Source organism: Salvelinus namaycush, chromosome 31, assembly GCF_016432855.1.
Source record: "Salvelinus namaycush isolate Seneca chromosome 31, SaNama_1.0, whole genome shotgun sequence".
In the NCBI taxonomy this organism is placed as follows: Eukaryota; Metazoa; Chordata; class Actinopteri; order Salmoniformes; family Salmonidae; genus Salvelinus; species Salvelinus namaycush.
In genome coordinates, this window is record NC_052337.1 from 16,396,352 (window position 1) to 16,468,440 (window position 72,089).

The 72,089-nt window shown below is 42.4% G+C and overlaps 2 protein-coding genes and 2 pseudogenes across 2 annotated transcripts; 3 read left to right on the forward strand and 1 right to left on the reverse strand.

Annotated features, from left to right (window-relative positions):
• The first annotated feature begins 13,194 nt into the window (after nt 1-13,194).
• LOC120025669 (proteinase-activated receptor 2-like) lies at nt 13,195-21,293 on the forward strand. The gene is made up of 2 exons (XM_038970219.1): nt 13,195-13,270; nt 20,311-21,293. The coding sequence occupies exons 1-2, from the start codon at nt 13,195-13,197 to the stop codon at nt 21,291-21,293; spliced, it is 1,059 nt and encodes a 352-aa protein (XP_038826147.1).
• Nucleotides 21,294-29,181: 7,888 nt separating this feature from the next.
• LOC120026239 lies at nt 29,182-38,581 on the forward strand (annotated as a pseudogene).
• Nucleotides 38,582-47,191: 8,610 nt separating this feature from the next.
• Nucleotides 47,192-48,069, reverse strand: LOC120026240 (annotated as a pseudogene).
• Nucleotides 48,070-50,573: 2,504 nt separating this feature from the next.
• Nucleotides 50,574-54,044, forward strand: LOC120026241 (protein S100-A1-like). The gene is made up of 2 exons (XM_038971062.1): nt 50,574-50,714; nt 53,886-54,044. Exons 1-2 carry the CDS (start codon nt 50,574-50,576, stop codon nt 54,042-54,044), a joined length of 300 nt encoding a protein of 99 aa, XP_038826990.1.
• The last annotated feature ends 18,045 nt before the right edge of the window (nt 54,045-72,089 follow it).

Here is a 72,089-nt window from a genome sequence, read left to right on the forward strand (position 1 = left end):
CACTGTCAAATTCTAATTGAAATGCTCATGTCTATTCTATGATCTATATTTCAATAATTTCCTATGGAGGATTGACAGTATACTTTAAAACTATAGATATTCCCATTCAAGTAAAAAGATAATTATGTATGGACCATTTGAAAGTAGAAATTTTCATTTTATTCCCATTTTAGTACATTTATCAAAGAACATGACACCCACCCTGTATTCAGTAGAGACACAAGACCATGCATGTTGTTGTTTTTGTGTTGTGCAGCAAAACAAAACTCAGATTATGTAAAATAGGGCCAAAGCTACAACATATACAAAGATGATAAACATAGTTTACACATATTTAGATAATTGATGTTTAAGGTTAAATGACAATTTGTATTAAAAAAATAATTCTTTCAAGAAATTATAAAATAGTTTGACAACCCTGTTTGTAAGCTTTAAATTATATCAATCTCATCCGTTTATCTTTTCCAGTGAAGATATGGATGTCTCATGGTATGGTGGGGTATGCAAAATAGGTAAACTTTGAGCACCTTTATCTCTACAAAAAAGTCACTTTCTGAGCACTGTCAGCAACTCGTTCTCTGGTTGGGACAAGAATGGTGGTCCCAAGCTCCAGCGATGGGGTTGAGCCAGTTCCTTAAGGGTTTTACCACGAGTGATGTCATTAGCAGGATTGTTTACGCTGTCAACATACTTCCAGTCATTGACTTCAGTTGGGTCTTGGATTTCCGCATTGCGAGTTCCGACGAACACCTTATACCTGCAGGACTCCGACTTGAGCCAGGTCAGTACAGAGGTCGAATCACTCCAGTAGATGACCCTTTGGATTGCCAAAGTGAGCTTGGCTCGCAAGGTGGAGTCCAACTGGGCTCTGGAAAGGGCAGCGCTGAGTTCCAGACTAGGCACAGACAACTGCTTTTTGTGCGCGACCCTGGACCTGGCCATGACAATGGAGACATGGGTATGGCCTGCCTCATCCTCCAGTTGGAGATAGGAAACCACTCCATAAGCCCGCTCTGAAGCATCACAGAACACATGAAGTTCCCGGCTTGATCCCAGTTGGTCAGCACAGGGTGGCACATCTGGACCTTAGAGAGCTCCGACAACTCTGTTTCCCAGCAGATCCATCGTTCCAGTAGGTCAGCTGGGTGGATTGGTTCATCCCAGTCCCTCTTGATCTGCCACAGGTCCTGGACCAAGACTTTGGCTTGGGTTGTGTATGGCAGGATATACCTGAGGGGATCGTATTGACTGGCCAGGGTCCGATAGATGGTGTGCAGAGGGGCGGTTTTGGTGCTCAGGGTTGAGCGGTGCTTGTACCCCAGGGTATCCGTTATGCAGCTCCATCTCAGTCCTAGAGTGGGCTCTTGTGGGTTAGCGCCAGACAGCGACAGCCATAGTTCACTGCTACTTTACCTTGCTACGGCGGGAGGTGCTGGATAACTTCTACTGTGTTGCTCGCCCACTGTCTGACCTCGAATCCCCCTTTGGACAGGTGATTCTGGACTTTGTCGTGGAGTGCTTTTGCTTCAGCAGCGGATGGGGGCGCTTTGTAAGCAGTTATCCACATAGAATGCATTCTCCACTGAATCCCAGACTTTTAGGTCATTGTCTGGGTGCTCCCGGGTGTTTGTTTGCAGAGCATATATGGCACAGCAAGGACTGCATGTGGTGCCAAATGGGAGTACATTCATAGATTGTGGGCTCTGCGTCTCATTCCATATCTCGCCGTATGAACCGGGGCAGTGTGGTGTCGGAAGGCAGCAGACAAATCTGATGAAACATGGCTTTGATGTCTCCTCTGACGGCTGTGGAGTGCTGCCAGAACCAGAGAAGGACACCGAGCAAGGAAGGACCTAAGGTTGGTCCGGGGAGCAGACAGTCATTCAGGCTTTGACCAGCGGCTTGGAATGAACAGTTGAAGACAAGTCTGTACTTCCCACTGTGTTGCTGGATAACATGGTGAGGGAGTTACCAGGATTTGCTGAGTGGGTTTCCCTCTTCATGAGCTGTCATGAAGAGGGAAATGGCCATATGACCATGGTGACATATCCTGCCTTCACAATCGGTTTTGAACTTCAGCAAGCTCAGGATTCTTCACCAGTTGCCGCACCGTTCAGCGAAGTAGTGGGAGTACAGCCCGTGTTGTGGTTGCCAGAGGAGGATGGTTGGGCACCCATAGCAATGGGTTTGCGTACCTCTGAACCTCATCCATTTCAGTGGTGGTGGTGTGCTTCTCCAGGAGGTCTAATGCATCTTCCAGAGCATCTGGACAGGGAGATGGAGCTGGACTGCTTCTGGTAAAGAGGACTTGCTGTGACTGTACAGCTTGTGTGGAGAGAAGTAGATGGGCTGGACGCTGCACAGCCCAAACCAAGGATGTATGGACAGCAACGGGCCCTCCTTCTGGTCCAGTTCGTATAGGCTTGGTCGGGGTAATGAGATGTGGGTAGAGTGTTCAGGATGAGTGGTGCAACCCTGGCCATGTTGGGATGAGGATATTGCTTCTGTAGAACACTCCCCGGGCAGGAGTGCTCTGCGATATTCAGGCCATCTGCCGTGAAGGCATTGGTGATGTTGTAGGCCACGTCCCTCTGTCCTGAAGGTAAAACACAGAAGGTCACAGCAGAGCCTTTCACTTGGATAACATCATGACGCACTATACCTCTGGTCGAGGTAGAGCTCATTTGCAGCTCCTACCATGAGCATACTCTGCTCCTTCGGTGCTTGGGGAATTACATCATGCAACACTGTGAGATGGATTTCCTTACAGCGATTGCAAGGTTTCCTCAATGTGCAGATCTACGCTTTATGGCTACGTGCACACATATAGCATCGCTCACCTGAAGTTATCAAGGCCTTCAATTGGGGTCGAGTGAGCTTTTGAACCTTGGGGCATGAGTCCAGGAGGTGCCCCTTACTATTGCAATAGGGGCAGTAGGGCTGGAATTTGATGTTCTTGCTCGAGAGAGATCTTCTTCCCGGGTTCCTCCCTGGCTTCATTCTTTAAGTACATGGTAGTGGGATTTGGCCTTTTATGAACTTCCTTGCATTCAAACTCCTTCATTACCCCAGAGGCTGTGGCTAAGATTGAGGCCTGGTGATCGAACCCTCTTTCAGGAGAATCCCTCTTTCAGAATGCCTTTGTTCAAACAATGTTTGATGAAACTGTCTCTGAAGTAGGCTGGAAGCTCACCAAAGAGCCTGTCTATGTGGGAACCACATGTCAGCTCGTTCCCATGTTCTCCTTCAACGGATTGGATCATCTAGGTCAGGGATTGGACAGCAAGGGAGAACTCTTGGAAGGCAGCATGGTCTCCTGTTTTGATTGGAGACGTGTTCAGGTTGTTGTTTAGTTCATTCTGGACTAGCTGGCGTGGCTCACCTTATCTAGCTTTCGGGTCCAGGAGAGTGGCAGTGTATGGTGTTGCGGAGTGCATAAAGGATTTGGCCAGCTCGTATGCACTTGGAAACCGCAAGTGATCCATCAGTACTTGGTATTTGTATCGTTCTGACAGATGACTGTGAATATCCAGTGGGCTCTCCAATGCCATTTCCAAGAGGATAAAAATCACTCTGCTTTCCACACTCCAAGTATCTTAGTTTGGGTCTGGGAATTCCATAGGCTGAGGCTACCAACAGTTCCATGATGTTGGCTCCCTCTTCTGGTTGCGTGAAGGATAAACCCGGGACTGCTGATGAGCTCACTGTGGCCTCGTTGGTGGCAGCCTGAATTGAGCTCTCCCACCTGATGGTTGACGACTGGCCTGGCCCAGGCCCTGAATGAGAGAGAATATTTGCAGTTGTTGCTAATTGGCGGAAAGATGAAGGAGAGGTGCTTTGGCTAGATGAAGGAATGCTAACTTGTGTCACTGGCATAGAGAGCGTTGGCGGAGCAGCCTGTCCCCCATGGTACGTGCTGGCTGTTGACTTCGGAGCCTCAGGCGACTGTGTGCCATGCTCTACCAGAGGAGCAGATTGGGAAAGAAAGGCAGGTCAGGTCCATGTGGAGTGGTGGTCAGGTCAACTCCCTGTTCTTTCCTCTCCAGAAAGGATGAGAATATCTGTGCCTCCTCCAATTATTTTCTTGCTTGACGGCGGCGTCGCCGCTGCTGTGCCAGGTCTTTGGCCATGAATTCCCCTTCCTGTAGAGCTCTACGGGCCTGCACATCCAATAGGTGACATCGTTCATCAGCCTGTCGTTCCTCCTCAATCTGACGCTCAATTTCCTCCAACACTAGTAGTTTCATTCCCTCTCGTAGGACAGCGGTCTGTGAATTGCTGAGGGCTAGTGAATGGCAGCTACCATGGCCACTGCCAAAGGGGTATCCACCGGTCTAACTCTCACTCCGTCTAGAGTGCTTTGACGATTTCCCATGACTTGAGGGGTGAGTGGAACCCACCTTGGAGAGCTGGCCGGCCTGTGCGGTGGGAGTTACCTCTTTCATGGGTTCTTCCTGTAGACCACTCTCCCTTTCCAAAGCAGTTTCCGGTCCTTGGCTCGGACAGAATGGTTGATGGCTGAAACGTACAGTCGATCCATCACTGCTTTGAGCCCTAGTAGGCTTGCCCTTTGGTGGGGGAAACTCCACCACATAATCCTTAAGATAACCAGGTGGTTGTCTGCTCGTTTGTTGCCTCGTTCTCCTGATGCTTGAGGATGATGCCTTCTTCAGTGCTTTAGGCTTAGCTCCTGGATCTTTTATTGGTTCCAGGACTTTTCCCTCATCTTTAGCCTCAGCTGCTATTTCTTCTTCTCTCCTTCCTTCCGGTGGAGACAATTCTTCCTTCTCCTCCTCCATTTCCTTTTCACCTGTCTTTGGTTCAGTCATCATCTGACTTGAAGGACCATTGAAAGATTATTGGAATCTGTGTGGGTAGCTAGACAGGTAGGATGACTGACAATAGTGAAGGTGAACAGGTGGTCACGGGTCAGGTGACAGAGGGCAGGTATTCCTTTAACCACAAAGTGGTATGTTTACTGGGTAGTTTGTCTGTGCTGCATAATATAAAAGAAACAGAATAACATGTATCCAATCAAATTCATAACCACAAATGTCAAATCATAACAATCACTCATTATTAATATAATTAGGTAATTCAGCAATTCAGTTTAATAGGAATACAATATGAATCATGATTGAGTCATTTAAGATCATAACCATTCATCATAATCATGAGAATAATGCAAATACATCAATCAGTTATCAATTATTCAATCTATAATCTGTCATTTCAATAGCTCCTTGGTCATGTGACCTACTGGACTCAAACAAGGTTAGTCAGTGGACACTGAACCTTGTTTGAAGTCTGTAGGTCACATGACCAAGGAGCTATTGAAATTTGAAAGTTTTAAAAATGAATGTAAAATCATGTGAGATGAAAATGGACAAACTAAAAGGTGTGCAATATAGAAGAGTAGTCAGTGGACATTCTGAACCTTGTTTGAAGTCAGTAGGTCACATTACCAAGGAGCTATTGAAATTTGAACGTTTGAAAAATTCATGTAAAATGTGTGAGATGAAAATGGACAAACTAAAGGGTGTGCAATGTGTAGGCCCACTGAGTGTACATTCTGAACCTTGTTTGAAGTCAGTAGGTCATATGACCAAAGAGCTATTGAAATTCAAAAATGTAAATAAATAATTTTAAATAGTGCGAGATGTAAATCGACAAAAAATAAAGTGTGTGCAATGTGTGTCTATGCCATCGGGTTAGCTCCAACCAGTTTCGAAAGTTTTAGGAGTAATGGTTAAAGAGCTATTGAAATTTGAAAAATGAGATTTGTCACTATGTTGACGGTCCCTAACTGCTGTTGGTGGACGTAAGGAAAGCTACAGGCGAATATCCGTTGATTATCCAACCTGAAACTGTCTTTATCTCGGTGCCGTGGACTTTCACTACTCTGTAAAGTTCATCATAAATTATTTCATTTGTAGTCTAATAAACTGCATGGGTTCCCTAGTCGTAGTGGGAGGACCACACTACATATCACCATGCGACTCCAAGTTAACTTCGATATGATGGTTATTATATCATTATTTGTGCAAAAAGGCGTGTCCACTGCCATTTCTCACATAATTAATTTTACTGACACAAAAAGATTCCAACATGTCGATTAAAGGAATTATCTGTGGGCATTTAGAAAATGTACAGAAACGTCCTGTTAAAGCTGTTGTGACTTTTTTATATGGTATGACTTTACACGTATAAAAACTGTGGATGGAAACGTGGTTTGTGAGGAAATGTTCTTGATGCACTCCTCTTTTCCATTGAAAGGCTATCCCACTATTTACTAGCCTACCTACTACACATGCTGGTAGGCCTACTCTACCACAGTGCTGAGCTATACATTTCTTTAGGGCCACGCTTGTCAAGGAGACACACTTGCACATCCGTTTTTCTGCAAGTGGTAGGATCAGCTTATACCTTCCCCAAATTCTAACTTGAAGCATTAGTGGAAATATACAAAACTGACCTTAAATCAGTGTCTGAGGGCAACATCCAGACCTACAGCCAGACCTAGACAGTCACACCAAAACCAAAAGCCATAACTGAATTTCAGGAATTCTATTAGGCTGTTGTAGTATATAGGCTAGTTGAAAACTATGTCAATATGAGAGTTAAGGAATCACATACCGATATACTTTGGTTTCTTATTTTACAGTTAATGTTACTAATTATCTGATGTGCATAGACTAATACCAGTACAGTTAATGTTACTAATTATCTGATGTGCATAGACTAATACCAGTACAGTTAATGTTACTAATTATCTGATGTGCATAGACTAATACCAGTACAGTTAATGTTACTAATTATCTGATGAGCATAGACTAGTACCAGTAACATCTGCATTTCCACAACAATCCTGTTTTAATGTGTTATGTATCTGAATATACATGTGTTAGGGGATTCATTGTTCTTCAAATAGGCTAGTTGCCCTTTTCCTTAAAAAGACAAATATACAGCTTTAATTTGAAGGAGTACATTGATTGTAAGGAACAAAATATTTACTGGGAACAAGCCTACTCAAGTTTAAAAACACCACACAGAGGCCTCCAACTATTTTCAATACAGCTTTATTCGGCTGTTGCTGTGTCTTTTTGTAAACAAAAATATTATATGTCCAAAAATGAAAAACAAAACAAAAAAAGCATCATCATGGACAATGTACATTTTACTATGGTCCACTCACAACCTATTCGTATCCCTGCTTTATTAGGATACACTATTTTCAATACAGCTTTATCTGCCTGTTGCTGTCTTTTGGCAAACAAATCCACAAAATCATCAAGATGTATGGCCCTAGCCCTTCTTGACTCTACACTTAACACCCCCAAATTGCTCATCACTCATTGTATTTCTCAAGACAGTCTTGATTAACTTTAGCACAGAAACTCTTTGATCACATGCTGCAGTGCTCACAGGTAACGCAAGTGCAATTTTGGAAAGTTTAAACATCTTGTGGAACACCTCCCAACATGGTTCAAGGAAGACTGTGAGCTCTATTAAACTGGTTGGTGTTTCCAAGCCACTAGTTTGCTTACTATCAAGAATTCGCTTAAGCTGAGTGATCTCATATTCTAGATCCTCAGTGCTGCAGTTGTATTGTGAGGCAAATGGAAACACTACATTTTTTTCTCACAAAATGTGTGACTGTAGTGATTCAAGGCTTGTATCCCTTGCATTATGACAAAATTTACTTTAGAAAATCTTCTCTTCACCTCAGAGAGAAGCACATCACCAATTGGAAGGAATGAACCTGCCCGAAATGACTCCTTATCTGTGTTGACCTATCTTTGAACTATTGGAGTGGAAATGTAATACCCTTCAAGCTTAGAGCTTGGTGTGACCTGACACCCTGGACGGCCTGGAGGTGCAACACTGATGCTGCATTGCCCGGCAAAGGTCACAGTATTGTCCCAAATCTCATTAAAGAGAGATCCCTCTCTATAACTGTTCAATGTGTCAACAAGAGAATCAACAAGGGTAACAGCCGTTCCCAAATTGAGTTGTGGGGACTGTAAAATATCTGACAGATGTTTTATCTCACCAAAAACATTGGTGAATGTTACAAGGAGGCCAACACACAGTAGATCTATTTTGGCTAATAGACCTCTTGCCTCTAAAGCTCTGTCACCATTTCTCTATTCAGATATTTCTTTCAGTAGACATATGATGGCTGGCAGTCTGTCCCTCACTGTCTTGCAAGCATTGTACCTACATGCCCACCGTGTCTCTAGCAGCCTTTGTAACTCTCTCTGGGCCCCCTGAGAGAGTTGCATGGCAAGCGGTACCGGAGTGCCAAGACACATTGTGTGCCCCCCAACCCCTCTTTTTCACGCTGCTGCTACTCTCTGTTTATCATGTATGCATAGTCACTTTAACTATACATTCATGTACATACTACCTCAATTGGGCCGATCAATCAGTGTTCCCGCACATTGGCTAACCGGGCTATCTGCATTGTGTCCCGCCACCCGCCAACCCCTCTTTTACGCTACTGCTACTCTCTGTTCATCATATATGCATAGTCACTTTAACCATATCTACATGTACATACTACCTCAATCAGCCTGACTAATCGCTACTGTGTATAGCCTGTCTTTTTACTGTTGTTCTATTTCTTTACCTACCTATTGTTCACCTAATACCTTTTTTGCACTATTGGTTAGAGCAAAAGGTCTACCTACACCTGTTGTATTCGGCGATTTGAAACATCTCCCTCTATCTCTAGCCACCTTTGGTGCACATATGACCCTGACACAAAGGCATACAGTTTCTGCAAAAGAGTAAAGAAACAATAGGCTTCAGGGATGCATTTCACACTGTCAACTAATACTAAATTTAAGCAATGTGTATTGCAGTGAACATAAAAAGCTAATGGGGCCTCTGATTTAATGCGTGCTTGCACACCTGTGTTCTTTCCACTCATGACAGAGGCACCATCATATGCTTGCCCTACTAGGTGGTTTCTGTAGTCAAGGCCATACTTCTGCAGTATTTGTCAAATCTTCTGTGAAAGTACTGCAGCATCCAGGCACTCTGCTGCTTCAAAGGTGAGGAAGTGTTCACATATTGACCCATTGTAATAGTATCGAATTACAGAGGACATCTGTTCCTTCTTGCTAATGTCTTTGGTCTCATCGACCATAATGCTGAAAGCCTCACTTTGTGCAACTTCACTAATTATTGAGGTGCGGACCATTTCAGCCAGTCAATCAATTGTTTTGTTTTGTGTACTATGCCCCAGGTATGTTGCATTTCTTTGACTTGTCATTTTCCTTTTGACTGTGTGATCATGCTTGGCTAGCAGTTCCATAATGGAGAGGAAATTTCCTTTATTCTGACCTTCCGTTTCTTTATGTGCTTTCTGTGCAATGTTTTGCATAGCTGTGAGGAACAGTTTTAATGTGCTCTCTATTTTCCCTCACTAATTTATTATATTCTGCATTTAACCTCTCTAGGGTACGTGAGACGGTAGCGCCCCACCTCTTCAACAGCCAGTGAAACTGCAGGGCGCCAAATTCAAAACAACAGAAATCCCATAATTAAAATTCCTCAAACAAACATGTATTTTACACCATTTTAAAGATACACTTGTTGTAAATCCAGCCACAGTGTCCGATTTCAAAAAGGCTTTACGACGAAAGCAAACCAAACGATTATGTTAGGTGAGTGCCTATTCACAGAATAACACAGCCATTTTTCCAGCCAGAGAGAGGATTCACAAAAAGCAGAAATATAGATAAAATGAATCACTAACCTTTGATGATCTTCATCAGATGACACTCATAGGACTTCATGTTACACAATACATGTATGTTTTGTTCGGTAAAGTTCATATTTATATCAAAAAATCAGAGTTTACATTGGCGCGTTACGTTCAGAAGTTCCAAAACATCCTTTGATTTTGCAGAGAGCCACATCAATTTACAGGAATACTCATAATAAACATTGCTAAAATGCAACCGCTGTGTCAGATTTCAAAAAAGCTTTACGGAAAAAGCAAACCATGCAATAATCTGAGTCGGCGCTCAGAGCCCAATCAAGACACAAATATATCCGCCATATTTTGCAGTCAACAGAAGTCAGAAATAACATTATAAACATTCACTTACCTTTGATGATCTTCATCAGAATGCACTCCCAGGAATCCCAGTTCCACAATAAATGTTTGTTTTGTTCGATAATGTCCATCCTTTATGTCCAAATTCCTCCTTGTTGTTCTAGTGTTCAGTACACTTTCCAAACTCACGACGCGCGGGCAAGTCCAGCGGAAAGTACGGACGAAAAGTAAAAAAAGTTATATTACAGTCCGTAAAAACATGACAAATGAAGTATTGAATCAATCTTTAGGATGTTTTTAACATAATTCTTCAATAATGTTCCAACCAGAGAATTAGTTTGTCTTCAGAAAAGCAAATGGAACAGGAGCTACCTCTCATGTGAACGCACATGGTCAGAGCATGGTCAGATCATGGCAGACCTTACTCATTCCCCTCTCCTTCGGCACCACTTCACAGTAGAAGCATCAGACAAGGTTCTAAAGACTGTTGACATCTAGTGGAAGCCTTAGGAAGTGCAACATTACCAATATCCCACTGTATCTTCAATAGGAGCTGAGTTGAAAATTGACCAACCTCACATTTCCCACTTCCTGGTTGGATTTTTTCTCAGGCTTTTGCCTGCCATATGAGTTCTGTTATACTCACAGACATCATTCAAACAGTTTTAGAAACTTCAGTGTTTTTTCTATCCAAATATACTAATAATATGCATATTCTAGCTTTTATGGCTTTGTAGCAGGCAGTTTACTCTGGGCATGCTTTTCATCCGGACGTGAAAATACTGCCCCCTACCCCAAAGAAGTTAAGGAGGCTGAGAGAGAGCATTTGCTTGCAGTCAACTTTTAATTTTCTGCCCATGCTAACATAGCATTAGTATGTGATTCTGATTTGGCATGACCTACAAATCCCCCATCTTTGTAAGTTACTTTTTTCCAATTTCTGAACCCCTCTTCAGATGTAAACACTGAATCACCTGAGGAGGTGAGACTGAAGTGCCGGCAGGCATAGCAGTAGGCAGAGTCTTTACTCTGAGAGTATTCCAGCCATTTATGCATACTCTACCACTCTTTCGTGAAACCCCGTCTTCTATCCCCCTGAAGGGTCCGAGGGAGAAACTTCAGATGTGGCTGTTTGGGCCCCTCTGCTCTTGACTGGGATATATCTAGGATGAAACAAGAGGCAAAATCAGTTATTTAGATTTTAAAGGCAAAATCAGTTATTCAGATTTTAAAATTAAAATAATAATAATAAGAGTAGCTAGCACCTCTCCATAGCAATTACCGATTACATTTGTAATATCGGTCTATATACAATTATATTCACTATTCAAACTCAACTACCAATAAACATGAATCAGAAGGCTTTATGTGATTATGTCATGACTCAACTCAATGTAAACACGCTATAACCATACATTTATTCAGATAACGTTATTCTCTAGCCATCTATTTCATTATCAGGGGCACTGTCACACCGTCAACTTCACCTGTTGGTCCAGGAATGGGTTGAATAGCTCTAGCTGAGTCCTGCCTCGCTTGGTTGTCAACCTCTGTGACTGTTGTTGCTGCCCATTCCGCACTTTCTTGCCATGCTGCTGTATGTTGTTCTTCACTGTGCTCTGTCACAGATGCTGCCTGTGCTTGTTCGTCGCTGTTATGTTCTGCCTCTGTTCTGTCATGCTCTCTCGCTGCCTCTGCCTGTTCATTGGCTTGCTCAGTGACTTTATCATCATCTTCTACTGCATCCTCACTAACGTTAACCCTCTGTTGCTGTTCCCCTGTCGGCTGCGTCTCCCCTGTACTACTTTTCTTCTTAAAGAAAGAAGAGATATCCGTGGACTTTCTCTTCATTGTCTGCAAATTGACATAGCTACAGCGACTAATCGTAGCTAGTAAGCTAACGCTATACCAGCCCATAACGTCAGCTAGCTAGATGCTCATCAAGTGGTTTGAAAATGGTGGTTTGAAAATCTTTCTAGAAAGCTACGATAATTCTAACTATAGTTAGCTAGCGCTCTCTGCTGTAGAGTAACCTTAAGGCATAAGCTAGCTAGCTAAGCCCCCCAATAACGAATTTAACTAGCTAACTTAGCTAGATAGCTAACTAACGTAAGCTAGCTAGCTAGCTAGGTAATTCGACACTGTCAAAAAGTGAACAGTTTACTAAATATATATTTTTTTTAACGATAAGTAGTATTGTATGACTTACTTACCCGTTAGCAGTCTGGTGGTCTCATATCAACTCTGCAGGCAGCTGCCAGCTAGGCTAGCTTCCGATGATGCCACCAGAGACACGAGGCAGAGCTCAGCTGCTGCTGTCCATGAGGCAGACTGTCATCTGGCAGTGCACTGTGCAGCAGCAGCAGGCCGGGGGAGGGGTGAAAGGGGTCGGAGTGTGACGCAGTGACGGACGGTCAAAAGCGGTTGGCTGGCTATACATTAATTTTCTTTCACATGAACTATTATGAAAAATGTACATTATTGATTTAAATGAATAGTACTAATGTAACAGATAGAAGCATATTATGCATACTCAGAAGCATTTATGCATTTGCGACTAGCGAGGGGGGGGGCAGCAATTGTATCAGGGTGGCCGTGGCCCCCCATGTCCACCCGTTGGCGGCGCCACTGCCTACAACATCCACTAAGCCAGTCAGCCTGAACAACACAGGCATGTATGGTCACGTGATTTATGACATCACACAGTTTTTTTCTTCCCACCTGTTGTGTGAGGGAGGGGTGTGGTACCCTACCTCTTCAGTTGACTGTAGCCAGCAGATTGACCAATTTGTTTACAGATGCACTAGGGTCAGAAGGGTTTACTGTGTAGATTAGGATACAGAAAAACTGGGATAAAGGGACAATTCAGAGTGCTGCGCATTTGTCATCCCTGGATTGAGGTACATTTTCTGAGACATATCTCGCGCTGGCACTGCTGGGTCTTAATCTATACAGGACGCCTGTCTGACCCTAGTGCAGCTATAAGCAAGCGCGTCGGATCTGCTGGCTACAGTTGACTTCAAAGTTGCACAGACAAAAAGAATACACAAACGCTTGAATCAGCATTCAACACTCTTCGTACATCGCAGATAAGATTATTGTTGGAAATGTTTGTGGAAGTTAACATGAGTTTCAAGCTGCATTGGTTGAATCTTATGTTTTTATTGGCCTGCGCCGAACTATGTCTGTCTCAGAAAAATGGTAAGAGAAGGTCTTTTCCCTTTATTTCTCTCATTATTTGTTTTTTTTTCTTCGATCAGATAAACGACATTGTGATATTCTTTAATGCCTTGATGGACAATTTGTTGAGTCGGATCCCCTCTATCTGATTCCGAATGAATACAGCTATTGTAAAATACACTTGCTTGCTATGTCGGTGTGGTTACAAACCTCAAGACGACAATGAGTGATGATGTCATCATCCCACATGTCAATGGCACGTTGTTCTTCGCAAAATCGAGATGATTAAGGGGAAATGACCGCCCGAAGGGTATATTGAAAAGCAGGAGCAATGAGTTAGCCAGCTAAATTTGGTAAACAACCAGAAATAACTATTTGTCTGATTCATAAAGAAAGCTAAAATTAAATATGCGTTTTTGGTTGCTGAGTTAAGGCCAGGGACCACAACATCAAAAGGTAATTGTTTACCCTTAATCATATCACAATCGACGTTTATCAGTTGGATGAAGTCAGCCTAAATAGTTTGGTTTCATTTTGTAAAGACACTCCAGGACTTGTGCAGAGCAGATTGTGGATGAATACTTTATTAATCTTTCTGTCTGTAAAATACTAAAGACGTACATAAAATGCATTTTTGCCGCATTTTTTCTAAGAAAATGTTATCTAGAATAGAAAATGGACAACATATCAACACTTCTCTCTGGGCAAGCCTGGAGAATATATCTAAGGTTAAGCACACAAAATGTGGTTAAAGCAAATGCTTCTGAAGCAGAGAAAAATGAGTTGGGGTGTGGAAAGAGCCTGATTTTCAGGAAATGGAAGCTACAGACAAGTACACTGAATTTAGATTACCAAACAAGAAATACTATTTAGACCCAATCACCATCTCTTCAAAGTAAGTTACTAAATATGGTCGTATTTGTAACACTATGAAATGGGCATTTAAAATGTGTGTAATTTAATGTAGTGAGCTTTGAAATTATTGATGTAGGTCCATTTTATAGTGGTTCAACTTCATTAAAATGTTGATGATAGTAGTATGATAAATATACATTTTAGAAGTTTTTGAAATGTTTGTTTACATTTGAAAATACTAATATTAATGGACCAAAATTCTAACAACAGGTAGATGCAAACATTTTATTTTAGCCTGTGGTGCATGGCCTTAAATAGACCATGCCCATTTTAAGCTTATCCTTCCAAGAAATTTAAAGTTTAGGCTAACAGGCTGACCACAACGCTCGCGTCGCAAAATACATTTAGAAATCTATGTTATTCAATTATTGCACCCACACTGCTCGCGCACGCCAACGAGCGTCTGCGTTGCCAAGGGCTAAAATAGAAATCAGTTCTATTTCTGATGCAGAACGCGCTGCAAGTCCTGCCTCTCCCATCTCCTCATTGGTTTATAGAAGCCGGTACCCACGTGCCAACTCCTCACTGGTTATACCCACGTGGGTGACTGAAAGACGAACGAGGTCAGTGGCGGTAATGCACCTAATTTATGAAGTTGCCAATCGCAATATCAAGTCAAGAGAAGAAAAAGCCTGGAAGGAAGACAGATGACTAGAAACGATTCGGTTGACCGTTTTATGTGTGGATTAATTGGCGGAATAGAGGACCTTGTGCATTTAAGGTAAAATAACAACTCAATGTTTATATCCCAGGACAAATTAGCTAGCAACAGAAAGCTAGCTTAAATAGAACAAATTAGCTAGCAAGTGCACGCTAACTAGCTAAATTGCCATAAATGTTTAATGCTTTTTGACCTGTCCCCAAATAAATATAATTGGTTCAGAGTTTGTTTTGATATTTTAACCTGCGTGTCATGATCGCGTTTGGTGTGGGAGGACAAAATACATTTATGGACGATGGCGCACGCGTGCAGCCGGTTTGGGTTCCGTGTAACTCCTTGAACCTGCTTTGTAGTATGGCTTTAGAAGCTTCTGAAAGACTAATTGACATAATTTGAGTCAATTGGAGGTGTACCTGTGGATGTATTTCAAGGCCTACCTTCAAACTCAGTGCCTCTTTGCTTGACATCATGGGACAATCAAAAGAAATCAGCCAAGACCTCAGGAAGAAAATTGTAGACCTCCACAAGTCTGGTTCATCCTTGGGCGCAATTTCCAAACGCCTGAAGGTACCACGTTCATCTGTACAAACAATAGTACGCAAGTATAAACACCATGGGATCACACAGCTGTCATACCGCTCAGGAAGGAGATGGGTTCTGTCTCCTAGAGATGAACGTACTTTGGTGCGAACAGTGCAAATCAATCCCAGAACAACAGCAAAGGACCTTGTGACGATGCTGGAGGAAACCGGTACGAAAGTATCTATATCCACAGTAAAACGAGTCCTATATTGACATAACCTGAAAGGCCGCTCAGCAAGGAAGAAGCCACTGCTCCAAAACCACCATAAAAAAGCCAGACTACAGTTTGGGGACAAAGATCGTACTTTTTGGAGAAATGTCATCTGGTCTGATGAAACAAAAATAGAACTGTTTGGCCATAATGACCATCGTTATGTTTGGAGGGAAAAGGGGGAGGCTTGCAAGCCGAAGAACACCATCCCAACCGTGAAGCATGGGGGTGGCAGCATCATGTTGTGGGGTGCTTTGCTGCAGGAGGGACTGGTGCACTTCACAAAATAGATGGCATCATGAGGCATGAGGAAGGGAAATTATGTGGATATATTGAAGCAACATCTTAAGACATCAGTCAGGAAGTTAAAGCTTGGTCGCAAATGGGTCTTCCAAATGGACAATGACCCCAAGCATACTTCCAAAGTTGTAGCAAAATGGCTTAAGGACAACAAAGTCAAGGTATTGGAGTGGCCATCACAAAGCCCTGACGTCAATCCTATAGAACATTTGTGGGCTGAACTGAAAAAACGTGTGCGAGCAAGGAGGCCTACAAACCTGACAGTTACACCAGCTCTGTCAGGAGGAATGGGCCAAAATTCACCCAACTTATTGTGGGAAGCTTGTGGAAGGCTACCCGGAACGTTTGACCCAAGTTAAACAATTTGAAGGCAATGCTACCAAATACTAATTGAGTATATGTAAACTTCTGACCCACTGGGAATGTGGTGAATGAAATAAAAGCTGAAATAAATAAATCTCTACTATTATCCTGACATTTCACATTCTTAAAATAAAGTGGTGATCGTAACTGACCTAAGACAAGGACTTTTTACTCGGATTAAATGTCAGGAATTGTGAAACTGAGTTTAAATGTATTTGGCTAAGGTGTATGTAAAGTTCCGACTTCAACTGTAGTTTGCATAAGAACAGTGGTGGTAATAGTTCTCAATTGTCATACTTGAGTAAAAGGTAGGATACCTTTAATAAAAAATGACCAATATTCACAAAGTAAAATGCTACTAGAGTAAAAGTCTAAAAATATATGGTTCTAAATATACTTAAGTACAGTCATGGAAAACTTACAAAATGTTCAAAATTTTGTTGAAGTGCAAAGTAAAAGCAAATCCTATGAAATTCCTTATACTAAGCAAACCAGACAACACAATAAAAACACAACCGGAACTCACACATTTACAAACGCAGTATTTAAGTTAAGTGAGTCTGCCAGATCAGAGTGTAGGGATGACAACTAGGGTTGCACATTTGTGGAATATTCAGAGGTGGAAACTTTAAGTTGGAATATATGGGAATTATTGGAAATATATGCAAATGAATACTATTTAAATGTAGATGTTTTTTTGCATTGGATATATTTACCATATCATCTGGAGACAGAAACATAAACCTTTTACCTTATCATAAGTAGACATAATTGCAAATGGTTAAAACCTTCCAATTGATATAAAAAAAAACAATTTAGTTACGAATTGAACTTTTAATTAAATAAGTTGAATCTTCACATGGGATGATTTCACTGAAGAACAAAAGAAAGGGAATATTGAATGATTAACAATGATCCATCGCATCTCCCAAAAACGTTTTCAACATACATCTGTAAAATGATAGTCTAGAAACGAATGCTTTGGTTGTCTTCCTCTCAGGCTTCCATGTCTTCTCCCTGGTCCTCCTCAATGTCCACCTCTTGAACATCAGACTCTGAGGCCTCATCTTCACTGTCACTTTCCAACCTTGTTGAGGATTTATCTCGTTGTCAGGCTCAAAAAGCCCAAAATTTGCCCGGTTGGCCACCAATTTTTCAACCCTTGTATTGGTCAGCCTGTTGCGTGCTTTGATATGTGTCTTCCCAAACAAGGACCAGTTGTGCTCTGAGGCGGCTGATGTTGGTGGGATTTGGAGGATGATGGAGGCAACAGGGGAAAGAGCCTCAGATCCACAAAGTCCCTTCCACCAGGTGGCTGATGAGATATGTTGGCACGACTGCTATATTGCATCTCCTTCCCAAAGCCCTTGCTTGGAAGTGTACTACGCCAGACTGCCAAGAACTTTATCCTCATCCAGGCCAAGGTGATGAGACACGGTAGTGATGACACCGTAGGCCTTGTTGATCTCTGCACCAGACAGGATGCTCTTGCCAGCATACTTGGGGTCCAACATGTATGCTGCGGCGTGTATGGGCTTCAGGCAGAAGTCTTCACCCTTTTTGATGTATTTCAGAACTGCAGTTTCCTCTGCTTGGAGCAACAGTGAAGTGGGCAGGGCAGTACGGATTTCTTCTCTTACATCTGCAATCAGAGTCTGAACATCAGACAGGATGGCATTTTAATTTTATCTTTATTTAACTAAGCAAGTCAGTTAAGAACAAATTCTTATTTACAATGACGGCCTAGGAACAGTGGGTTATGCCTTGTTCAGAGGCAGAACAACAGATTTGTACCTTGTCAGCTCGGGGATTCGATCTAGCAACCTTCCAGTTACTAGTCCAACGCCCTAACCACTAGGCTACCTGCCGCATTGTCTCCCTCAAACCGTGCAATGGCTACTGCTATAGGTTTCAGGAGTTTCAGGCTGCTTCCCAAAATACATCATCCAGGAGGATCCTCTTGATGGGGCTTTCCATATTGGCAGACTGTGGTATGGCTATTTTTTTGGGAGGGACGCCTTCCCCTCCAGGAGACTGTCAAACATGATGACAACACCACCCCAATGGGTGTTGCTGAACGGTTTCAATGGGGTGCTCTTATTCTTTTCACTTTGCTTGGTGAGGTAGATTGCTGCTATAACTTTGACCTTTCGTATACCTAGCCATTTCTTTGGCTCTCTTGTAGAGTGTATCCATTGTTTTCAGTGCCATGATGTCCTTGAGGAGCAGATTCAATGCATGAGCAGCACAGACAATGAGTGTGATGTGAGGGTTGGACTCCTCCACTTTAGACCAAGCAGCCTTCATGTTCGCAGCATTGTCTGTCACCAGTGCAAATACCTTCTGTGGTCCAAGGTCATTGATGACTGCATCAGCTCATCTGCAATGTAGAGACCGGTGTGTCTGCTGTCCCTTGTGTCTGTGCTCTTGTAGAATACGAGTTGAAATGATGTAGTTAATTATCCCTCGCCCACGAACATTCAACCACCCACCAGAGTTGATTGCAATATAGTCTGCTTTCTCTATGATTTGCTTGACCTTCACTTGAACTCTGTTGAACTCTGCATCTAGCAAATTAGTAGATAAAGCATTTCTGGTTGGAGGGGTGTATGCTGGGTGAAGAACATTCAGAATTATCTTCCAATACACATTGTCTGTGAGCATCAGAGGTGAACCAGTTGCATACACAGCTCGAGCAAGACATTCATCATCATTTCTCTGACTACGTTCCTCCATTGAGTCAAAAAAACTTCTGAATCCAGGAGGGCCATGAGCTGTTGCTATCGATAAGGTGTTTGATTCATAATTTTCACCTCAAATAGAAGTAGAGGGACTTTTGTCAGAGGTTGCTTGTTGTGAGCGCTGAGGGAACTTTATGCACTTGGCAAGATGATTCTTTATCTTTGTTGCGTTCTTCACATATGATTTGGCACAGTATTTGCAAATGTACACATCTTTTCCTTCTACATTAGCTGCAGTGAAATGTCTTCACACATCAGATAGTGCCCGTGGCATTTTCCTGTAAAGATTAGGAAAAAATGAGTAAAAAAAATAAACCATGTACAGATAAATAGTTAAGCAGTTAGATTAAACAACTAATTTGTAAGACATTTTTTTTTTTATGAAACATGTATGGAAACAGGTGAATTATCACTCCTCAGTTATAAGGCTCAAGCAAGCTAAAACCCACATGGTAGCAAATACTAACTATCAGAAGTTGTTAAGAAGTTAGAAATGATTTAAACACACTTTGCTGTAGGCTACTATTTACTAGTTAACAGAAAATCTTCTATGTCATATAAAATATATTCACCCCACCCAGTATTGTAATCAAAACTTACCAGAAAGCATGTAGTCCTTGGCTCAGACAGTGTAGTAGCGTGGGCTCAATAGCATCTCATTAGTGTTCAAGATCTTGAGAATCAGCTGTATGTGTGATGGAAGAGTGCACTGTGTGTGCAAAGGGTTGCAATTCCATTGAGTTGGGGATAGTTTAACCAAAATATGCCACAAGACCTAGAATTGCCTTGTGTATCCCACTAAAAAAGGTTCACTGTTATAAGCTAACTTTTTTGATGAATTTTAAGCAAAATTCCCCAAATTCCAGGGCTTAACGGAAATATCCCGGAAAGTTTTCGAAAAGTTTCCGACCCTTTGCAACCCTAATAAAGTATTAGATTGATGGGTGCATGAATTGAACCATGATACTGTCCTGCCTCAGCAAAAATAATGTAACGACTACTTTTTGGTGTCAGGGAAAATTAATGGGAGTATAAAGTACATTTTTTCTTTAGGAACGTAGTGGAGTAAAAGTTGTCAAAAATATAAGTAGTAAAGTACATATACCCCCCCCCCCCCCAAAAAAAAAGTTCTTTAAAACACTGCATAAGAACAATTAGAAAAGTAATAGTTTAAGTATGCAATAAATCACAAATGGCTATTGTATTGAAATGTCATACATTGTAACCTCATTTTTGGAATTCCTTAAACACCCCTATTTATTTTCATCTTGTTTCTCTCTTTTCTCAGAGCGGTTTAATGCTGTTGTTGAAGACCGAGGCTTCACGGGGGATGAGACAGCGGCGGGGTTGCAGGTCTCCCTGGAGGCCTGCATGGTTCTGGCCAGTCATCTGACCACTGTGTTCTTCCCCATCGTCTACATAGTGGTGTTTGCTGTGGGGCTGCCCACCAACGCCATGGCCATCTGGGTCTTCCTGTTCAGGACCAAGAAGAAGCACCCTGCCACCATCTACATGGCCAACCTGGCTCTGTCTGACCTGCTCTTTGTCATCTGGACTCCTCTGAAGATCGCCTACCACTTCAACGGTAACGACTGGATCTATGGAGAGAGGCTATGTAAAGTCGTGGTGGGCTTCTTCTATGGGAACATGTACTGCTCCATCCTCTTCATCACCTGTATCAGTGTCCAGCGCTACTGGGCCATCGTTTACCCCCTCTCCCAGGATTGTAGGAACAACCATGTAGCCATCGGTGTCTCGGTCGCAGTCTGGGTGGGGGTCTGGCTGCTGACCACCCCTCTCTACCTCTACGACCAGACAGTCAAGGTGACCAACCTCAACATCATCACCTGCCACGACGTCACCCGGCCAAGCCAGAATAGCATGGCCGCCGGCTTCTTCCTGACCATGGGAACCCTGGGATTTGTAGTTCCCACCGTGTTGTGCGTGGTGGTTAACGTTCTGATGCTCAAGTCCCTTAGGAACTCAATGACGAACGCCAGCATCACCAAGAATCGGCGCAAGGCTGTGGTGCTCATCATTACTGTGCTGATCATCTTCCTGGTCTGTTTCACCCCCAGTAACATCATGATGCTGGTGACCTACTCTCTCCTGCTGGCTCAAGTAGTACACAATGACTACGGCTTCTACATCACCACCCTGTGTCTGGCCAGCCTCAACAGCTGTGTGGATCCATTCATCTACTACTTCATCTCAGAGGAGTTCAGGGAGCACGTGAAGAACACGCTGAGATGCCGCAGCCAGAGGGCATGATTAGGATGAGGGTCTCGTTCACTGCTCTGAAATTCTTCAAGATGAGTAACACCATCCAGGTTTGGGGTCAATTCCAGTCAATTCAGTAAGTACTGATTAGGAAAATGTGGAATTGGATTGGTTGATTTGGTTTACTTGCTGAATTGTCTGGCATTAAAATGGAACTGACCCCAACCTTGGTACCTGCACCTCAGACTCAGGGAACACACAGAGCAGCTACATTTAGGGGGGTTCTCATGTGGAGATCAAAGTTGGCTGTACTGATGTTTTTAAAGAACTGGACAGGTTAAAGGGAATACCGGGTTGGTCTCAATCTACTAAAACATTTTGTTTTCATCATCATCAATGGAGAGAAGCTATTTTAAACTGAGATGCAACCCCAGACTACTTCATATTATGTGCTTGTTATATTGCCTCCTCGACCCTCATACAATTTTAGTGCAGATTTTGTTGGTTTTATCTAGAAAACTAAATCAGAAAAAGTGTTACTGATCCATCCTCCACATTTAGACAGTCAAAGATGTCCATTATGTTTGTTCCAGCACTGAGCTCTCTGAAACTGTTAACTTAGTTCTTATTGCCCAGCACTGACCCTTCACTTCTGGCAACGGGTATTGTTCTTTATCAAGTGAGCCATACATGACCTACTGTACAGTGCCTAGTGAAAGTCTATACACCACTTGCATAGTGTCATGACGTGGCCCTTTCTGGGTATAGGTTGTGGCATCCCCCTCTCTCTCTCATGCTCTCCTACACCCAGGTTCTGTTATCTCAGGCCATAAATTCCTGGCGGAGTTTCTCTCCCCCTTGCCATGCAGAAAGAGAGAGACAGAGAGAACAAAGGATTTCACATGACGAACTCCTAAATCCCCAAAATGTGAATTTGAAACAAAATGTCCACTTGTGAGAATGGTCCGTGGACACTTAAGTGACGGGTATGACGAGTGCGTTTCCTTTGGTGACCTTAGAGAGGGCAGGAAACACACATAACTATATCTCTGAATGTGTATGAATGAGTAAAGCAGCAACTATTTGTGAAATGATGTAATGTGATGTTAAACCTTTGACGTGAGAGAATTGTATTCCCTTTAAAGTTTAATTAAGTCATTGGCCCGCCCCCGTGAGCACAGACATGATCTGGCGTCATAGAACCGCCTTTTCTACAGTTACGAATAAAACCCCCTCCTGACGAAATCCTCTTCACACCACAAAAACCTCAGTGTCAGTTAACGTTGCAATGGATGTTGAATTTCTAACCATACCAGGTGGAGCATTGGCTACACGGGTGGAAATGGTTCAACTCTGAGACTATCGATCCCGACAGAATAAGAGCAAATCTTAGATACTAATTACTAGTCTGCAGCCAGAAATTATGTAAACCTGGGATTGTGAATACCGATAACCGCCGAAACATCTATCTATGAGAACATTTCTGAATTGTACTCTGAAGTATCCATTCTAACCACAAAAGACTTTGATCTTCAGGGAAGCAGCGAGAGAAAGACTCGGATGAACTGACTCGATTTCCAACAGAAATCACGACACACTGGGCGTAAATGTATATTGATTGCAATTATTCCCGAATGAGTGAGCATTCATGTGCAAAGGATTAGCATTTCAATTCATATAATTATCAACTGTGTAGTGATTCCTTTTGTCTTTCCTGCTTCTTTCTCAGTCCACACCCACTTCACTTTGTCCACCAAGCTGTCATATTGGTTTAGCCCACTAGGGAACCTCCCCTATCATTTCCTTGTAACCATATCTACTGTATTTGTCTATGCATTTATGTGATTATTTAGTTAGTTAATAAATGATTAAGCCAATTGGTGTATGGATGATTCATAGTAAAGGCTGGGTTTGTGCAGAAAACCAACAATTTACGACGTCTGGAATGAGACTACCGTGAGGTAAATAATAATTAATTAATTAGAAGACTAATTGATCAGATATTAAAATATCTGAAGAGTTACATTCAGAAAATTCTAACTTTGTAATCTGAAGATTTTCCTTGGTTCCCCGACTTCCTAGTTAATTACATTTACATGATTAGTTTAATCATGTAATAATTACAGAAAATGTATTTGATAAAATAAGTCTTTACTTTTAATGATGCCAAAGACACCACAGTTATGACAGTTTGCTGCAATTAAAGTAAATGTAAAAACAGATTAAATATGACCATTTAAATTATTTCTCACAGATCTACACAACCTGCTCCACATTTTCAAAGTGAAATCAAAAGTATAGAATTATTTTTAAGTTAATAAAAATGATGTATTGATTGTATATGTCTTGATAGCCGAGAGTTAATACTTGGGTAATTTCAGTGTAGGAAAGGATGAAACAGTGTCTGTGCTACCAGTAAGTACAGATAGTAGTATAAATCCCCTCGCACAGTCCCTGTAGCCGGACAACTTTCGCATGGCTTCTGGAGGGAAATCCTGTAGGAATGCTCAACCGGTGTCGCTCATTCAGCCGACAGAAACTTTCAACCGGTTTTCCCCATTAAGCAACGAGTCGGAGTCTGAGGCCGAGCCTTCTCTGGTCTCTACTCCTCCCGTTACGGGGTCTGAGACGCCGAAGCTTCCCACCATTATCTCTGACAGATTGAAAACCCTAGTCATTGGCGACTCCCTTATCCGCAGTATTAGACTTAAAACAAATCATCCAGCGATCATACACTGTTTACCAGGGGGCAGGGCTACCGACGTTAAGGCTAATCTGAAGATGGTACTGGCTAAAGCTAAAACTGGCGAGTGTAGAGAGTATAGAGATATTGTTATCCACGTCGGCACCAACGATGTTAGGATGAAACAGTCAGAGGTCACCAAGCGCAACATAGCTTCAGCGTAAATCAGCTAGAAAGATGTGTCGGCATTGAGTAATTGTCTCTGGCCCCCTCCCAGTTAGGGGTAGTGATGAGCTCTACAGCAGAGTCTCACAACTCAATCGCTGGTTGAAAACTGTTTTCTGCCCCTCCCAAAAGATAGAATTTGTAGATAATTGGCCCTCTTTCTGGGACTCATCCACAAACAGGACCAAGCCTGGCCTGCTGAGGAGTGACAGACTCCATCCTAGCTGGAGGGGTGCTCTCATCTTATCTACCAACATAGACAGGGCTCTAACTCCTCTAGCTCCACAATGAAATAGGGTGCAGGCCAGGCAGCAGGCTGTTAGCCAGCCTGCCAGCTTAGTGGAGTCTGCCACTAGCACAGTCAGTGTAGTCAGCTCAGCTATCCCCATTGAGACCGTGTCTGTGCCTCGACCTAGGTTGGGCAAAACTAAACATGGCGGTGTTCGCCTTAGCAATCTCACTAGAATAAAGACCTCCTCCATTCCTGCCATTATTGAAAGAGATCGTGATACCTCACATTTCAAAATAGGGCTACTTAATGTGAGATCCCTCACTTCAAAGGCAGTTATAGTCAATGAACTAATCACTGATCATAATCTTGATGTGATTGACCTGACTGAAACATGGCTTAAGCCTGATGAATTTACTGTGTTAAATGAGGCCTCACCTCCTGGTTACACTAGTGACAATATCCCGCGTGCATCCCGCAAAGGCGGAGGTGTTGCTAACATTTACGATAGCAAATTTCAATTTACAATATTAATTTAATATTCACATGGAAAAGTCCACAGACCCACTCCAAAAGGCTTTCATCATCGACTCAGTGGGTTTTGTCCAACATGTCTCTGGACCTACTCACTGCCACAGTCATACTCTGGACCTAGTTTTGTCCCATGGAATAAATGTTGTAGATCTTAATGTTTTTCCTCATAATCCTGGACTATCGGACCACCATTTTATTACGTTTGCAATCGCAACAAATAATCTGCTCAGACCCCAACCAAGGAGCATCAAAAGTCGTGCTATAAATTCTCAGACAACACAAAGATTCCTTGATGCCCTTCCAGACTCCTTCTGCCTAGCCAAGGACGTCAGACGACAAAAATCAGTTAACCACCTAACAGGAACTCAATTTAACCTTGCGCAATACCCTAGATGCAGTTGCACCCCTAAAAACTAAAATCATTTGTCATAAGAAACTAGCTCCCTGGTATACAGAAAATACCCGAGCTCTGAAGCAAGCTTACAGAAAATTGGAACGGAAATGGCGCCACACCAAACTGGAAGTCTTCCGACTAGCTTGGAAAGACAGTACCGTGCAGTATCGAAGAGCCCTCGCTGCTGCTCGATCATCCTATTTTTCCGACTTAATTGAGGAAAATAAGAACAATCCAACATTTATTTTTGATACTGTCGCAAAGCTAACTAAAAAGCAGCATTCCCCAAGTGAGGATGGCTTTCACTTCAGCAGTAATAAATTCATGAACTTCTTTGAGGAAAAGATCATGATCATTAGAAAGCAAATTACGGACTCCTCTTTAAATCTGCGTATTCCTCCAAAGCTCAGCTGTCCTGAGTCTGCACAACTCTGCCAGGACCTAGGATCAAGAGAGACACTTAAGTGTTTTAGTACTATATCTCTTGACACAATGATGAAAATAATCATGGCCTCTAAACCTTCAAGCTGCATACTGGACCCTATTCCAACTAAACTACTTAAAGAGCTGCTTCATGTGCTTGGCCCTCCTATGTTGAACATAATAAACGGCTCTCTATCCACCGGATGTGTACCAAACTCACTAAAAGTGGCAGTAATAAAGCCTCTCTTGAAAAAGCCAAACCTTGACTCAGAAAATATAAAAAACTATCGGCCTATATCGAATCTTCCATTCCTCTCCAAAATTTTTGAAAAAGCTGAAGACAAACAATGTATACGAAATGCTTCAGTCTGGTTTTGGACCCCATCATAGCACTGAGACTGCACTTGTGAAGGTGGTAAATTACCTTTTAATGGCGTCAGACCGAGGCTCTGCATCTGTCCTCGTGCTACTAGACCTTATTGCTGCCTTTGATACCATCGATCACCACATTCTTTTGGAGAGATTGGAAACCCAAATTGGTCTACACGGACAAGTTCTGGCCTGGTTTAGATCTTATCTGTCGGAAAGATATCAGTTTGTTTCTGTGAATGGTTTGTCCTCTGACAAATCAACTGTACATTTCGGTGTTCCTCAAGGTTCCGTTTTAGGACCACTATTGTTTTCACTATATATTTTACCTCTTGGGGATGTCATTCGAAAACATAATGTTAACTTTCACTGCTATGCGGATGACACACAGCTGTACATTTCAATGAAACATGGTGAAGCCCCAAAATTGCCCTCGCTAGAAGCCTGTGTTTCAGACATAAGGAAGTGGATGGCTGAAAACGTTCTACTTTTAAACCCGGACAAAACAGAGATGCTTGTTCTAGGTCCCAAGAAACAAAGAGATCTTCTGTTAAATCTGACAATTAATCTTGATGGTTGTAAAGTCGTCTCAAATAAAACTGTGAAGGACCTAGGCGTTACTCTGGACCCTGATCTCTCTTTTGACGAACATATCAAGACTGTTTCAAGGACATCTTTTTTCCATCTACGTAACATTGCAAAAATCAGAAATGTTCTGTCCAAAAATTATGCAGAAAAATGAATCCATGATTTTGTTACTTCTAGGTTAGATTACTGCAATGCTCTACTTTCCGGCTACCCGGATAAAGCACTAAATAAACTTCAGTTAGTGCTAAATACGGCTGCTAGAATCCTGACTAGAACCAAAAAATGTGATCATATTACTCCAGTGCTAGCCTCCCTGCACTGGCTTCCTGTTAAGGCAAGGGCTGATTTCAAGGTTTTACTGTTAACCTACAAAGCGTTACATGGGCTTGCTCCTACCTATCTTTCCGAGTTGGTCCTGCCGTACATACCTACACGTACGCTACGGTCACAAGACGCAGGCTTCCTAATTGTCCCTAGAATTTCTAAGCAAACAGCTGGAGGCAGGGCTTTCTCCTATAGATCTCCATTTTTATGGAATGGTCTGCCTACCCATGTGAGAGACGCAGACTCGGTCTCAACTTTTAAGTCTTTACTGAAGACTCATCTCTTCAGTGGGTCATATGATTTAGTGTAGTCTGGCCCAGGAGTGTGAAGGTGAACGGAAAGGCTCTGGAGCAACGAACCGCCCTTGCTGTCTCTGCCTGGCCGGTTCCCCTCTCTCCACTGGGATTCTCTACCTCTAACCCTATTACAGGGGCTGAGTCACTGGCTTACTGGTGCTCTTTCATGCCGTCCCTAGGAGGGGTGCGTCACTTGTGTGGGTTGAGTCACTGACGTGATCTTCCTGTCTGGGTTGGAGCCCCCCCTTGGGTTGTGCTGTGGCGGAGATCTTTGTGGGCTATACTCGGCCTTGTCTCAGGATGGTAAGTTGGTGGTTGAAGGTATCCCTCTAGTGGTGTGGGGGCTGTGCTTTGGCAAAGTGGGTGGGGTTATATCCTTCCTGTTTGGCCCTGTCCTGGGGTATCATCGGATGGGGCCACAGTGTCTCCTGACCCCTCCTGTCGCAGCCTCCAGTATTTATGCTGCAGTAGTTTATGTGTCGAGGGGCTAGGGTCAGTTTGTTATATCTGGAGTACTTCTCCTGTCTTATCCGGTGTCCTGTGTGAATTTAAGTATGCTCTCTCTAATTCTCTCTTTCTCTCTTTCTTTCTCTCGGAGGAGGACCTGAGCCCTAGGACCATGCCTCAGGACGACCTGGCATGATGACTCCTTGCTGTCCCCAGTCCACCTGGCCGTGCTGCTGTTCCAGTTTCAACTGTTCTGCCTACGGCTATGGAACCCTGACCTGTTCACCGGACGTGCTACCTGTCCCAGACCTGCTGTTTTCAACTCTCTAGAGACCGCTGGAGCGGTAGAGATACTCTTAATGATCGGCTATGAAAAGCCAACTGACATTTACTCCTGAGGTGCTGCACCCTCAACAACTACTGTGATTATTATTATTTGACCATGCTGGTCATTTATGAACATTTGAACATCTTGGCCATGTTCTGTTATAATCTCCACTCGGCACAGCCAGAAGAGGACTGGCCACCCCTCATAGCCTGGTTCCTCTCTAGGTTTCTTCCTAGGTTTTGACCTTTCTAGGGAGTTTTTCCTAGCCACCGTGCTTCTACACCTGCATTGCTTGCTGTTTGGGGTTTTAGGCTGGGTTTCTGTACAGCACTTTGAGATATCAGCTGATGTACGAAGGGCTATATAAATACATTTGATTTGATTTGATTTGGTGGAAGCATCTTTGGCAGCAATTGCATCTTTAAATAATTTGGAGTAAGATTCTACCAACTCTGCACAACTCTTAGGGCAACATTATATATGTTTGTTTTTGTCGAAATTGCTCTACCTCTGTACATTTGGTTGGGATTCATTGATGGACAGCAATATGCAAACCAGATTTCTCTAACTTTTTACCTGGGCTTTGCTCCTTTCATATTTATTTTGATCCCGTCAAACTCCCCATTCTCTGCCGGTGACAAACATACTAATGACATGATGCTGCCTCCACATTACTTCAAAATACAGAGGGAATACATGAAGTGCAGGCATACATGAAATGTTGAATAATCTATATCCCCCTATAAGATTCACATTGAATCAACCGCGATTTGTCTGGGTTATCTTTGGATAAGACCAAACAGGTTAGAGCCGTGTAAATTCACAGACACTCAAAACCATGTCATGTGACAGAGAGAGAGCGCGAGGCTACACCGGTAACCTGATTCCATCATTCTCTTGTTTTTGGGTGTGTTCTTCTGTTTATGTAAAAGAGAAAGAAGGCATCGGCATCAGGGTAAGTTAACTACCATCTTGACCTTGGGAGGAGAAGACAATTCATAGACAGATCATTTATACTGTGCAAAGTTCAAGGACAATGGCCTCATCTCAAATACTTTCCTGCTTATTGTTGTTCAGTTGTGAGTGTGCAGCCAATACAATGGGTAAGATTTACCTTTTATAATTGATCTCATGCCTTTGTCAGTAGCCTACTTGTAGACATTGTATTATCTTGAGTTAGCGTACTTGTACTGGGGTAAATCCATTTGAATTCAATCACTTTTTGACAGCATCCCTTTTGATTTAAACATAACTTTCCATATATATTTGCTCATGGAAGAAGAGGTCAGGAAGTGACTTTTTGGACCTGAATGCCAAAACATTCAGGAGATAAAGTATTTATATACACTAGCATTGCTTTCAATTGGGTTGCACAAAAACAGTCCATGGGAAGCCAGAAGTTAAATACAATTCCATTTCAACTTACTGTGCTGGTAGGCAGGAAGGTTGGTCATTATGATGGGTGGAATTTGAGATAAAATATCTGAAGGATTGTATTATTAAACAGATTTTCAAACGTGGGTCTGTTGTAGATGTACTTGTTCTCTGCTTGTCTCATGTCAAAATAAAAGTTATTCCTTTTTTGTCCACATGTGGTGCACGTGCAGGACTTTGATTTTTACCTGAGGTAAGCCTACTTTACATGCTCTTAAATACAGGGTGGGTGTCATTTCAATCATAGAAATAACATTAATAGAATGAACCTATACCTTCAGACCACTGCAATTTAGCTGGTATGCCATTGAACTTTAAATTGATTTGAAATTGTAACTTCTAATTACTATGACAAAGATGGCTGCCGGTCCACACACTGTCGAATGTCAACTTTAATGGTCATGTCTAATCTATTATCTATATTTCTATGATTTCAATAGGTTTCTTATGGAGGATTGACAGTATAATTTAAAACAACAGATATTCCCATTCAATTCAACATTCTCTGATGTGTGGACATCCAACAATCTTTGAAATTTGAAACGTACATTTTATTCCCATTTTAGTACATTTATTGGTCAAAACATGACACCCACCTTGTATTCAAGCATGTCGCGTCTCAACCGATGGCGGACACAACCCAAAAACTGTTTAAATGGTTTGACAACCCTGTTTGTAAGCTTTTAAAAATCAAATAAAATTGTATTGGTCACATACACATGGTTAGCAGATGTTAATGTGAGTGTAGCGAAATGCTTGTGCTTCTAGTTCCGACCGCGCAGTAATATCTAACAAGTAATTTAACAATTTCACACCAACTACTTTATACACACAGTGTAAAGGAATGAATAATAATATGTACATATAAATATATGGATGAGCGATGGCCATGTGGCATAGGCAAGATGCAGTAGATGGTATAGAGTACAGTATATACATATGAGATGAGTAATGTAGGGTATGTAAACATTATGTAAAGTGGCATTGTTTAAAGTGACTAGTGATACATTTATTACATCCAATTTTTTATTATTAAAGTGGCTAGAGATTTGAGTCAGTATGTTGGCAGCAGCCACTCAATGTTAGTGATGGCTGTTTAACAATCGAGTAATTGTCTCTGGCCCCCTCCCAGTTAGGGGGAGTGATGAGCTCTACAGCAGTCTCACTACTCAATCGCTGGTTGAAAACTGTTTTCTGCCCCTCCCAAAAGATAGAATTTGTAGATAATTGGCCCTCTTTCTGGGACTCGCCCACAATCAGGACCAAGCCTGGCCTGTTGAGGAGTGACGGACTCCATCCTAGCTGGAGGGGTGCTCTCATCTTATCTACCAACATAGACAGGGCTCTAACTCCTCTAGCTCCACAATGAAATAGGGTGCAGGCCAGGCAGCAGGCTGTTAGCCAGCTAGCCAGCTTAGTGGAGTCTGCCACTAGCACGGTCAGCTCAGCTATCCCCATTGAGACCGTGTCTGTGCCTCGACCTAGGTTGGGCAAAACTAAACATGGCGGTGTTCGCCTTAGCAATCTCACTAGAATAAAGACCTCCTCCATTCCTGCCATTATTGAAAGAGATCGTGATACCTCACATCTCAAAATAGGGCTATTTAATGTTAGATCCCTCACTTCAAAGGCAGTTATAGTCAAATAACTAATCACTGATCATAATCTTGATGTGATTGGCCTGACTGAAACATGGCTTAAGCCTGATGAATTTACTGTGTTAAATGAGGCCTCACCTCCTGGTTACGCTAGTGACCATATCCCCCGTGCATCCCGCAAAGGCGGAGGTGTTGCTAACATTTACGATAGCAAATTTCAATTTACAAAAAAACCCCTATGTTTTCGTCTTTTGAGCTTCTAGTCATGAAATCTATGTAGCCTACTCAATCATTTTTTATAGCTACTGTTTACAGGCCTCCTGGGCCATGTACAGCGTTCCTCACTGAGTTCCCTGAATTCCTATCGGACCTTGTAGTCATAGCAGATAATATTCTAATTTTTGGTGATTTTAATATTCACATGGAAAAGTCCACAGACCCACTCCAAAAGGCTTTCGGGGCCATCATCGACTCAGTGGGTTTTGTCCAACATGTCTCTGGACCTACTCACTGTCACAGTCATACTCTGGACCTAGTGTTGTCTCATGGAATAAATGTTGTCGATCTTAATGTTTTTCCTCATAATCCTGGACTATCAGACCACCATTTTATTACGTTTGCATTCGCAACAAATAATCTGCTCAGACACCAAGGAGCATCAAAAGTCGTGCTATAAATTCTCAGACAACCCAAAGATTCCTTGATGCCCTTCCAGACTCCCTCTGCCTACCCAAGGACGTCAGAGGACGTTAACCACCTAAAATCAGTTAACCACCTAACTGAGGAACTCAATTTAACCTTGCGCAATACCCTAGATGCAGTTGCACCCCTAAAAACTAAAAATATTTGTCATAAGAAACTAGCTCCCTGGTATACAGAAAATACCCAAGCTCTGAAGCAAGCTTCCAGAAAATTGGGACGGAAATAGCACCACACCAAACTGGAAGTCTTCCGACTAGCTTGGAAAGACAGTACCGTGCAGTATTGAAGAGCCCTCACGGCTGCTCGATCATCCTATTTTTCCGACTTACTTGAGGAAAATAAGAACAATCCGAATTTTTTTCTTCAAATCAAATTGTATTTGTCACATACACATGGTTAGCAGATGTTAATGCGATTGTAACAAAATGCTTTTTGATACTGTCGCAAAGCTAACTAAAAAGCAGCTCCCCAAGAGAGGATGACTTTCACTTCAGCAGTAATATATTCATGAACTTCTTTGACGAAAAGATCATGATCATTAGAAAGCAAATTACAGACTCCTCTTTAAATCTGCGTATTCCTCCAAAGCTCAGTTCTCCTGAGTCTGCACAACTCTGCCAGGACCTAGGATCAAGAGAGACACTCAAGTGTTTTAGTACTATATCTCTTGACACAATGATGAAAATAATCATGGCCTCTAAACCTTCAAGCTGCATACTGGACCCTATTCCAACTAAACTACTGAAAGAGCTGCTTCCTGTGCTTGGCCCTCCTATGTTGAACATAATAAACGGCTCTCTATCCACTGGATGTGTACCAAACTCACTAAAAGTGGCAGTAATAAAGCCTCTCTTGAAAAAGCCAAACCTTGACCCAGAAAATCTAAAAAACTATCAGCCTATATCGAATCTTCCATTCCTCTCCAAAAAAAATGAAAAAGCTGTTGCGCAGCAACTCACTGCCTTCCTGAAGACAAACAATGTATACGAAATGCTTCAGTCTGGTTTTGGACCCCATCATAGCACTGAGACTGCACTTGTGAAGATGGTAAATGACCTTTTATTGGCGTCAGACCGAGGCTCTGCATCTGTCCTCGTGCTCCTAGACCTTAGTGCTGCTTTTGATACCATCGATCACCACATTATTTTGGAGAGATTGGAAACCCAAATTGGTCTACACGGACAAGTTCTGGCCTGGTTTAGATCTTATCTGTCGGAAAGATATCAGTTTGTCTCTGTGAATGGTTTGTCCTCTGACAAATCAACTGTACATTTCGGTGTTCCTCAAGGTTCCGTTTTAGGACCACTATTGTTTTCACTATATATTTTACCTCTTGGGGATGTCATTCGAAAACATAATGTTAACTTTCACTGCTATGCGGATGACACACAGCTGTACATTTCAATGAAACATGGTGAAGCCCCAAAATTGACCTCGCTAGAAGCCTGTGTTTCAGACATAAGGTAGTGGATGGCTGCAAACTTTCTACTTTTAAACTCGGACAAAACAGAGATGCTTGTTCTAGGTCCCAAGAAACAAAGAGATCTTCTGTTGAATCTGACAATTAATCTTGAAGATTGTACAGTCGTCTCAAATATAACTGTGAAGGACCTCGGCGTTACTCTGGACCCTGATCTCTCTTTTGACGAACATATCAAGACTGTTTCAAGGACATCTTTTTTCCATCTACGTAACATTGCAAAAATCAGAAACATTCTGTCCAAAAATTATGACGAAAAATGAATCCATGATTTTGTTACTTCTAGGTTAGATTACTGCAATGCTCTACTTTCCGGCTACCCGGATAAAGCACTAAATAAACTTCAGTTAGTGCTAAATACGGCTGCTAGAATCCTGACTAGAACCAAAACATTTATCATATTACTCCAGTGCTAGCCTCCCTACACTGGCTTCCTGTTAAGGCAAGGGCTGATTTCAAAGTTTTACTGCTAACCTATAAAGCATTACATCGGCTTGCTCCTACCTATCTTTCCGATTTGGTCCTGCCGTACATACGTACGCTACGGTCACAAGACTCAGGCCTCCTAATTGTCCCTAGAATTTCTAAGCAAACAGCTGGAGGCAGGGCTTTCTCCTACAGAGCTCCATTTTTATGGAATGGTCTGACTACCCATGTGAGAGACGCAGACTCGGTCTCAACCTTTAAGTCTTTACTGAAGACTCATCTCTTCAGTAGGTCATATGATTGAGTGTAGTCTGGCCCAGGAGTGTGAAGGTGAACGGAAAGGCTCTGGAGCAACGCACCGCACTTGCTGTCTCTACCTGGCCGGTTCCCCTCTCTCCACTGGGATTCTCTGCCTCTACGCCCTGTCCGGGGGTATCATCGGATGGGGCCACATTGTCTCCTGACCCCTCCTGTCTCAGCCTCCAGTATTTATGCTGCAGTAGTTTATGTGTCGGGGGGCTAGGGTCAGTCTGTTATATCTGGAGTACTTCTCCTGTCTTATCCGGTGTCCTGTGTGAATTTAAGTATGCTCTCTCTAATTCTCTCTTTCTCTCTTTCTTTCTCTCTCTCGGAGGACCTAAGCCCTAGGACCATGCCTCAGGACGACCTGGCATGATGACTCCTTGCTGTCCCCAGTCCACTTGGCCGTGCTGCTGCTCCAGTTTCAACAGTTCTGCCTGCGGCTATGGAACCCTGACCTGTTCACCGGACGTGCTACCTGTCCCAGACCTGCTGTTTTCAACTCTCTAGAGACCGCAGGAGCGGTACAGATACCCTTAATGATCGGCTATGAAAAGCCAACTGACATTTACTCCTGAGGTGCTGACTTGTTGCAGCCTCGACAACTACTGTGATTATTATTATTTGACCATGCTGGTCATTTATGAACATTTGAACATCTTGGCCATGTTCTGTTATAATCTCCACCCGGCACAGCCAGAAGAGGACTGGCCACCCCTCATAGCCTGGTTCCTCTCTAGGTTTCTTCCTGGGTTTTGGCCTTGCTAGGGAGTTTTTCCTAGCCACTGTGCTTCTACACCTGCATTGCTTGCTGTTTGGGGTTTTAGGCTGGGTTTCTGTACAGCACTTTGAGATATCAGCTGATGTAAGAAGGGCTATATAAATACATTTGATTTGATTTGATGGCCTTGAGATAGAAGCTGTTTATCAGTCTCTCGGTCCCAGCTTTGATGCACCTGTACTGACCTCACCTTCTGGATGATAGCGGGGTGAACAAGTAGTGGCTCGGGTGGTTGTTGTCCTTGATGATCTTTTTGGCCTTCCTGTGACATCGGGTGGTGTAGGTGTCCTGGAGGGCAGGTAGTTTGCCCCCGGTGATGCGTTATGTAGACCTCACTACCCTCTGGAGAGCCTTACGGTTGTGGGCGGAGCAGTTGCCATACCAGGCAGTGATACAGCCCGACAGGATGCTCTCAATTATGCATCTGTAAAAGTTTGTGAGTGTTTTCGGTGACAAGCCAGATTTCTTCAGTCTCCTGAGGTTGAAGAGGCGCTGTTGCGCCTTCTTCACCACGCTGTCTGTGTGGGTGGACCATTTCAGTTTGTCCGTGATGTGTACGCCGAGGAACTTAAAACTTTCCACCTTCTCCACTACTGTCCCATCAATGTGTCTAGGGGGGTGCTCCCTCTGCTGTTTCCTGAAGCCCACAATCATCTACTTTGTTTTGTTGACATTGAGTGTGAGGTTATTTTCCTGACACCACACTCCGAGGGCCCTCACCTCCTCCCTGTAGGCCGTCTTGTCGTTGTTGGTAATCAAGCATACCACTGTACAGTAGTGTCGTCTGCAAACTTGATGATTGAGTTGGAGGCGTGCATGGCCACGCAGTAATGGGTGTACAGGAGTGGGCTGAGAACGCACCCTTGTAGGGCCCCAGTGTTGAGGACCAGCGGGGTGGAGATGTTGTTTCCTACCCTCACCACCTGGGGGCGGCTCGTCAGAAAGTCCAAGACCCAGCTGTACAGGGCGGGGTCAAGATCCAGGGTTTCGAGCTTAATGACGAGTTTGGTGGGTACTATGGTGTTAAATGCTGAGCTGTAATCGATGAACAGCATTCTTACACAGCTATTCCTCTTGTCCAGGTGGGTTAGGGCAGTGTGTTTGCGATTGCGTCGTCTGTGGACCTATTGGGGCAGTAAGAAAATTGGAGTGGGTCTAGGGTGTCAGGTAGGGTGGAGGTGATATGATCCTTGACTAGTCTCTTAAAGCACTTCATGATGAAGGTAGTGAGTGCTACAGGGCGATAGTCGTTTAGCTCAGTTAGCTTCGCTATCTTGGGACAGGAACAATGGTGGCCCTCTTGAAGCATGTGGGAACAGCAGACTGGGATAGGGATTGATTGAATATGTCCATAAACACACCAGCCAGCTGGTCTGTGCATGCTCTGAGGATGCGGCTAGGTAGGGATGCCGTCTGGGCCGGCAGCCTTGCGAGGGTTAACACATTTAAATGTTTTACTCGTGTTGGCCACGGTGAAGGAGAGCCCACAGGTTTTGGTAGCAGGCCGTGTCGGTGGGACTGTGTTGTCCTCAAAGCGGGCAAAGAAGTTGTTTAATTTGTCTCGGAGCAAGACGTTGGTGTCCGTGACAGGGCTGGTTTGCTTTTTGTAATCCGTGATTGACTGTAGACACTGCCACATACGTCTCGTGTATGAGCCATTTAATTGCGACACTACTTTGTCTCTATACTTACGCTTAGCTTGTTTGATTGCCTTGCGGAGGGAATAGCTACACTGTTTGTATTCGGTCATGTTTCCGGACGCCTTGCCATGATTAAAAGCAGTGGTTCGAGCTTTCAGTTTTGCGCGAATGCTGCCATCAATCCATGGTTTCTGGTTAGGGAAGATTTTAATAGTCACCGTGGGTACAACATCACTGATGCACTTGCTAATTAACTCACTCACTGAATCAGCGTATACATCAATGTTGTTGTCTGAGGCTATCTGAAACATATCCCAGTCCATGTGATCAAAGCAATCTTGAAGCGTGGAATCCGATTGGTCGGACCAGCGTTGAACAGACCTGAGCACGGGCGTTTCCTGTGTTAGTTTCTGTCTATAGGCTGGGAGCAAGTTATCTTTATCTTTTCCAGTGATTTGACATTGTATGTCTCATGGTATGGTTGGGTATGCAAAATAAATCAAACTTGTGCACATTTATCTGTTGAATATTTTGGGGTGCTGTCAAAAAGTGATTGAATTCAAATCGATTTACCAACTGGTGACTCGCATCAATGACTCTGTCTCATTATTTAACATAAAAACAAGAATTGTGCAGCTATTTATTGTAGGTGTCAATGTTATTTCACCTATTTATTGTAGGTGTCAATGTACTTTCACCTGACTGGAATATGTATTTTGTGTGTTTTTAGAATGAGTACCCTAGATAGAACATGACCCTGTTTGTGATCAGACCAATGAATAAGAGGGAAATTAAAGTTAATAGCCTCATAATTCAACTATATTTGTATCATATTTATTTTTCTCATGTCATTTTTAACAATGCAATTTCTGTTACATGTTTAAACTCAAAAGAGCATTGCTCAAGGTGATTATGTTAAATGTTGTCAACCATTTTTTATAGTAGCTTATTGTATGTTGAGAATCACCAACACACTGTCCAATATTACAGATCTTTATCAGTGATGTTTCTCTCTTTTTTCTTATCACATGTATAGGACGTGGGTTCATCGGGGTGGTCGACCCTCAGGATGCCGACCGCGTCACGGTGGACAAGGCAACCGCGGAAACACTGCGGAGCAGTCTGACCACGGTGTTCCTCCCCATTGTCTACATAGTGGTGTTTGCTGTGGGGCTGCCCACCAACGCCATGGCCAACTGGGTCTTCCTGTTCAGGACCAAGAAGAAGCACCCTGCTGCCATCTACATGGCCAACTTGGCTCTGTCTGACCTGCTCTTTGTCATCTGGACGCCTCTGGCGATCTCCTACCACTTCAACGGTAACGACTGGATCTATGGAGAGAGGCTGTGTAAAGTCCTGGTGGGATTCCTCTATGGGAACATGTACTGCTCCATCCTCTTCATCCCCTGTCTGAGTATTCAGCGCTACTGGGTGGTGGCCCATCCTCTGTCCCACCAGAAGAAGAACAACAAAATGGCCATCGCTGTGTCCGTCTCTATTTGGGCCTTCATCTGGCTCACCACCACCCCTCTGTACCTCTACGACCACGCGGCCAAGCTCAAGGACCCTAACATCACCACCTGCCATGACGTCAACATCATCCATGACCTGGAGAACCCCTTCCCTACCTGGAGAACCCCTTCCCTGACATAGCTCTCCCCTACTTCTACTTCGTCCTCATGGCTGGCATCGTCTTCCTGGTCCCCTTGCTGGTCATCATCTTGGCCTACATCCTCCTCAAGGCCCTGGGGAACTCCATGACGGACGGGAACCTAGGGAAGAACCGTCTGAAGGCCATGGTGCTGACTCTGACGCTGCTGGTCACCTTCCTGGTGTGTTTTGTCCCCAGTAACGTCATGCTAGTCATCCACTACACCCTCATCAAGAACGGGGTGATCAACAACGGCTATGGCTTCTACATCACCACCCTGTGTCTGGCCAGCCTCAACAGCTGTCTGGATCCCTTCATCTACTACTTTGTGTCTGAGGACTTCAGGCACCATGTGAAGAACACACTGCTGTGTAGAAGCAGCAGGACGGTGGAGAGGATGAGGGTCTCCTTCAGCTCCATGAAGTACTCCAAGAAGAGCAAGGCCTATGTGTCTGAGTCAGAGAACACACAGAGCAGTACCCGCTAATAGTGCATGGGAGCCATTCGGACGACTAGGTAAAGACACTGGGAGAGGCTCATTGAAAATACAATATTTCTCTGTATGTATGTGGACTGATGCACTGAATGTACCTTATGAAATAAAGATTGGGATATAGACAGCATTGACAAGAAATGGAACACGGTGGTGTGTGAGTGTTGTGTCCTCTATGAGACAGAGACACACAACCTGAGGACCAGGACCAGGACACAAGGATATCGAATTCTGAAGAAAATGTGTAGTCACATCACACTAAACAACCCACACAGGAAAAACTATATTTCTCATCTGTGTAACAAAGTGTGAAAGGGAGCTTTAGTATGTTTTAAAATAGGCCTGGACACTGCTGAGCTCCAGACTAGTGAAAATGGATGACTATATCATGGACTTCTTTTGTGATTTTCATAGACATATCTCTCATGGATGAAATGAATACATTCTGCTTTCATCACAGTTCTTGACAGGCTGTTAAAGGGCTAATGCGTAAAGATCTATTTAGATATTCTAAATTTGAAGAGGTGCATTTTGGACATGATGTTGCCAAGCACATGGTCAACATGTTTTATGAAATCCCAAAATATAGACTTACGTTGTGCCTTATAGTGCTAGTGTAAATGAACTCAAATGTCATGCCTTTAGGTGAAAAGTATTGAGCATCATGATATTTTTTTTTTACCTTTATTTAACTAGGCAAGTCAGTTAAGAACAAATTCTTATTTTCAATGATGGCCTAAGAACAGTGCATGGGACTGCCTTGTTCAGGGGCAGAACAACTGATTTTTACCTTGTCAGCTCGGGGATTTGATCTTGCAGCCTTTCGGTTACTAGTCCAACGCTCTAATCATTGGCGGCTACCTGCCGCCCCAATGATGATGAGTGACATATTTTAGAGGGGCGGTGTTGGGGTAAACTGGTTTTAATAGGGGGCGCTGTTTTCACTTTGGGGAAAAATCGTGCCCAAATTAAACAGCCTCGTACTCTGTTCTAGATCATACAATATGCATATTATTATTACTATTGGATAGAAAACACTCTGAAGTTTCTAAAACTGTTTGAATTATATATGTGAGTAAAACAGAACTCATTTGGCAGCAAACTTCCATACAGGAAGTGAAAATTCTGAAAATGAGGCTCTGTGTCAGGGCCTGCCTATTCAACTGGCTTATATTTATGGATCTGTATGCACTTCATACGCCTTCCACTAGATGTCAACAGGCAGTAGAAGGTTGAATGGGGTGTCTAGCTTGATGTGAGGCCGAATGAGAGCTTTTGGAGTGACAGGTCCGCTCTTTTGTCAGTTTTCAACGGCGCACAGGGGAACTCCACATTGTCTTCTGAAATGCGTTACGTATACACGACGAAATGCTCCGGCTCTGATTTTATTGGATACATATGAGAAAAACATCATAAAGTAGGATTTTCAACCGAGTTTGACCAGTTAATTCAACGTTTATTGGGAATTTTGGAATTTTTTGTTTCGGGCGCAACGATTTCTTGGACACGTGAGCTCCACATGGCTAGCCAAAGTTGCTAATTCGACAGAAGAAATTGACATTCTAAAACCAAACAACGATTTATTCTGGAACTAGGACTCCTTGCACAACATTCTGATGGAAGATCATCAAAAGTAAGAGAATATTTATGATGTTATTTTGTATTTTTGTGGTAAATGTTGGCTCCAACAAGGCGGAGAATATGTGAGCGCTGTCTCACAATATTGCATGCTGTATGTTGTACTAAAGTTATTTAAAAAAATCTAACACAGCGGTTGCATTAAGAACCAGTGTATCTTTCATTTGCTGTACAACATGTATTTTTTAGTAAAGTTTATGATGAGTTCTTTGGTTAGATAACGTGACTGTCCAAAATATCTCCGGGCAATTTTGTGCATTATGGCTACGTATTCACAATGTAAAACCAGGATTTGTAGCTCTAAATATGCACATTTTCGAACAAAACATAAATGTATTGTATAACATGATGTTATAAGACTGTCATCTGATGAAGTTGTCCAAAGGTTAGTGATTAATTTTATCTCTATTTGTGGGTTTTGTGAAAGCTATCTTTACGGTGAATAAATGGCGTTGTGTGTTTGGCTATTGTGGTGAGCTAATATAAATATATATTGTGTTTTCGCTGTAAAACACTTAAAAAATCCGAAATATTGGCTGGATTCACAAGATGTTTATCTTTCATTTGCTGTACACCATGTATTTTTCATAAATGTTTTATGATGAGTATTTAGATATTTCACATTGCTCTCTGTAATTATTCTGGCTGCTTTGGTGATATTTTTGATGGTAGCTGCAATGTAAAACTATGATTTATACCTCAAATATGCACATTTTCGAACAAAACATAAATTTATTGTATAACATGTTATAAGACTGTCATCTGATGAAGTTGTTTCTTGGTTAGTGACTAATTATATCTCTATTTGGTCGGTTTTGTGATAGCTACCTATGCGGTAGAAAAATTGTGAAAATATGCGGTTGAGTCTTTTGCTATTGTGGTTAGCTAATAGAAATACATATTGTGTTTTCGCTGTAAAACATTTTAAAAATCGGAAATGATGGCTGGATTCACAAGATGTTTATCTTTCATTTGCTGTATTGGACTTGTGATTTCATGAAAATTATATTATATGATATCCCTGTCGCGTTAGGCTAGGCTATGCTAGTCAGCTTTTTTGATGAGGATGCTCCCGGATCCGGGATGGGTAGCAATGAAAGGTTAAGTGTGCATTGAATTCTAAATAAATCACTGACAGTGTCACCAGCAAAGCACCCCCACACCATAACACCATTCCCACGCTTCACGGTGGGAATCACACATGTGGAGATCATCCATTCAACTACTCTGCGTCTCACAAAGACACAGCGGTTGGAACCATAAATCTCAAATTTGGACAGATTTCCACCGGTTTAATGTCCATTGCTCGTGTTTTTTGGCCCAAGCAAGTCTCTTGTTCTTATTGGTGTCCTTTAGTAGTAGTTTCTGTACAGCAATTTGACCATGAAGGCCTGATTCACACAGTCTCCTCTGAACAGTTGATGTTGAGATGTGTCTGTTACTTGAAATCTGTCAAGCATTTATTTGGGCTGCAATTTCTGAGGCTGGTAACTATAATGAACTTATTCTCTTTAGCAGAGGTAACTCTGGGTCTTCCATTCCTGTGGTGGTCCTCATGAGAGCCAGTTTCATCACAGCGCTTGATGGTTTTTGCGACTGCATTTGAAAAAACGTTTAAAAAAAGTGATGTCTTAAAGTAAGGATGGACTGTCATTTCTCTTTGCTTATTTGAGCTGTTCTTGCCATAATATGGACTTGGTCTTTTACCAAATAGGGCTGTCTTCTGTATACCACCCCTACCTTGTCACATTACAACTGATTGGCTCAAACACATTAAGAAGGAAATAAATTCCACAATTAACTTTTAACAAGGCACACCTGTTAATTGAAATGCATTCCAGGTGACTACCTCATGAAGCTGGTTGAGAGAATGCCAAGAGTGTACAAAGCTGTCATCAAGGCAGAGGGTGGCTACTTTGAAGAATATAAAATATATTTTGATTTGTTTAACACTTTTTTGGTTACTACATGATTCCAAGTGTGTTATTTCATAGTTTTGATGTCTTCACTATTATTCTACAATGTAGAAAATAGTAAATATATAGAAAATCCCTGGAATGAGTAGGTGTGTCCAAACTTTGACTGGTACTGTATATATTGATTCTTGAAGAATATAACTTATAAATATCTCCTGAGCTTAGTTCGACTGTCAAACTCCATGGGAACCCAAAATATAAGCTTGTTTTTCTCCAATGTTTGTAATTATTGTAAATGTAAACAAACACTGTACACTACAAACACTCATAACATGGTTAAAACAATAATGATGATATCATGGATGGTGAGTCCTTGCATCCATAGCTCTGTCTAACTTCTTCGGTATCGGTGTCCCTTCCACAGGATGGTTGAGCTAACGTAGGCTAATGCAATTAGCATGAGGTTGTAAGTAACAAGAACATTTCCCAGGACATAGACATATCTGATGTTTGCAGAAAGCTTAAATTCTTGTTAATCTAACTGCACTGTCCAATTTACAGTAGCTATTACAGTGAAAGAATACCATGCTATTGTTTGAGGAGAGTGCACATTTCTGAAGATAAAAAGTTATTAATAAACAAATTAGGCATATTTGGGCAGTCTTGATATAACAGTTTGAACAGAAATGCAATGGTTCATTGGATCAGTCTAAAACGTTGCACATACACTGCTGTCATCTAGTGGCCAAAATGTATACTGCACCTGGGTTGGAATAACATATTATGGCCTTTCTCTTGCATTTCAAAGATGATGGTAAAAAGATAATACAAAAGAACGTTTTTTTCTTTGTATTATCTTTCACCAGATCTATTGTGTGTTATTCTCCTACATTCCTTTCACATTTCCACAAACTTCAAAGTGTTTCCTTTCAAATGGTACCAAGAATATCCTTGCTTCAGGGCCTGAGCTACAGGCAGTTAGATTTGGGTATGTCATTTCAGGCAGAAATTGATAAAAAGGGGCGGATCCTTAAGAGTTAATCTGAGAGTGGTTACATTTCTCCAGGCCCATCCCTTAGCTTTTTACCAAAACAGAGGCAGGACGACCGTTTTGTTATTGTTTCATCTTTGGATTTGCCCTTTAAACAGCTGCATATTATCAAGATATCAAAGTGTCACCAACAAAAAGGTAAACAATAGACCTATAGCAAATGCAGCATATGGCATTCATTTTTCACATGTAAATAGCACTTTTTAGTAGTACTCAAAGCATGCCAATCCATTATTTCTCAACTCGAATCAATGAGCCCAATCAGTCCATGACAACAAAATCATAAACAACAGAGTAGGGCTGGCTAATAAGTCCTTAGTTTTGGTGTCATGCTCAGGTAAAATAATTTGGATAATCTATATTTCCATATTTCCGAGTCCTATTCTTGAAGATCAAGGGGTATAACATTTATTGGAATGACTCAAATTCTGATAGACTTGTGTTTTTAATGTAAAGATATAATTTAATCGTATTATTATATGTAATAGAAAGCGATGGGTTAGAAGAAGCCTACATAACCAACCCATAAAGTAAAATGTTACGTACATATATGGCCAGATTTGTAAACTTTAACATTGATTTATCCTGCAATAGATGTTGTTCAATTGGTAACATACATTTTTGTCTTCTTCTAATGCCTCTTAAGGGGAAAGTAATCTAAAAGTAACAGAATGTAATCAGATTACGTTACTGAGTTTGGGTAGTCCCAAAGTTACTTTACTGATTACAATTTTGGACAGGTAACTAGTAACTGTAATGGATTACATTTAGAAAGTAACCTACCCAACCCTGATCTGCAAAATGTATAGTTTTGAGATAATTCGTATTTTTCAAGTCCCAGATGTTTTGTGATGTCTTGCTCTTTCATGACTCAATAAGTGTATCACCTTATATACAATTATTTTTGATTGACAATCCAGAAATCCCACTGGCAGAAACTGGTTGAATCAATGTTGTTTCCACGTCATTTGAACTAAAACATGTTATGTGATGTAGTTGAATCAATGGGGGAAAATTCTTGAATTTGGGAATATTGTATTTTTTTATGACATGGTGACGTTTGTTTTTGATTTCTTGTTAGTTGACAACTCAAGTAATTTAAATAAAAACTGGACGTTAAACTGACGTCTGTGCCCAGTGGGTTGTGTTATTGGATTGCAGATGGAACCGTATAGCATCAAGGTAAAAGGTGTTTGCGCAGATTGAACTTTCTGATTATTATTTTGTTATTGGAAATTGACTTTTTCACAAATCTGACGTGCTGTATCTCACATATAACCACCTAAAGAGCAACTCTATATAAATAACTCATTTTCTACCAAAATGTCAGATAGAACCTTATAGTGCCTAGGTCACAGTATGCTGAAGCCCTTCCCGTCAAGAGGCAGATGTCAGTAGATTTTCATCACCTGAGAGGGAGGGTTGTTTACAGGAACTAGTATTCTCCTAATGGCTGATTCATTTGCATGTAATATAAAATAATAATATAACATATGCCATTAGGCAGACACATTTATCCAAAGCAACTTACTGTCATGCGCGAATACATTTGAACATAAGGTACAAGAAGAGCAGGCTCTACAATTACAGATGACTTGCAGAGGGAAGGGTGGAGAGAGAGATAGTAAAGGGGTGACATGTTTTTGGGTCAATCAGATCACAGATCACGTCACGACAAGTGATTACAGTAGTTCTCAAGCTGATAGTCGGGCAGGAAGGTCCTGAGGCTAATTATCTTCAACCTAATCCCGAGGTGCCCAGGGAGATACAGCCACTTCGTTCTATCCGTAGTTCCCATGACTCACCTAATTTGGTTCATTTAATGCACTCACACACAGTCTCTGTTTCAGCCAGTGTCTCATGGCCTGTATTTCTAAAATAGACTCAAGCGTTGCAACACAAGGTGACTATCTTCATGCGTCGACACACCAAACCAGTTCTGCAAGTACTGTCACTTTGTGAATAACAACAAACAAAGGCACAGTGTATTGTGGCATGCTGTACCAAGGTTATCAACTACAATCACAGTAACGGCTCTTTTCCTATAATAACAGAGAGAGATTTTACATGAATGCCATAGGCCTACTAATATTTGCTTAGTGTGTAATGGGTATTGTTGTAATAGATCTACTGCTGTACATACTGTATCATTTGTAGTATATCTTGTGTAAATTCATCCGGTGTATATACGTATAGATTGAATTTGGATTACTGTTACAGTTCTATTTGGGTTGTTAATTGGATTAGTTCTGACATGTATTTTTTTTGTGTGTACTTGTCTGACATTTTACTGACATTTAGGAGCTAGTAACATAATACATGCACTGCACCTGCTATAACATCTGCTAAACTGTGTATGCAACCAATAAACTTTGATTTTATTTGAATATTGTACTTCGTGACAAACTGGCAGCTGTTCAAATAAGGAAGTCACTGTGCCTGTGGTCTGCTTCAGGTAATGGGAGTTATACATTTATATGTAAACTATTGTCTGACCTTTTCCTATATATGGCAGTCCAGGTGTGAGTGTAAGTGTGTGTATATTTCTCTTTCCATTTCTCAACAAACCTATGGTGTCTAAAATTGTACATTATGTTTCGGGGGACAAATGTTGGATAGTTTGTGCAAGTGCATGTATTTGTGACAAGAGATACTACATGTGAATAAATGAACATTATGAATGGATGGTATTGTGCTGAAATATAAGGATTTCATATAGATGATGACAATGGAAATCAACATTCATATTTGTTTCATATTGTTTCAAATTTTCCAACAGTAATTTGACAATCTGCTTAAAACACAGCTCACATTCGATACTGCCCACTGGGAACACACTGGTTGAATCAACCTTGTTTCTAGAACCAACGTGGAATAGACGTTGAATTGACTTTGGGTGTTGGGTGCTTTCTAACCCTCCATGAGCCCTCTGCTCCAATCATCATCAGTAGGACAAATGCGCTGCACTTTCCAATATTACGCATCTGTTAGATAACAAGCATACTTTCTAGGAACAGCAAGTATTCTTAGTGATCTGCCAAAGGCACGCTTGAAAAGAGAAATAGTTGTGTTTGGTTTTTGTTTGGATCACAGCTGAAGATCATGGATCACAAAGAAGGTGGGAGGGGCGGTGTACACGTCTCAGCCAATAAAATCATTGACCGTCTGAATGAGAGGATGATACATTAGTATTGGTCCCACGCATCACTCTGGAGGCACACGAAAAGACCCTCATTCAGCTCACTGGTTTGTGTGTGTGTGTGTGTGCGTGTGCGTGTGCGTGTGCGTGCCTGTGTGTGCTCAACTCCCTTGTATTATCCTTCTTGAATTGCGGTGCTGTAATCATGTGTTAATTCTCCTAACAGAACCCCAAAATTCCAAAAATACTTCAAAACAAGGAAATAACTATTTAGGATCAGTTATTAGAATGTCTGTAAAAACATTTGTTATGTTTACCAGCCTCACATCAAGCAACAGCCAGTTATAGCTATATCTGATTATCCATGTAGTACTGTATGTCATAAGATTTACAATAAAAGTTTATTCAAAAAGAGTTCAATACAGAGAAAAATAAGACCCTTTCAATATCAAACAACATAGCAAAAATATTTTAAAAAATGTAATATTTGTTTTGAGAAAATCTTAAACACAAACAAACACACCCACATTTCAAATGCACAGACATCTGACCTGAGAATGCCATGGAAACCAATCAAAAACCACTGAGTAATCACCAAAAAGATCTATATCACTACATACAAAACCAGAGATCTGAAAGACAGCAACAGTTAGTATGAAGTCAGTAAAGACAAACACACAGAAAAAAGTTGGAAAATGGGACAAGAGAGAGGTGGACACAGAGAGAGACAATATAGAGAGAGTAAGGAGAGGAGAGATATTGGATGAAGTACACACAAAAGGGGGAGAAAAGACAGAGAGAGAGAGAGAGAGAAGAAAAAAAAAGCAAGACTCAAGCAGTCCCTTTATCTTTTCTTCTTTTCAGACCTTTCGTAACAGATGTATCTCTGGAAGGGATGGTAGGCACCATGTTGGTCCCCCCTGCCAGTCCCAGTGGGAGAAGAACGGGGCAAACTTTGTCCCAGGCATCTGGTGGTGAGCGTCATGTTTGGGGGGTCCGCCCCACAGGCCGGATGGTACCAGGCGGTGCAGAGACCAGGGGAAGTCGTAGCCACGGTGGTCCTCAGTGGACACACAGATGGTGAACACCATGAAGCCCCAGGTGGTCAAGCAGTGGCACTGCAGCAAGAGGGGGTCCACGGTGGTCCAGAATCCCACACTGATCAGCTCCCATGCTTACAGGTACTGGGTGACCAGGCTGAAGGGCTGAAGGAACTGGTGGTGCATGGCGTGGAAGGTACGGTACAGCCAGGGGACTCTATGGTGGAGGAGATGCCAGAGGTAGTACTGGAAGTCAAAGACCACTGTGCACCCCAGGATGCCCAGGAGGAAGCTCGTTAGAGTGGGGGCTTTGCGAGGGAGCGGGATGGGTGGCCTCCACAGCCACTGGCCCACAGCGGCAGGGAAGACATAGACCAGGTGGTTGTGGACTGTGAGGCCGAGCGTGGTCCAGATGTTGTCCCATGTGACAGGTCTGTCTGGGTGGAGCTTGTAGCGGTTGAGGGTGGGCCAGCTGGGGGCCAGGACGTCCAACAGGGTGTAGAGGAGGAGGTAGGTGGAGACTGAGATAGGTGGAACAGAGGGCTCCGCAGCTCAGCCTGGTGGTACTGCAGGAGGTAGTCCCACACTGGCTGAAGGACGGACGGCTCCGGGAGCCCCAGACCCAGGGTCAGGTTAACCACATCCAGGTGAGAAATCCAGGGGACAGCCACATCACTGAACAAACCGCCAGCACTCATTATGACCACAACTAGAATTGGTGGTTCTCTATAAAGTCTAATAATCACAGATTATTAATTTATAACTGGGTTGGTTGCAGCAGAGTCCACAAGAATAGCAAAGATCCTTACAGCTCTAACGTAATGTTTGTTTTCTGCAAAAAGCAAATCATCTGATGCCGTGCTGAACTTGGGTTGGGGGTCGATCTTAGCCTCTTATGTACATCGAGGCGCCACCTCCCCCCCTCCCCCCCCCCTCTCTCTGGGTTTTACAGCAGGTGGTCTGTGAAAAATGTATATTTCTCTCTTTCTCTCTCTCTTCCTCTCTCTTTCTCTTATTGACTTGTTGTGGGGGCTAACAGTAATACATCATAGAAAGCTGTCAGAAGGGACGTTGAGTTCAAAGGCTCTACTTATTCATGTTAAATTACACTTGGCAACAAAAATACAATGTTGAATTTTTGTATGGTTCAGCTTGCATCATACTGCTGAGAATAAGGTCTGATTGTTGGAAGTGAAAAGAGGCAAGTGGTCTACCACAGAGATGGTTTCTATGGTGGAGCTCAAGTAATCCCTTTCTAACTCAAACAAGGCTTTATATAAATGTTATCATATTATCTAAATTAACCTAATAATGGGCAATAAATTCTGCTTAAGCTTTTATGATAATTGCATATTAACACTGTGTTTATGTCCAATGGCACCACTAGATTTTGTGCTGTCTGGCACCACTAGATTTTGTGCTGTCTGGCACCACTAGAGGGCAGACAAGTACCACTGGAAGAAAGACGGCTCTGCTCTGTACCGTAGATAGTTGTTTCTGAAGGGGTTTTTCACTGACATCATTGGAATCTTGATTCCAAAACATTTCATTTTGTGGACACACAACCCTTTTCTGAGGGCTGCAATTGAAAATCTCCCTTTTTTCAAATGTTTTCATGAATACCTGAAACTGAGTGATGTGAAGCTCCATTAATCTTTGTTTTTATATGCATTAGAAGAAGTTGAAGTGTAGAGCAGCACATTGTAGGATTTGAATGTATCTCAATGAGAACGTATGTTACTGTGTATTACTGTTGTCTGGTCCATAGCTGTTCCACATACATTTTAGGGACCAAAAATGTAACAACAAGATAACCTCATGACATTTCAACTTTGAAGGGGACTCAGTGGTCTCTATGCAATGCGAGAGTAATTCATTTATGTTTACAGATATCATTTCATTAGGACTTCTTATGCTTTTCCCCTCTCACCCCCTCCATGGGGACATTACATGTCTCTTCTGCGTAGTATTTTTTAATTTAGCTTGGCCAACTCTGAAGGGAGCAGTTTCATCACCCTAACCAACGGAAATACATTTTAGCTGTGGAAGAGGAGGGCAGATAAAGGGTTGAAGACACAGCTGAGATCCACCCTCCCTCAGGTGAGGTCTGTAGGGGCATGAAGGCTAAACAAAGAACCAGCCTGCGTTGCTGAAGCACCTGAGGCTTAGTCTCCCTATTGGTGCTATGCAGGGAGGGAGCTGGAAATCTGGTCACAATGTGGACATGGTGGACGGATGAAAGACACATTTTAATACCATGTGTAGACCCCCAAGAATTTGGCCACAATCAGAATGTGGACATGATCAGGACAAAGACGCATGTTAGTACGAGAGAGAGAGAGAGAGAGAGAGAGAGAGAGAGAGAGAGAGAGAGAGAGAGAGAGAGAGAGAGAGAGAGAGAGAGAGAGAGAGAGAGAGAGAGAGAGAGAGAGAGAAAGAGAGAGAGAGAGAGAGAGAGAGAGAGAGAGAGAGAGAGAGAGAGAGAGAGAGTGAACCAACATTCAGAACAGTGACTGACAGGGAAATGAAGTAGCGCCATAAAATTCCAACTGAAAATCACTTCACCTTGTTCTCCCATATTCTTCATAAAGAACATATCCTGTACAATCCCATTCAATGCAGCTGAGACACATATTGTACATAGATCTATTTTCAGCTGGCGTGGTGCAGTATCTCTCCACTGGAGTAACACTGAGGGCCTCCTATGACTAAAGTGAACCCACAGGGGACACCAGGGCCTATATGGGAACATGTTTTGTTTTTCACGGCACCACCGTTGGGCCTTTGATTAAAAGCAGAGCAAGAAGACACAGTTACCATGTTACCGTGGGTCTCTCACCTGTGGAATTAATTATTGCTATGGTGATGAAGGATGAAACATCATGTTTCCACTGATTTTTAGATAAACAAGCCATGCTGCAAGCTCTCTCAGATCACACTAGCCCAGGATTCTAACCAGGTAGGAACACCACCTCTCCTTTTGTTATGTCTAACCATATGTTGCTTTATGTCTGTCTGTAGAGTAATATCTAATATTGGTACATGTCGCCTATTGTGTGCTTTTGAATACTTGCAGCCATAGATTTAGACTTAACTCTGACTTTTGTTTTAATAAATGTAGACTTTAAACTGTTTTTAAATTGTTTTTCCCTTACACTTTTCCCCAGTAGGTCGTGAAAGACATTGTCCTCCTATCAGCACCATGCCAAGTCAACTCCAGAGTGCCATGGATGCACTTATAACAGTTTTCTACAAATACTCCGGGAACGATGGAGACAAATACAAGCTCAACAAGGGAGAGCTGAAACAGCTACTGAACAGTGAACTCACTGACTTTCTCATGGTAAAAAAGCTGTTTAATATTCATAATTTATCAATCTCAATATATGTTGACATTATTTTGGTATCCTCTTCACTAGACAGTGTTTAGCAATTGAAAGGCCCGAAACACTATTTCATTGTTAATAAATGTATTGGTCACATGCGCCAAATACAACAAGTGTGGACTTTCCAGTGAAATACTACTTACGAGCCCATTCTCAACAAAGCAGAGTTTAAAAAGTAAGACAAATATTTGCTAAATAAAAAGGAAATAGTAAAACAATAATAACATTAACGAGGCTGTATACAAGGAGTCAGTACCAAGTCAATGTGCAGGGGTACGAGGTAGTTGAGGTCATTGAGGTAATACAGTAGGTACATGTAGGTAGATGTTAAAAGTGACTAGACAATCAGGATATAATAAACAGAGTAGCAACAGCGTATGTTATGTGAAGAATGTGAAAGTGTGTCTATGTGTGAGTGTGTATGTGTGGCGTCTATATGCATGTATGTGTGTGTGTGTGTTTTTTGTGTGAGCGTATGTAGTGTGTGTGTGTGTATGTCTGTGTGTGTTGGAGTGTCAGTGTAGTATGTGTAGTCTAGTGAGTGTGCATAGAGCCAGTTCAAGGAAACTGTAAAACACAGTAGCATGAATAGAAAAAAACAACTGTATAATTTATATTTATATTAATCTGTTTTAGCTGTGTGTTGAATCTCAAATTAGAAGCTAGCTGTCTTGAATTACAAACCTTTTTGTGACATTTAGATGAAATCATAACAGCATTAATTTCATGATGAACATTAGTGATATTTATGCTGTTCTTATGGATATGTTGGGGGGCTTTTTGATGCTACTTTTTACCCATTGAGACTTGAAAGTTGAATTAGACAACCAAATACATATTGAATTTATCAGATTCACTCATGTCATGATTGTACAAATCCATGTGGTCTGTTGTGTTAATTTGTTCCAATTATAGACCTACTACACAACATTTACATGATTCTTAGAGACGTGGCAATGTTGTTTTTCTTTTCTTCAATATGCCTCAGTGGCTAGAAAGCATACAATTACACTCTTAAAAAAAGGTTTCCAAAAGGGTTCTTTAGCTGTCCTCATAGGAGAACCCTTTTTGGTTCCAGGTAGAACCCTCTGTAGAAAGGGTTCTACATGGAACCCAAAATGGTTGTACCTGGAACCAAAAGGGTTGTACCTGCAACCAAGTGGGTTATTCAACGTGTTCTCTTATGGGGACAGACAAATAACCCTTTAAGGATAGCTCCTTTTTTTCTAATAGTGTAGAACATAGTTGATTAAGAGAATGGGAGAGTTATCTAGTTATCCAAAAAGGAAGGCAAGAAGGAAACATTAATGCAAAGGGACCTTATTTGACATTTCTCCTTCTACATTACGCTGGATTAGTTTAGCCACTGTGAAGTTTTGATTTCTGGTTAAGTTGAGTATAAGTCTCTTGCTTTTGTAATTTTGTAAAAGCAGGCAAGATAGTAGTTCCTCTTCACTGCCCTGTCTGATTGTAGTAGGTTGTTGTAGATAACCTACCATGCTGCAGTGGCCGTGATGGTGCAGAGGAGTAGGCGTGTGTGTGTGTGTGTGTGTGTGTGTGTGTGTGTGTGTGCGTGCGTGCGTGCGTGCGTGCGTGCGTGCGTGCGTGCGTGCGTGCGTGCGTGCGTGCGTGCGTGCGTGCGTGCGTGCGTGCGTGCGTGTGTGTGTGTGTGGATCAGAAGTCCCCATCAGAATAGTAAACAAAAAATGTTTTGACCAGCTGGGGAAATTTTGTTAGTCCCCAAAAGGTCAAATGCTATTTCTAGGGGGTTTAGGGTTGAGGTAGAATTAGTGTTAGGGTTATATTAAGGGTTAGGGTTAAGGTTAGGTTTGGGGGTTAAGGTTAGGGAAAATAGGATTTTGAAAGGTTATAAATTGTGTGTCCCCGCAAGATTAGTTAAACAAGACTGTGTGTATGCGAGTGTGTTTGGGGAGTAAACCTGCCTGTCTGTGTTCTAATGGATGAGCCTCATACCATGAGAGATGGAGTGAGGGGTTGAAGAGACAAATCTCTCCTCCCTCCTTTTTTTCTCTCTACATCTTCTCCCTCCCTCTGATGGAAGGAAGCCTCAGGTGCCTATGCATCATCACCAGTGACCCACATCACCTCCAAATATAAACTTGGACTACTCTCTTCTGATGTCACTAGTCTCCACCCACCGACGTGCCTCTGACAAGTATAGAGACGGTGTCCTGGTAACAGTCGAATACACATTCAGGACACGCCACAAATGGCACCCTATTCCTTATTTAGTGCACTACTTGTCAAAGTGCCAAATACTGACTTTTCACGTAAATTTCAATGATATTTGTACATATACAGTCAAGCTGTGTGTGTGTGTGTGCTACATACCTCCATTAGCTCCATGTCACTACTCTGTATCACAGGCTGGCTTGGCTTGACTGACAGAAATCATCCAACGGTCACCATCTCACACACACACACACACAAGTGCACATACACACCTCTGATGGTTCTCAGCTTATGGTTCATTGATTATCGCCAGCGTCACTCTGGATTCCAGTGGACATTGGCTGTGTGGTGTGGTGCCCTGCTGTGCTGTGCAGTGCCCAGTCACTGCCTTTGGCGGTCTAATATCCGGGATGAGGCTCCAGCACCATGAATCCAATGACTCAGAGCCTGAGGCGTCTCTCCTCAGATCTCCCCCATCTTCATCTCAGATCTCTGGCTGGGAGATTGACACAGGGCCTAATTGCAACCTGCTATCATGAGGGGACTTGTTTATTGGCCAAGCAGCTGAATCCAGATCGGTCAATGGGCGACATGAGACATGATTCAGGACGGCTATTTTAGAGTGGTAGAGTGAGTCGGAGGCCTGGAGTAAGCTCAGTGGAACAGAATACATTAGAGTTACAGTATAGAATATTTGCTGCTGTTCAATTGTTGTTTTAATTATGAGATATGCCTATATCTTTAGACTCAAAATTATGTTGATCTCAAGGACTGTCAGTCCTTGCATCCATAGACCTGTATATTAATTTGAGAGTGGTTACATTCCCCTAGCCCCATCCTTCAGATTATCAAGGTTTTAAATTATTTGATTGGTGGTTAGATCTTTGATTGACTGATTTAATGATTGATTAATTGTTGTTTCTTTTCATTTCCAGTCTCAGAAAGACCCCATGCTGGTGGAGAAGATCATGAATGATCTGGACTCCAACAAAGACAACGAGGTGGACTTCAATGAGTTTGTGGTTCTGGTGGCGGCCCTGACCGTAGCCTGCAACGACTTCTTCCAGGAGAAGCAGAAGAAGAAAGCCAACTAACAGTTAAATCCGAAATGGCTTCCCCTTGCCTATTTAGTGCACTGCTATTGGCCAAAGCCTCATAGGGCTATGACAGGTCTACATAGGGCTCTGGTCAAAAGTAGTGCACTGCATAGGGAATAGGGAGCCGAGGTAGAAAGTAACGAATTACAACCACACCCATCATGCTGACCATTGAATATTTACTGTGATCACTTCTCAATTCCCCATGGTCTCAGTGCTACTAAAACCACTACACTATATGTTTGTCAACAGCAGAAGGAGATTAGACTAAAGTTGAAATCATAAATTAACATACTTTTGCTAGAGATAGGATACTTCTGTCCCTCCGACGCGTCAAAACAGATGATTTCAAACATGGTGTCACACTACCCTGAGTGCCAAACTGTTTCAGCTCTCAACAACACGTCTGGCCAGAGAACATAACCACACAGATCTGGCTAGAGCAGAAACAGACTGGTACCCAAGCTATCGTCACATACCCTGAGTTGATATCAGAATAACTGTCTGCTTGGTTAGTTCAATGATTGATTTATTCTGTCATTCATCCACCTTTTCATTGATTTTTGCAATGTATTGTAACTATCAATGTGTCACATCTTGCAAAGAGGGAGGGGGGGGGGTTATTTCCTGTAAATCAGAGACATACTTGAGAATGTTCCTTCCATTCTAAAATGTGCTTGTTTCATGAAACCCTTTCTGTCACTTAATGAGAAATGTAAATCTAATTACAATTGCATGAGCATGTTTCTTATTAATAATTCATTTGCCGTCACATGTAAATGATTGACAGCATATAATCATATGAAAATGATTAGCTTGACAATATTTGTTTTATATTGTGACAGTAACACAGCATAATAAAGTTCTAATCCCCAAGACCTTGAGTGTGTGTGTTTTAGACTTACTGTATTGGTGTGCGTGCGAGTGTGTGTGTATGTGATTGTGTGCTTGTACGTGCCTGTCCTGTGTGTCCTTCCCCATCACTCTTCTTTGGTAGAGTCTTCTGAATATTTCTCAAGGAGAGGTTGTGCTGTGCTTTTGGATGGTCTATGTATAATGCGCCTGGTGATGCGTTCGATGACGCATGAGGATGATGACGCAATCCCCATTAACCACCTGGACCTTTCACCACCTGTCAGTCAAAGTGACTCATGACATCCCAACTTCAGAAGCAGTCACAGTGGCAGTTTTTCCTTGGGGATTCATAAAGTACATCCACGCTAGAAAGTGCAGAAGAACAACATTTTATTTTTACAAATGTGATTTTAACCCCTAATCTGAACCTGAGCTTTTACACTAACCTTACACCCAACTCCTGATCCATTAGAAGCAACAAAGCATCTTTAGGTTTTAGAAAAGCGCTATAGAAGAGCAATGTATTGTTAACAACAACAACATACTGTATACAGTTAATTATCTCTACAGTCCTAACAGTATCCCCTGTTGTCTGAGTTGAAACCATAAAATTTAGAATTAGTAAAGTCTTCCTTTCTTTTTTCAGACCCCCAACCCCTTCTCTCTACTCCAACACAGAGATCTGTTATTGAGGATTCTGAAGGAAAAACATTCATAAGCCATCATCTACATACGTACGGACTCACACGCACACACGCACACACGCACACACACTCGCACGCACACACACACACACACACACACACACACACACACACACACACACACACACACACACACACACACACACACACACACACACACACACACACACACACACACACACACACACACACACACAGAGAGAAAGTTCATTTCTAATTTCTGTGTGATTGGTTGTAATTGAGCGGGATAATGAGCCTGTCCCCCCTGGAGGAAAATGATGTGATGATTGTCGTTTTTTTTGTGACAGCTGTAATCATAGAGACTTGGAAATTATACTTATTTTTCCATGATTCATAGATTCTGTCTTTGTTAAAGAACTTGTAGTCGGTGTAACACCATTCTTATCTTTTGTTATTATCAACCCCTTAGAGTGATGTGGTGTCTTACAGTTAAAGTTTGCTGTTGTGTCATCTTTCCATTGGAAGCATGCTGAACTAATACATGCATTGCATAGCTTGTCAGTCTCTTCATTTAATATGTGTGTACTGTAAGTGACTATAAGAATAGTATTTTTTACATAATGGTTGACATGAACCATCCTTATGTAACACGCACGCACGCACGCACGCACGCACGCACGCACGCACGCACGCACGCACGCACGCACACACACACACACACACACACACACACACACACACACAGGCACAGGCACACACACACACACACACACACACCCTTCCTTTTGACTGCTGTCTCTCCCCATCACATACACATTTCTCTCTCACTGTCAGAAAGCCTCTATTTCTTTGGTGGCAACATGTATCTCTTTCTCTCCTTGTCCTTCTCTCCAAACCCTGATCGAACCCTCAGTCTGTGACATCTCCAAAACTGATCATGAAGTGCTTGTTTTGCCATTCAAGCGTAAACTACAATCATCTATCACTCCCCTCCCATCATGTTATGTTTGGGATGGGGAGATGGAGGGTTGTGATGGTAGATTTTTCTTTTCACAGCCAACAGTCCGTCACTCACACTGGAATACTTTCAGATGGTCTCTTGGTTTTGGTATTTGTGTTTGTCTCCATGTCTTTCACCTCACAATGGGGCTTCATAATGGGAGGATCAGCTCTTAGTGGTGGCTATAATCTGTAGTAGATATGTGATCCATCTCTTTCTAATCCTGAAATGCTAAATGAAGATAACAAAGCCTGACAGGGTACTTATTGACTGTGTCAGCGATAGTTGCAACCAGGGTCTATTTAAATCCCAATGACCAGGGATCAGCCATTTAGTATTTTGTAGTATTTTATTAGGATCCCCATTAGCTACTGCTAAAGCAGCAGCTACTCTTCCACAAAACATAAAACATTACATAATACATAACATTAATAGACAAGTACAGCACAAGGACAGAACTACATAAAAAGCCATCGGTAGGCTGCTGCAGATACAGGGAAATGTTTCCTTCACGGGGGACTAAGGACTTTATGTTCAAAGATACATATCAGCCCATTAGAAAAAGACACACAAACCACAAAATCCAAGGTTGTCCTTTACAGTTTCTCTCCATATGCCCTTAAAATAACGTAATGAGGGAAAGAGAGAGAAAGAGAAAGAAAGAGAGGGGTGAGAGTGAGAAAGCAAGAGAAGGAAAGAGGGACAGAGGGAAAGAGGGAGAGAATAAGTGTGAGATTTTCCTCCCGGGGGATTTGGATGGAAAGAGAGACGGAGAGACAGAGAGACGGATCGTTCAGACGTTTCCACACCATAGTGCTCTAATTCAGCGACAGATGGAAGATGATGCTCACAAACAACACGTGAGGCCGAGCCTCCAGGACAGTTTTCCAGGACAAGTTGGTATGTTCTGCCAAACAGCAAGGTCATCTCCTGGGGCTTAATGACAGGCAGAGAGAAAGCGATGGATAGAGGTGCCATAATAGAAATAAAATGAAGTAGACTAGGCTATTAGAAAGAGAATCCCCATTCGAATCTATCAGAGCCATGTATTTAGACTAAATATCACTTATGACGTCCCTTGTGATTCCTGTTGTACTGACTTTCACTTCTTATGACTTGTTTAATGCAGGAGAAATGGGACAGTTTCCATTGAGAGGTCATGTAGTGACTGATGACATTGAATAGGAAGGATTGCTGCAGTTTTTCCACCTGCACTAAAAGGTCAATGTCATCATGGGAGAATCAAGGCACTATATAGAGAGAAAACAACTGATTGTTTATCTCAATTAGAGAGTATATCTATTCAAAAAAAATAATTATAGAATAGAAAGAATTAGTGAGAATTAGAAGAACGTTTATCGTCCTTCAACAATGTCAACAGGAATCATTCCTGTCCTAAGAGGGGATCGGTGAGGCATAAAGGACCATGGAAGCAGGGATCAGATTAAGGGCATGTAAGGTTACACTGTTACCTGGAGATAAGGCTCCAGGAGGCCCTGGCCATGTTGCTCTCCCTGCCTGATCAGAGTCACTCTGTCAGAGGGTGGGACGGGGGAATGGGGGGGGTGGAGATACAACAGGGAGGGAGGAGAATTAGAGATACGGGAGAGGAGAGGGGATAAAATATACCAGAGAAGAGAGGAGATGAGAAAAGCTGTAATGGCTCCTGCTGATAGCAAGTGATACTGGAGAGGAAGAGAGGAGGAGGAGGAGGAGGAGAGACACAACCCAGTGGAGGAAGAGAGATTAAAGTCCAGTGATACAGTGGAAATACACTCTTAAACAGTCAGGGAGAAAATGACTGTTGAAGTGCAGACTGGGATGATTTTTTAACCCTCAAAATAGACTAAAAATAATGCTTAACAATAATGATTATGAGTACATGGCTATATACAGGGAGTACCAGTACCGAGTCGATGTGTGATGTAGTGCCTTCAGAAAGTATTCACACCCGTTGACTTTTTCAACATTTTGTTGTGTTACAGCCTGAATTTATAATGGAATAAATTGAGATTTTGTGTCACTGGCCTACACACAATACCCCATAATGTCAAAGTGGAATTATGTTTTTAGATACGTTTACAAATTAATCAAAAATGAAAAGCAGAAATGTCTTTGGTCATTAAGTATTCAACCCATTTGTTATGGCAAGCCTAAATAAGTTCAGGAGTAAAAATGTGTTTAACAAGTCACATAATAAATGTGTTGTGTTCGAGAACACCTAAAGCAAGACCGATACAAGACCAAGACCAGAGGGGGGCGAGACTGTCGTGGAAAATTGCAAGATTATGTTGTAGTGCTTGTAAGATTATATTATAATCTTTGTATTGCATTAGAATGGTTGTTTTATTATTGTGTGTGTGTGTGTTCCACTGAGGATGGGCCTCTATGAAATAGCACTGACAGAGGAGATTTACGATGTCTTTGGGTAATAAAGCCTAAAGAGCATTCCAGATAGTAAAGGTAATGTTTTTGTGCTATACCATACCAGGGTGAGACGGGTTCCAGTTTGGAGTAGGAGGGGGGCAGACACGGGTCTTTACAATGAAAACTGTTGACACAGCAGTAACTGTCTGCTATGTTTTATAGATATCTTTCATACAAATCTTAACCTTTGTGAACTGTTCCTAAGATCTGTGGTTCGTCATGTAAGTTAAGAGGGGTGTATCTTGGCTATAAAAGATATTTGTATTCTTCTGTAGGGACTCTCAAAATTCATTATAGATAGTGAATTGATCTGAGAGTCAAAGGGCTATTGTAAAGCTCATATTAATAAAGATGAAGTTTAAGTATAACTCTGACTGGTGTGTGGTTTGTAACTCTCCTCATTTGGTAATACAGGAAAATTCCACCACAAGACCGAGTCAAGACAGGGACCAGCAAAATGTAAGTCCAAATCACCATCAAAATACGAGTTCAAGATGTCCAGTATTTCTGTGTTCATATTTCAGAAGAACATATCATCCATTATGAACCCAAATTATGATGGTGTAACGGCAGCCTTCCCTCTCTTCACTAGAAGAGGGGGTGAAACAGGGATCGGACCAACACGCAGCGTAGCCAGTGCTCAACATGTTTAATTAAACGAAAACAGTGAACACTTACAACGAACAAAATAACAAAATGTGGCAAACCGAAACAGTCCTATCTGGTGCAGAACACAAACACAGAGACAGGAAACAACCACCCACAATCCCCAACACAAAACAAGCCACCTATATATGATTCTCAATCAGGGACAACGATTGACAGCTGCCTCTGATTGAGAACCATATTAGGCTGGACACAGAAACAGACGAACTAGACACACAACATAGAATTCCCACCCAGCTCACGTCCTGACCAACACTAAACAAGCAAAACACATAAGAACTCTGGTCAGGACGTTACAGATGGTAATTTGACAAAATTGCAATCACAGTATTGAATTCGACTCAGGATTAGACATTCAGAATCGTGAAAAAATGCATACTGAGGGAAAATAGAGGCACTCTACAAATTATTACTAACTCAAACACATTGGGTGACAGAGAAGGGCTAACAGTTGCCAGTGGATGTCAGAGCAAAAACCAAGCCACGAGGTCGAAGGAATTGTCCGTAGAGCTCCGAGACAGGATTGTGCCGAGGCATAGATCTGGTGAAGGGTACCAAAACATTTCTGCAGCATTGAAGGTCCCCAAGAACACAGTGGCCTCCATCATTCTTAAATGGAAGAAGTTTGGAACTACCAAGACTCTTCCTAAAGCTGACCGCACGACCAAACTGAGCAGTCAGTGGAGAAGGGCCTTGGTCAGGGAGGTGACTAAGAAACCGCTGGTCACTCTGACAGAGCTTCAGAGTTCCTCTGTGGAGATGGGAGAACCTTCCAGGACAACCATCTCTGCGTTACTCCACCAATCAGGTCTTTATGGATTAAACCACCTGACCAAGTCATAAAGCAATCCCTAAATCTAAATCCTAAATCCTAAATCCTAAAGCAACTCCCTAAATCTTTCTCAGATTATTACCAATCCCACAAGGTATTACTCCAAACACCCAGAAAAGGCTACACTCCTCGATATTATCCTCACAAATAACCCTGATAGGTATCAGTCTGGTGTTTTCTGTAATGACCTTAGTGATCACTGTTTTACAGCCTGAGTTCGTAATGGCTGCTCAGTGAAACGACCTGTCCTGATTTGTCATAGACGCTTGCTAAATAACTTTAACTTCTTTATGATAGGGGGCAGCATTTCACTTTTGGATGAATTGCATGCCCATAATGAACTGCCTCCTACTCTGTCCCAGATGCTAATATATGCATATTATTACTATTGGATATAAAACACTCTGAAGTTTCTAAAACCGTTTGAATGATGTCTGTGAGTATAACAGAACTCATATGGCAGGCAAAAACCTGACAAAAATCCAAACAGGAAGTGAGAATTCTGAGAATGGTCAATGTTCAACTCATCGCCGATTCAATTCCCTGTAAGATATGGATCTGTTTGCACTTCCTACACCTTCCACTAGATGTCAACAGTCTGTAGAACGTGGAATGAAGCTTATGCTCTGTTGTGGGGCCGGATGGGAGGGGAATGAGTCAGTGGTCTGGCAGATTGCCAGTTCCTAGTCACGCGCTTTCCTCGTGATATCGCCTTGCGTTCCATAACTTCTACAGACATGTAGGAATGCTCCGGTTGGAACGTTATTGGATATATATGATAACAACATCCTGAAGATTGATTCTCTACTTAGTTTGACCAGTTTATTCGAACTGTTATATAACTTTTTGAAGTTTTCGTCCGAGTTCGCCTGCATTTGCGCGAGCGTTTGGACATGTGCACTAAACATGCTAGCAAAAGTAGCTACTTAGACATAAGTAATGGACATTATCGAACAAAACAACGATTTATTGTGGAACTAGGATTCCTAGGAGATAATTCTGATGAAGATGATCAAAGGTAAGGGAATATTTATGATGTAATTTCGTATTTCTGTCGACTCCAACATGGCGGAGAAATGTTGTTATGTTTGAGCGCCGTCTCAGATTATTGCATGGTGTGCTTTTTAAGTAAAGTTTTTTTTAAAATCTGACACAGCGGTTGCATTAAGAACAAGTGTATCTTTAATTATATGTAAAACATGTATCTTTCATCAAAGTTTATGATGAGTATTTCTGTTATTTGAAGTGGCTCTCTGCAATTTCTCCGGATATTTTGGAGGCATTTCTGAACATGGCGCCAATATAAACCGAGATTTGTGGATATAAATATGCACATTATCGAACAAAACATAAATGTATTGTGTAACATGATGTCCTATAAGTGTCATCTGATGAAGATCATCAAAGGTTAGTGATTCATTTTATCTCTATTTCTGTTTTTTGTGACTACTATCTTTTGCTGGGAAAATGGCTGTGTTTTTCTGTGGCTATGTACTGAGCTAACATAATCGTTTGGTGTGCTTTCGCCGTAAATCCTTTTTGAAATCAGACATGTTGGCTGGATTCACAACATGTGTAGCTTTAATTTGGTGACTTTCATGTGTGATTTCATGAAAGATTGAGTTTTATAGTAATATATTTGAATTTGGCGCGCTACATTTTTTCTGGCTTTTGGCCAAGTGGGACGCTACCGTCCCACATATCCCAGAGAAGTTAATCCACCTATCGTGTCAGATTTTGAAAATATGCTTAACAGAGAAAGAAATCCAAGCTTTTGTGAGTGTATCAATCAATGCTAGAACAGAAGAAAAAAAACGCCATTTGGGTTGCGCGTTATGTTCAGAAAACTACAGCCTCGTTCCGGTCCTGAAAGCCAGAAGAAAATTCCCGAACGTATCAGATTAAAAAATATTACTAAAAATATTTATAATCATGCAATCACAAGTGAAATATACCAAAACACAGCTTACCTTGTTGTTAATCCACCTATCGTGTCAGATTTTGAAAATATGCTTTGCAACAAAAGCAATCTAAGCTTTTGTGAGTGTATCAATCAATGCTAGAACAGTTAGCCTTATATTAGCTTGGTTAGCTTGGTCACGAAAGTCAGAAAAGCAATACAATTAATCGCTTACCTTTGATAATCTTCGGATGTTTGCACTCACGAGACTCCCAGTTACACAACAAATGTTCTTTTTGTTCGATAAATATAACTTTTATAACAAAAAAACGCCATTTGGGTTGCGCGTTATGTTCAGAAAACCAAAGCCTCGTTCCGTTCGACGAAAATTCCAAAAAGTATCCGTAATGGTCGTAGAAACATGTCAAATATTTTTTATAATCAATCCTCAGGTTGTTTTTAACAAACATAATCGATAATATTTAAACCGGACCGTAACCTACTCAATAAGAGAGAAAAAGAAAATGGAGCGCTACCCTCTCGCACGCAGGAACTAATCTGAGGACACCTGACTACTTTTGAAAAATCTCGCTCATTTTTCAAAATAAAAGCCTGAAACTATGTCTAAAGCCTGGTCACAGCCTGAGGAAGCCATTGGAAAGGGAATCTGGTTGATACCCCTTTAAATGGAAGAAAGACGGGCCAGGAAACACAGATTAAAAAAAAAAAAAAAATCTTCCGGGTTAGATTTTCTCAGGTTTTCGCCTGCAGAATCAGTTTTGTTATACTCACAGACAATATTTTGACCGTTTTGGAAACTTTGGAGTGTTTTCTATCCTAATCTGTAAATTATATGCATATTCTACGATCTAGACCTGAGAAATAGTCCATTTACCTTGGGAACGTTATTTAAAAATATATCTATAAATCTGACCCCTAGCGTCAAGAGGTTTTAATGAGCAAGCCTTCCTTCATGAACTGCCCTCTGTAAAATGGTATAGAATCAGCTTGATCCCCTCTGTCGAAAACGCTTGGACCTTCTTTTTTGATGTTTTCAATGATATTGTTAACAAACACGCCCACAAGAAAATGAGAATTAAAAACAGGTTCAGCCCCTGGGTCGACCGTGATCTTGCAGAGTTACTCCACCTCAAGAATTGCATTTGCGAAAGGCTCGGCACACGCATACTCAAGCTGACTGGCTATCCTTTAGGGAAATAAGTGCACTCAGGCTATCCGGAAGGCCAAAGTTAGTTACTTTAAGGATCAGTTCTATCTCTGTGGGTCTAATCCCAAGAAGTTCTGGAAAACGGTTAAAGACCTGGAGAATAAACCCTCCTCTTCACTGCTGCCCATGTCCCTTAATGTTGATGATGTGGTTGTTACTGACAAGAAGCACATGGCTGAGCTCTTTAATCACCACTTCATTAAGTCAGGATTCCTATTTGACTCAGCCATGCCTTCTTGCCCGTCCAACATTTCCTCATCTCCCACCCCTTCTAATGTGACTGTCCCCGACGCTTCTCCCTCTTTTTCCCCTACCCGCGACAAAGTTTCTTTCTGCAGGCAGTCACTGAGTCCGAGGTGCTAAAGGAGCTGCTTAAACTTCACCCCAAAAAAACATCTGACCCTATTTCTATTTTGCCCTGTTCATCAAAAGTGTTGGAAAAACTTGTCAGTAATCAACTGACCGGCTTTCTTGATGTGTATAGTATTCTCTCTGGAATGCAATCTGGTTTCCGCTCAGGTTATGGATATGTCACTGCAACCTTAAAGGTCCTCAATAATGTCACCATTACCCTTGATTCTAAGCAATATCGTGCTGCTATTTTATTGACTTGGCCAAAGCTTTTGATACGGTAGACCATTCCATTCTTGTGGGCCGGCTAAGGAGTATTGGTGTCTCCGAGGGGTCTTTGGCCTGGTTCGCTAACTACCTCTCTCAATGAGTGCAGGTTATAAAGTCAGAAAATATGCTGTCTCAGCCACTGCCTGTCACCAAGGGAGTACCCCAAGGCTCGATCCTAGGCCCCACGCTTGTCTCAATTTACATCAACAACATAGCTCAGGCAGTAGGAAGCTCTCTCATCCATTTATAGGCAGATGATACAGTCTTTTACTCACAGTGTCTCCCGACCGTTCCTGTCTCAGCCTCCAGTATTTATGCTGCAATAGTTTATGTGTCGGGGGGCTAGGGTCAGTCTGTTATATCTGGAGTATTTCTCCTGTCTCATCCGGTGTCCTGTGTGAATTTAAGTATGGTCCCTCTAATTCTCTCTCTCTTTTCTCTCTTTCTCTCTCTTTTCTCTCTTTCTCTTTCTCTCTTCTCTCGGAGGACCTGAGCCCTAGGACCATGCCTCAGGACTACCTGGCCTGATGACTCCTTGCTGTCCCCAGTCCACCTGGTCATGGTGTTGCTCCAGGTTGGTTCAACTGTTCTGCCTGCGGCTATGGAACCCTGACCTGTTCACTGGACGTGCTACCTTGCCCCTGACGTGCTGTTTTGGACTGTCTCTCTAACGCACCTGCTGTCTCTAACTCTGAATGATCGGGTATGAAAAGCCAACTGACATTTACTCCTGAGGTGCTGTCCTGTTGCACCCTCTACAACCACTGTGATTATCATTATCTGACCTTGCTGGTCATCTATGAACGTTTGAACATCTTGGCCATGTTCTGTTATAATCTCCACCCGGCACAGCCAGAAGAGGACTGGCCACGCCTCAGAGCCTGATTCCTCTCTAGGTTTCTTCCTAGGTTCTGGCCTTTCTAGGGAGTTTTTCCTAGCCACCGTGCTTCATCTGCATTGCTTGCTGTTTGGGGTTTTAGGCTGGGTTTCTGTAGAGCACTTTGTGACATCGGCTGATGTAAAAAGGGCTTTATAAATAAATGTGATTGATTGATGGATTGAGCTGACCCCTCCTCTGAACACCTCCAAAACAAAGGTCATGTGGTTTGGTAAAAATAATGCCCTTCTTCCCACAGGTGTTATTACTACCTCTGAGGGTTTTGAGCTTGAGGTAGTCACCTCATACAAGTACTTGGGAGTATGGCTAGACGGTGCACTGTCCTTCTCTCAGTATCGAATAGTCCCCACGTTATGCAACTTTTCAGTGAAGTCAGGAACCAATACACGCAGTCAGTCAGGAAATCAAAGGCTAGTTTTTTCAAACAGAAATTTTCATCCTGTAGCTCTAACTCCAAAAAGTTTTGGGACACTGTAAAGTCCATGGAGAATAAGAGCACCTCCTCCCAGCTGCCCACTGCACTGAGGCTAGGTAACACTGTCACCACCGATAAATCCACGATAATCGAGAATTTCACTAAGCATTTCTCTGCGGTTGGCCATGCTTTCCTCCTGGCTACCCCAATCCCGGCCAACAGCTCCGCACCCCCCGCAGCTACTTGCCTAAGCCTCCCCAGCATCTCCTTCACCCAAATCTAGATAGCAGATGTTCCTGAAAGAGTTGCAAAACCTGGACCTGTACAAATCAGCTTGGCTAGACAACCTGGACCCTCTCTTTCTACCCCTATTACCAGTCTGTTCAACCTCTCTTTCGTATCGTCCGAGATCCCTAAAGATTGGAAAGCCTCTTCAAAGGGCGTGATACTCTCGACCAAAACTGTTACAGACCTATATCCATCCTGCCCTGCCTTTCTAAAGTCTTCGAAAGCTTATAAGCTTATAACAGTGAACCTTTTTTAGTGGGATACACAAGGCAATTCTAGGTCTTGTGGCATATTTTGGTTAAAACCTTTTCTCAATAGGGGGTGCTGTTTGCACTTTGTAATAATTTTGTTCCCAAATTAAACTGCCTCGTACTCAATTCTTGCTCGTACAATATGCATATTATTATTACTATTGGATAGAAAACACTCTCTAGTTTCTAAAACCGTTTGAATTATATCTGTGAGTAAAACAGAACTCGAGTTGGAGCAATTTTCCTATGAGGAAGTGAGAAATCTGAAATCTGCAGGCTGTTCTGAGGTCGGTTTATTAATTTGCATGTCTTCTATTGGTTGAGATGCACTGCATACGCCTTCCCCTGGATGTCAGCAAATAGTAAGAATTGGAATGGAGTTGCTAGGCAGATCTGAGGCCTTATAAATGGGCTGGCAACGTGGAGTCCTCTCTTTCTTCCCTTCGCCATGACGCAAGACAGACCTCAGGATGGCGTTCTAGAAAGCTCCCGTTATAGCCCTTAGATATATCCGGCTCTGATTTTATTTGATATAGGTGTTAAAGACATCATAATGTTGTTATTTTAAACCGAGTTATATCAGTTTATATCAGTATATTGCGATTTTCGGGTATTTATTTGTGCTGCGTTCTAGGGAGTTGGGCACGTCTGGCCCACATGGCTAATGTTTACTGCTAATTCCAAAGTTGAAGGCGACAATCTACAACCGAGCAACGATTCTTTTGGAAAAAGGACAACTTGCCCAAGATTCTGATGGGAGCTCATCAAAAAGTAAGAACTATTTATGATGTTAATTCGTTGTTCTGTTGAAAAATGTAAAACTCATATTCCGCCATTAATTTCGGTGCGGTCTCGCTTTAACGCACGCTGTATGTCGTAGTAACGTTAATTTTAAAAATCTAACACAGCGATTGCATTAACTTCTTCTGGCTGCAGGGGCAGTATTGAGTAGCTCTGATAAAAGGTGCCCATTTCAAACGGCCTCGTACTCAATTCTTGCTCGTACAATATGCATATTATTATTACTATTGGATAGAAAACACTCTCTAGTTTCTAAAACCGTTTGAATTATATCTGTGAGTAAAATAGAACTCATTTGGCACAAACTTCCTGACCAGGAAGTGGAAAGTCTGAAAACTATGCTCTGTTCTAGGTCCTGCCTATAAATGGGCATGATACGTATTAGTATACATGCACGTCATACACCTTCCCCTAGATGTCAAGAGGCAGTGAGAGAAGAAATGGAGTGTTTATCTTGGTCTGAGGTGGAATAAATCCTCTTGGAATGACGTGTCACCCATTTCCTGTTTTCAGGAAGGCGCGAGAAGGAACCGGGGATTGCCTTCTGAAAAGCTGTCGTTATAGGCGACTACTATCTCCGGCTTTGATTTTATTTGATACATGTGACAATATCATCGTAAAGTATGTTTTTTCAATATAGTTTTATTAGATTATTGAAATTTATTCGGGACGTTAGGCGTGTTGCGTTGTGTGCCTTTGTTCAGGAAGGAGAGCTTCGCGCCACTTGGCTAGTGCGCTTGCTAATTCAAGAGGGAAAAAGGACGTTCTAAATCCAAACAACGATTGTTCTGGACAAAGGACCTCTTGTACAACATTCTGATGGAAGCTCATCAAAAGTAGGACCCATTTTATGATGCTATTTCATATATCTGTCGAACTGTGTACTATTAGTTTTGCGCCCAAGTTTTGGGCACTCGCTCGCCATAACGTAAGCCTTATGTCGTAATGAAGTTATTTTTAGAATTCTAACACTGCGATTGCATTAAGAACTAGTGTATCTATCATTTCCTATACAACATGTATTTTTTAGTAATGTTTATGAATAGTTATTTGGTCAGAATATGTGAGAGTCAGAAAAATATCCGGACGTTCTGGGAAAAAGATGCTACCTTAGCACAATGTGTAACCACTGATTTCAGCTCTAAATATGCACATTTTCGAACAAAACATAGATTTATTGTATAACATGTTATAAGACTGTCATCTGATGAAGTTGTTTCTTGGTTAGTTTGGTTGGTTCTTGGTTAGTTAGGTTGGCTTTGTGCATGCTACCTGTGCTGTGAAAAATGTCTGTCCTTTTTTGTATTTGGTGGTGAGCTAACATAAATATACGTGGTGTTTTCGCTGTAAAACATTTTAAAAATCGTACATGTTGGCTGGATTCACAAGATGTTTATCTTTCAAATGCTGTATTGGACTTGTTAATGTGTGAAAGTTAAATATAAAAAAAAGAATTTCGCGCCCTGCACTTGAGCTGGCTGTTGTCATAAGTGTACCGACGTCGGGCTTGCAGCCAGAAGAAGTTAAGAACTAATGTATCTTTCATTTGCTGTCCAACCTGTATTTTTTAGTCAAGTTTAAATTTAGTTACTGATTAGATTAGGTGCCTCTCCAAGATTTCTCCCGACATATTGTTGGCAGCTTGGCTACTATTCTCATTGTATAACCACGATTTGTGCCGCTAAATATGCACATTTTCGAACAAACTCTATATGTATTGTGTAATATGATGTTATAGGACTGTCATCTGAAGAAGTTTGAGAAGGTTAGTGAAAAAATTAATATCTTTTGCTGGTTTATTCGTTATCGCTATTGTTGGCTTGAATCAATGCTGTTGTGTGGTTGGCTATTGTAGTAAGCTAATATAATGCTATATTGTGTTTTCGCTGTAAAACACTTAAAAAATCTGAAATATTGGCTGGATTCACAAGATCTTTGTCTTTCATTTGCTGTACGCTGTGTATTTTTCATAAATGTTTTATGATGAGTATTTAGGTAATTCACGTTGGTCTCTGTAGTTATTCTAGTTGCTTTGGTGAGAGTTGTGATGGTGGCTGCAATGGTAAACTATGATTTATACCTGAAATATGCAAATTTTTCTAACAAAACATATGCTATACAATAAATATGTTATCAGACTGTCATCTGATGAAGTTGTTTCTTGGTTAGTGGCTATTTATATCTTTATTTGGTCGAAATTGTGATAGCTACCTATGCAGGAAAAAAAAGTTGTGTCTTTTGCTATCGTGGTTAGCTAATAGATTTACATATTGTCTCTTCCCTGTAAAACATTTTAAAAATCAGAAATGATGGCTGGATTCACAAGATGTGTATCTTTCATCTGGTGTCTTGGACTTGTGATTTAATGATATTTAGATGCTAGTATTTACTTGTGACGCTATGCTAGGCTATGCTAGTCAGCTTTTTTACTGATGGGGGTGCTCCCGGATCCGGGATTGTGTGCAAGTAGAAGTTAATAAACAGATCACTAACCATTTCGAATCCCACCGTACCTTCTCCGCTGTGCAATCCGATTTCCGAGCTGGTCACAGGTGCACCTCAGCCACGCTCAAGGTACTAAACAATATCATAACCGCCATCGATAAAATACAGTACTGTGCAGCCATCTTCATTGACCTGGCCAAGGCTTTCGACTCTGTCAATCACCGCATTCTTATCGGCAGACTCAACAGCCTTGGTTTCTCAAATGACTGCCTCGCCTGGTTCACCAACTACTTCTCAGACAGAGTTCAGTGTGTCAAATCGGAGTGCCTGTTGTCCGGACCTCTGGCAGTCTCTATGGGGGTACCACAGGGTTCAATTCTCGGGCCGACTCTTTTCTCTGTATATATCAACGATGTCGCTTTTGCTGCAGGTGATTCCCTGATCCACCTCTACGCAGACGACACCATTCTGTATACATCTGGCCCTTCTTTGGACACTGTGTTAACTTCTTATGGCTGCAGCCCGGCGTCGGTACACTTATGACAACAGCCACTTCAAGTGCAGGGCGCGAAATTCAAAAGATATTTTTTTTTAATATTTAACTTTCACACATTAACAAGTCCAATACAGCAAATGAAAGGTACACATCTTGTGAATCCAGCCAACATGTCCGATTTTTAAAATGTTTTACAGCGAAAACAGCACGTATATATTTATGTTAGCTCACCACCAAATACAAAAAAGGACAGACATTTTTCACAGCACAGGTAGCATGCACAAAGCCAACCTAACTAACCAAGAACCAACCAAACTAACCAACAAACAACTTCATCAGATGACAGTCTTATAACATGTTATATAATAAATCTATGTTTTGTTCAAAAAATGTGCATATTTCAGGTATAAATCATAGTTTACATTGCAGCTACAATCAGAAATTGCACCGAAAGCAGCCATAATAATTACAGACACCAACGTCAAATACCTAATTACTCATCATAAAACATTTCTGAAAAATACATAGTGTACAGCAAATGAAAGACAGGCATCTTGTGATTCCAGCCAATATTTCCGATTTATTAACCCTCCCGTTGTCTCGGCGGGTCAGAGCGACCCCGGGCAGTTCCGAGTTGATTGCCCGTGTCTGTGTGTGGGTCGGAGTGACCCCGGCAGCGTTAGCAAGGTGTATGTTGTAACCCTCCTGCCCCTGTGTGGGCGGGGTCATAGTGACGTCAGAGGGGTCAGAGTGACCCCGGCGGCGTTAGCAAGGTGTATGTTGTAACCCTCCTGCCCCTGCCCCTGTGTGGGCGGGGTCATAGTGACGTCAGAGGGGTCAGAGTGACCCTCGGCAGCGTCACCTGTCGCTTCCCCCGTGTCTGTGTGGGTCAGAGAGACCCTGGCAGGCCGGGGTCACAGTGACCCAACACCACCACCTGCTGGATACTAGTAAAAGGTCCTGCCCCAAAATTGACACGCTCAACATTCCGGGCAAGGGCCTGTGTCGAATACGGCCCTCTGTCCCCCAACGGGCCCTTGGGCCCCGTGTGAGTTTGGATATTGAATCTAAAAACGCCCCCCTACAAACTACTTTCCCTTGGTTGTGGAAATTGTGCCTTTCGGGTATGGCTGTTGTTACACAACCTTCCCCTTGCCTCGGCGGGTCAGAGTTACCCCCGGCCAGCGTTACGAGTCGATTCCCAGTGTCTGTGTGGGTTAGAGAGACTCTGGCAGCGTTAGCAAGGTGTATGTTGTAACCCTCCTACCCCTGTCTTGAGCTGGGTCGGAGTGACCCGGGGCCTGTTGTAGGCCCTGCGTTATGAGTTGTTCCCCTCTGTCCCGGGGGCCTGGGGTCAGAGTGACCCCGGCGGCGTTAGCAAGGTGTATGTTGTAAACCCTCCCCTCCTACCCCTGTCTGAGCTGGGTCGGAGTGACCCGGGGCCTGTGTTAGGAGTTGTTCCCCTCTGTCTGGGCCGGGTCTGAGTGACCCCGGCAGGGACCAGTTGTCCCCAACAACTCAGTGCACGACCTCGGTGCTATCACACGGGGAGGCCAGCCGAGCGTCCCGGATGGGACCGAAGGGGCCGAAGGGCCCGAAGGAGCAGGCAGGGCCGACCACGCGCCTCGTCCATTCGCGTGCCTCGTCCCATTCACGTGGCCACCGTAAGCAGGGCGTAGAGAGGCTACTAATATCGTCAGGAAGAAGAAGAAGAAGAAGAAGAAGAAGAAGAAGAAGAAGAGGACGAGGACGAGGACGACGACGAGGAGGAATACGACCCCGCCGAGCGTGAGCCCTCCGCCTACGACTGTAAGCAGGGCGTAGAGAGCCTACTAATATTGTCAGGAAGAAGAAGAACAAGAACAAGAACAAGAAGAACAAGAACAAGAAGAACAAGAAGAAGAAGATGAGGACGATGATGAGGACGACGACGAGGACGACGACGACGACGAGGAATACGACCCCGCCGAGCGTGTTGCCTCCGCCTACGACGCCTCGCAGTCCCGGTTTCAGCGCGGCTCAGGTCCTGGAACAGATATCCTCCAGCGTCGACCAAGAAGACGAAGAAGACTACTGCGATTCCGAAGAGGAGGACGTTTCGGAAGATGAAGACGGTGAGGAATACAACCCCGAGCGCGACGCGGACGACTACGAAGACGACTCGGCCTCGCGGTCGTGCTCCATCTTCGGAGGAAGAGCCGGAGGGAGAGCGAGAGGGAGACTGCGGCCGCTGGCCGAGAGCGAGACAGAGAGC

Bases quoted from the DNA above. Each gene is read 5' to 3' on its own strand.
- LOC120025669 (XM_038970219.1), top strand. From the start codon at position 13,195: ATGAGTTTCAAGCTGCATTGGTTGAATCTTATGTTTTTATTGGCCTGC. The intron at 13,271-20,310 runs GTAAGAGAAGGT...CTCTTTTCTCAG, and splicing joins ATGTCTGTCTCAGAAAAATG to AGCGGTTTAATGCTGTTGTT.
- LOC120026241 (XM_038971062.1), top strand. From the start codon at position 50,574: ATGCCAAGTCAACTCCAGAGTGCCATGGATGCACTTATAACAGTTTTC. The intron at 50,715-53,885 runs GTAAAAAAGCTG...TTTCATTTCCAG, and splicing joins AACTCACTGACTTTCTCATG to TCTCAGAAAGACCCCATGCT.